Genomic DNA, 72,089 nt, shown 5'->3' on the forward strand with positions numbered 1-72,089 from the left:
CTACCACTGCGGAGAGGCCGACCACATTTACCGTCGCTGCCCATACAAAAGACTTGGACTGCGTGGTTTCTCCGTCGACGCACCTCGCCCTCTCCCTGGCCAACGACCACGTGAGATCGACGAGTATCTATCTGAAACCAGCCGTGGCCCAGCGCGTTTCAACCGTTCGCCGTCGCCCTACCCCTACCAATCGCCGAACCGCCGTAGCAACGCTGACTTCGCCCGTGGAAGGTCCCCCAGCCCACGCGGGGGAAACTAAAGGCGGCAACTTCTGGAGGTGAAGTTGCTCTACGGCGAAAAACTAGAAACCCTCCAACGACGCAAGGACGCGCTGAAGACAGTGATTCACGACATGCCCTCATCCCGACGACCCGACCTAACCCTGACGAGACTCCCGAACACGACGACAGCTACACGGCGCGACGCGTACCCGACCTGACCGAGACGTCCGTTGAGAAGACGACAACAACGACGATGCACAGTGCCCGACCATCAACACGTACAAGCAGAGATACGACGCCCCGACGAACCCGGAACTCGAGGGCGACTGCATCTGACGTCAAGGTGTCCATCGACGGCTTTGACGTAGTCGCCCTCGTAGACACGGGAGCTGACTATTCGGTAATGAGCGGACCATTTGCGTCTAAGCTGAAGAAAGTTATGACCAGATGGGACGGTCCGCACATACGCACAGCAGGAGGCCACCTCGTGACGCCAAGTGGAACGTGCACATCGCGCGTCACCATAGACGGCACAACGTGCCCTGCGGCGTTCGTCGTTCTGCCTAACTGCTCCCGCGACGTGATTCTCGGAATGGACTTTTTGACGGACAACGGTGCAATAATTGATCTGCAGACCAAGTCGATAACATTTTCCTCCAATCACTCCACGACGCCGCAGCCGAACCCCGATCACCGTGCTGCTGTCAGGATCGCCGACGATCACATCACCCTGCCACCCCGCGCAAGCTTGATGATCGCCGTCTACTGTGAGGATGCTGCTTCTGACATCGACGCTATCGTAGAGAGTGATCGAAGGTTGCTTCTCGACCGCGGTGTCTCCGTCGCAAGAGGCATTGCGCACTTTAAGCAACGCCAATCTCACGTTTTGGTCACTAATTTCACCGAAGAGTACCAGCATTTAAACAAGGGAGCTGCAATTGCGTTCCTCGAAGAAACGCAAGAAGCAAGTGATGTGATCGCAGTCGCCGACTTTGAACGCACACCCGTAGAAACATTCAAGCTCCCGCAGCCATTCGACGTGAATCCGGCGCTACCGCAAGAACAACGGAAAAAATTATTGGCTTTGCTGCGTCGCTATAGCGAATGTTTTTCGTCGAGCGCAAAACTACGTCAGACCCCTCTAGCGAAGCACCGAATAATAACCGAAGATGGAGCCCGACCTACCCGACAGTCACCGTACCGCGTCTCTTCACACGAACGGGAAGCCATCCGGACTCAAGTCGACGACATGCTGAGCGATGACATTATACAGCCATCGAAAAGCCCCTGGGCTGCGCCCGTCGTACTCGTAAAGAAAAAAGACGGCACATTAAGGTTTTGCGTTGACTACCGGCGACTGAACAAAATCACGAAGAAGGACGTGTACCCCCTCCCCCGAATCGACGACGCCCTCGACCACCTCTGCCACGCGAAGTACTTCTCATCGATGGACCTGAATACCGGCTACTGGCAAATTGAAGTGGACGAGAGAGACCGAGAGAAGACTGCATTTATAACCCCAGACGGCCTATACGAGTTCAAGGTGATGCCGTTTGGGCTGTGCACAGCACCAGCGACGTTTCAAAGAGTCATGGACACTGTGCTAGCTGGCCTTAAGTGGCACACCTGCCTCGTATACCTCGACGACGTAGTGGTATTCGCCCGGACTTTCGACGAACACCTTGCAAGGTTGGAGTCTGTACTCGAGGCCATTCGTACGTCGGGGTTGACGCTGAAGCCTGAAAAGTGCCGTTTCGCATACGGGGAACTCAAGTTCTTGGGCCACGTCGTCAAGGCCGCGGGAGTCCTACCTGACCCGGCAAAAACTTCAGCCATTGCGAACTTCCCAAGGCCGAAAGACAAGAAGGGCGTGCGGAGATTTCTCGGGCTGTGCGCATACTACCGGCGCTTCGTCGCAAACTTCGCACGCATTGCAGAGCCACTCACGCACCTGACAAAAGATAGCAACCCTTTCAGTTGGGAAAACGACCAAGAAAAAGCATTCGGCGAGCTGCAAAAACGCCTGCAAAGCCCGCCCGTGCTCGCTCATTTCGACGGAAATGCCGAAACGGAAATGCATACGGACGCCAGTGATATAGGCTTGGGTGCCGTCCTTGTCCAAAAGCAAAGCGGCTGCGAAAGGGTAATCGCCTATGCTAGCCGTGGTCTGTCGAAGGAGGAGAAAAACTATTCTGCCTCTGAGAAAGAGTGTCTGGCTATTATATGGGCGATTTCAAAATTTCGCCCATACGTGTATGGAAGGCCATTCAAGGTTGTAACAGACCACCATGCGCTGTGTTGGCTCGCCAATTTGAAGGACCCCTCTGGCCGTCTTGGGCGGTGGAGCTTGCGCCTGCAGGAGTTCGACGTTACAGTCGTTTATAAATCCGGCAGGAAACACTCCGACGCCGACTGCCTGTCCCGCGCCCCCGTCGACCCACCACCACAAGACTCTGATGAAGACAGCGCGTTCTTCGGGATCGTGACGGAGAGCGACGTAGCCGCCCAGCAGCGTGCCGACCCCGACTTACACGTCATAATCGAGTACCTCGAGGGATGCAACGTTGCCGTTCCTAGGACCTTCAAACGCAGCTTACCAGCATTCAGCCTGAGAAACTCCGTCCTTGTGAAGAAGAATTTCAGCCCCGGAACAAGAGCGAATTACCTTCTCGTCATCCCCGCGGACCTTCGTGACGAAATTTTGGAAGCGTGCCACGACGACCCGTCTTCCGGACATCTGGGCACAGCCCGCACTATTGGAAAAATCAAGGCGAGGTACTACTGGCCCGGCCTTACCTCTGACGTCACCCACTACGTCCGGAGCTGCCGTGACTGCCAGCGACGAAAAACGCCGCCGACAAGACCCGCTGGACTTCTGCAACCGATCGCCGTCCCATCGAGACCATTTCAACAGATTGGAATGGACCTTTTAGGCCCGTTCCCTACGTCACGATCACAGAACAAGTGGATTGTCGTAGCGACAGACTACATGACGCGCTACTCAGAGACCGCCGCTCTTCCGAGGGGGACTGCACAAGAAGTGGCGAAGTTCTTTATAAGCCAAGTTGTGCTGCGGCATGGAGCCCCGGAAGTCCTAATCACAGACCGCGGAACGGCATTTACTGCGGAGCTGATGCAAGGAATATTAAGCTACAGCAACACGGATCACCGAAGAACGACGGCGTACCACCCCCAAACGAACGGACTAACAGAACGTCTGAACAAGACAATCGCAGATATGCTGTCAATGTACGTTGACGTTGAACATAAGACTTGGGACGAAGTGCTCCCGTATGTCACGTTTGCGTACAACACGGCTATCCAGGAGACGACACAGCTGACGCTGTTCGAGCTTGTCTACGGTAGAAGGCCGACTACGATGCTCGACGCCATGCTTCCGCACGTAGAAGACGACGACCTCAACGCCGACGTCCACGGATATCTTCAACGTGCGGAGGAGGCCCGCCAGCTCGCTCGAGTTCGTATAACGGACCAGCAGCTGGTGGATGCGGGCCGCTACAACCTCCGACGCCGAGACGCCGAGTACCAACCAGGGGATCGTGTGTGGGTTTGGACTCCCATCCGACGACGCGGACTCAGTGAGAAGCTCCTGCGGCGGTATTTCGGACCCTACCAGATTCTACGACGTGTTGGCCAACTTACCTACGAAGTGATCCCCGATGGTGACCCCGGCACATCACGACGACGCACGCGGCCTGAAGTCGTCCACGTGGTTCGCTTAAAACCTTTCTACGGCCGATGACGAACTTTTATTTTCATTTGTTCGGACTGTCGCTTATGTTAGCATCGGGTCGATGCACTCTTAGAGGGGGGGGGGTAATGCCGCGAACCATACATTGGGTTTGTTTATTTGTGTTTTGCTTTTACCGCCCGGCTGCGCCGGTCTGTGTTATCTCTGCGCCAAGGGAAGCGCGTGTTCCATTCTTTCTTTCTGTGCCGCATGTGTTATCTGTTGTGATAGGGAGAGCATTCCGGTCTAACGTGAACAGCCCAGAATAATCTTCTTGGATCTACCATGTTCTCGATGCGAATCGACGTTTCGAGAACCACGCGCGCCAAAAGATAAAAAGCCTGCAGTGCGGACGCCGGGGCATTCGATTCGACGACACTCGCCTGTGCAAGTCACTTTGTTGACCGCTGCTTCGCCGCCCCTGTATTCTTTTGAGTTGTTAGGGGAGCACAAGTTCGCTCCAATAAACGTGTTTCTCATTCAACACAACTGCATCGTCCTTGTCTTCGTGACAATATGCACAAGATCCGGCCGCCCCGGCTGACTTTGCCCGCAACATACACTCTACTAGGCTCACCTCATCACAACATTCCCAAAATTCCCGTTACGATCAACGCCACAGCACATGCCAATTTGTCTGGATCCCTCGTGCTGCTCTAGTGTACGGCACCCAAGTCGGGCGTACTGAGAAGCTTCTTGCCGGTTACCACAGCCCCTACCGTGTGCTGCCCCAAGTGACTGGGGTGAACTATGAAATCGCCCCTGTCGTTCCGCCTGACTCATCCCGCCCTCCTAAAACTGACCGTTCGCAACCTGCAGTGTGCACTGACCACTACCTAGACGGTGCTCTACGGGCGGGGGGCCTCGTTCCGGGGCATTTGTTACCTTCGCTGTAAAGATGACGTTAGGGGCGCTGTGCCGATGTGAGGTCATCATCAAGGAGGGAAAATGAAGAGGACACTGATGGTCACTTGATTGCGTGGCGCTCTCTTCCACCGTGCCTTCTGTAAACGACAACTTCGGAATAAGTACTGCAAATGCACTTCTGTATATACCGCTGTACCCCGTATCAGTATTTATAAACTAGGAAAATGCGTTTCTTTCACCAGACACAACCTAAGTACTGGAACATTTGAAGAACAGAGAAATGAGAGAGAAAGAGAGAGAAACTCTTTATTAAAGAGCGAAATGTAGAGGGGCTTACCGACATCAGTTCGCCGGCATGCTACTTTGCGGGGAAAGGAGGAGAGGGAAAAATGTAGTAGGCGTCATGAACGAGAGGACAGTAGTAGTAGTGAATAAAATAAAATAAAGTACGGTCCTTCTTCGGGGCATTGAGTTAAAAGTTTCTTGAAATGAAGGGATGATTACAATTTCATTGACACACCAATGTCTTGGAGAAATTCGAATAGCGCGTACAGGGTTTTGCACTGAGCAGAGGCAGAGGGCCATGGTCCAAGTACCAATCTCAGTGTCAATGGTCCAGGGAGGAGGATATCAATTTTATGTTTTAGGCGGGACCTTGAGTCGGCATAAGCAGAGCACTTCAGTAATAAATGTTCGACAGTTTCAAGTGAACCTCAATTATCGCAATAGGGGCTCGATGTCTCGCCGATCCGATGTAGATAAAAATTTGTTAATGCTGCAATAAGACAAAGCCTATGGAACAACGTCTCTAAGTGGCGGCGTAGACGTTCTGGCAGCCGAATTCTGATATATTGGTCTATGCAATGCAAAAAACCGTGATGATACTGCGGCAAGGACCATAACCAGCTCCTTTCCGTCACAGCTAGTGCCTTTGTCATCGTGGCGGCATCATGCTTCGTGAAGGAAATCTTTGTTCTTCATTTGTAGGCCCTGCGGGAAGCCTCGTCCGCTTTCTCGTTTCTAATGTGCCACTATGGCCTGGAAGCCACTGGAAGGTAACGCGATGTCCAGCGACGTATGCGAGATGGGGCAAATCCTTCACTTCACGCTGGACATGTTCGTGAAAGCTGAAACAGCTAGAACGTTGTAAACGTTCAAGTGCTGCCCTTGAATCAGAGAAGGCGGTCCAACATGTCGGTGGCTGTTGTAGAGTCTATCTAAGGGCTTCTTTAATCTGGTATAGCTCTGCCGACGCAGGCGAAGTCGGTCGTTAAAGCCGATATGACAATGCTTTGTCAGATGGAATAAAAATTACTGTGGAGGTAGGTGTTGCCGATCCATCGGTATAAATGTGAGTAGTTGCAGAGTAAAATTTGTTAATATGTGCAATAGTCATCTACAGAAGGCCAATGTGAGGCACATGCTTTTTCGAATCAATCCAAGGTATGAATGATTTTCTCCGGATAAGGTATCACATTCCATGGCGGGAAGTTCCGTGGCATAATTGGTGGTGCTTGAGTTGGAATGGATCCATTAATACTTTTTATTGTTTGTCCAAAGCAAGAATTCTCGTTTTTAACAGCAGTACGGGACAGGAATGGGATCTTGCATTTAGCGTGGGCCACAAATGAATGCGGAGCATTTCTTGGAGCCGTAGCACGTCCAAGGCGAGGCAACCGGCTTCAGCAATTGTCGAAGAACACGACGAGCCTTCAGTAATTCCGAAGCATTTTCTGAGGCAGTTATTCCTCGCCGCCTCCAGATGTTGGCTTGTAGGTGTCAGTTGCTGAAGGACCGGAATGCCATAGCGCAACACGCCATCCACATGCGCCTTGAACAGCAAAACCATGGAGCGGCAATCGCTGCCCCAGTGGTTTCCAGCAAGATACCCAATTCTTTGCGATGCTGTTGAAACTCGAGTCCACAGCCTCTTCTCTGCAGGGGCCCACGAGAGGTTTCTGTTTAAGACGATACCATGATATCATTGGGTACGTCCGTCCGTAATGCAGAGGCCGGCCACCACACTTTATTAAAGGATATCTATCCATACATTTTCAGTTGAGTTTCAATTTTAGTTTATTGTAATCGATAACAAGGATACAGTGCGTCGGGATTGATATTAGAGAAAGAGGTCCCGAAGTGCGGCACTGTGGTGGGACCTCTTGTAAATGAACAGTATTAAAACATAAAGTTCAAGCAATCACAACAGAAGGAACGTAAAACATATTATGCAAAGATTATTGCAACATTTCATAACACTGACACAGAATAACTTCGTTCACAAAGCAAGCACACGTCTCAGTTACACAAAAAGGTGCAAAGACAAAAGGGGCAAAAAAATGCTGAAAATTAGAAAAGAAAAAAAAAGTGAGCAAAAAAACACATCAAGCTCGTGCGAACTAATCAACTAATGAGGGTAAATTTAAGAATTGATTGTTTGTAAGATGAGCGACCTAATTGATTATTAGCATTAATAGGCAAGTTATTCCATAATTTAATGGTGCCAAATCCAACTGTTTGTTTACCATAGTGTGTTCTAACTTTTGGGAGTAAAAAATTATGTTGTGATGCAAATCGCGTTAGGTTATGGTTAGTAAGATCAGTTCTACCTACTATAAAAAGCGCACTCTTATCCGTAAGAAGTCTACGGGCGGTCATTCCAAGATTATATAAAATAAGTTATCCAACGGGAAGAGATCTAGGTGTCGATATAAAGAAGTGACATGGGAATTGAAAGAGCTAAACGTTATGATTCGAATGGCTTGGTTTTGAATGCGCGTCAAAGGAATTAAATGAATATCGTAAGTTAAACCCCAGGATGAAATGCAATAGTCTATATGGCTGTAAATGAAAGCATAGTAAAGCGTTAGAAGCGTAGGCAGGCGGAAATAATTTATTGCCTTAATTAATACTCTGATCCCATAAGCCATCTTCTTTTTTAGTGAGTTTGTGTAGTTCATAAATTTTAAGGAGCTGTCAAGTTCAATCCCCAAAAATGAGCATTGATCAGACGGTGGAATAGCATCAGAGTTAATGTAAACAGGAGAAATTGAAGCTAGTGTGTTCAAACGAGATGAAAATACGACAAATTTAGTTTTGGAAGGATTGATTGAGCCATTGCTTTGAGACCATGAGAAAATGTTACTAATATCGATATTGAGGTTTGTAGTAAGAACGTCAATGGATGAGTGTGACGAGTAGATGGTGGTGTCATCAGCATAGAGTAGGCAATTAGACAATTTGAGACAGGTAGGAAGGTCATTGATGTATAATAAAAATGAAAGAGGGTCGAGAATGGAACCTTGCGGAACGCCTAAGTTAGTAGTTTTAGTGTCTGCGAGTGTACCAGAAATATTAATAATTTGTTCACGGTTAAATAGGAAACTTCGTAATAGTTGCAGGGGCGGTCCGTTAATACTGTACATGGAGAGTTTCGAAACCAAGATGTCATGATTAATGGTGTCAAATGCTTTGGAAAAATCGATTAAAATACCCCCCACAAACTTGCCCTGGTAAATTCCGAGTTTAATATAGTCTGTCAGAGGTATCAGTGCAAGGTTGGTGGATAAACCAGGCCTAGAACCGAATTGCCTAGGTGTTAGCAAATTAACTTTATTTACATATGGTGAGAGGCTTTTTTCTACGATTTTTTCAATTACTTTGCTGAAAAATGGTAAAATTGAAATAGGGCGGTAGTTATTCATTAATGCCTTATCGCCTTTTTTGAAAACAGGAATTATCAAGCTTTTTTTGAGTTCACGGGGAAATACTGCACATTTGAAAATTAGGTTAACTACATGAGTGAAGATATCACTTATGGCATCTACGTTCTCTTTGGTGCAAGTTGCGTGAATTTTATCGTGTCCGGTGCTGGTATTTTTAAGATTAATGATTGTTGAGCGAACTTCGGTAGGCGTTGCCGGGTACAACAAGAAAGAATACGAAGCGTGTGCAATGTTATTGAGTATGTGCGTTGATGTTGATAAGGAAGGAGTTTCAGAAAAGAAAGTGCTGAAAGCATTTGCGATGTCAGAGGGATTAGAACACGTTCTAGAACCAAGGCGTATTTCGCTGATCTCAGTTTTCCACTGGCTGCTAAGGAAAGAATTTAATATACGCCACTGCTTAGCGGTGTTGTTACCAGTCTGCAAAATTTTGTTTTCGTAGAAGTTTCTCTTGGCCTTTTTTAGCAAGTTTGTTAGAAGGTTGGAAAACTTTTTGTAGCGGGCTTTCAACTGAAGGTTGTATGGCTGCCTTTTTATTTTGTGATATAGATTGTCTTTTTTTCTTGAACTTGTTAACAACCCTTGAGTAAGCCAAAGGTTCACAGGAGAAAAGTTACTTTTCCTCTGCAACCTTTTCCTATCCTCTGCATGTGGTGCAAGATTCTATGAGCTCCGTGATAATATTAGAAAATTCACTGTAGGCTACTTGAGCATCCCTGGAGCCAATAACTGGAGAACAATCTGCGCTGTTAATGAGGTAATTAAATTGTTGCCGGTTGAAAACGGATTTAAGGAATTGAGTGTTTTGGGCACATTTTGTACGATTAAAAAGAAGAGCTACAAGGTAATGATCCCTAATGGTATTGCGAACAATGAAAGCGCTTCTGGTGGGGAAAAACGTTGCTAAGGGCATGATCAATTGCCGAGCCATTGTCGTTGCCCACACAACGCGTAGGTAAATTAATGAGTGATTCAAACCCATGGCCCTGAAAAGAACTGCTATATTCCGAAAATTGTGGCGACTCAAAATCCAAAAGGTTAATGTTAATATCTCCTAGTATAGCAATGTTTTTGTTTTCACGGGTGATCAAGTGCAGTAAACCATCTAGAGCGGCACAGAAGTTGGATACAGAGGAACTAGGCGATCTGTATATATTACCGAAGATTGTGTTTTTCCCGTCAATTTCTTAGGTTGGGTGATCAACTTCCACCCAAACAGATTCGCAATCAGGAATGTTGAATGAAAGGTCTGATCTACGAGTGTAAGAAATTATTTTTTACAAAAATGGCAGACCCGCCATGGGTAGATGTGGCACGGTGGCAATACTCAGCAGAATAAGGTGGAAAGGTATACAGGTTTCTGTCATGGTCAGCAAGCCAAGTTTCGCAAATACATATGATAGAAAAGGGCTGGGTAACGGAAGATATCAGGACGTCGAATTCATTGTAATGCTTTCTCAGGCTGCGGGAGTTAAAATGTATGACAGAATGATGAAGATTAGATGCTAGGGTTCGAAGTTCAGTAGTGCTAATGTACGACATAGCTCAACGACCCACAAAGCTTATGCCGAGGAAGTGAAGACGCGAAGGTCTGTTTCATCACGAATTCGGAAGACATGACTGTCCTCTGTCTTGCGGGCTTTGATGAGGCAATCAGCAGTCCACAGGAACTGCCGGTTATGTTCCTTTTTCAAAGCAAGGGCCTTAGAGAAGAGCTGCTTGTTTTCCATGGTGAGATGATCGTTTATGTAGGCCGGCTTGGCATCTGCGTCATGGAACCCATTATCTTTGATTTGGAGACGAGTCTTACGCGCATTCGTGATGAATTCAGCATTCTCTGTGCGAGAAACGAACCTTGCGATTACGTTTTTTGAGTTTGCCGTTGATGGAACTCGGTGCACCACGTCAATGTCTGTTTCCGCGAGCGGGAAATCAATTTTCGATGCAATGGTTTTGATGATCGCAAGGCAGTCCTCGCCCTGAGTGAACGGAACCCCTTTTATTTCTACATTGTTTTTTCGTGAATACTGCTCTAATTCGGAGACCTTCCGCTCCAAGGCTAGGTTCCGTGCAGTCAAATCTTTGTTGGTGGCAAGCAGTTGCACCTTCTCAGCTTTCAGGTCTTCAAAGGTTTCATTCATAAATTTCATGCTCTCAGGGAAACCATCAATTTCTTTTTTCAGGTCTTCAATGACTTTGTTGGAACCGGTCTCAAGTTTAGCAATGACACTTTTAGTAACATTATCAATGATTCCAGCGATCGAGCTTTCCATCTTGTCAAGGCGTTTAGATAGCTCAACATTGGTTGGCATTGCGACAAAGAGAACACAGTTGTATAAACAGTTTCAAAAAACAGTTGCAGCAGCAGTCGCCACGAAACACCAGTAAACGTAAACTAAAAGATACAAGAAATGCGCACCTGCAAATCGAAGTGTCGTTGCTTAGCCGAGTTCCGACGGCGGCGACTGCTGCTGCAATGTGATGATCAGTTGTCGGAGCGAAGTACTTATAGCAGAAATTGCGGTGGCGCCGTATGCTGCGTCGCTCCGATGTCCACGTCACACGAGGGCGGTGATCCACAAGCAAGTGCAGTAGCACTCAAGCTGGTAGACACGTGTCTGGTTACCTGAATCCTTGTCAGTGTGGCCGGTTTTCAGGAAACAAGTGAATGCCATGGCGACGCTTTTTTCTGAGGAAAGATGGTGTCCGTTAGGCACTAGGTACGCAGATATTTTTGTAAGCGCATTCTGAAGTTTGTTTTGTGTTACCCTCCGGGAGTTTGATGCACTCCAAATACAGATGTCGTCCTCATATAGAGTGATCTTGGCGCCATGGGGGAGAACACGCTTCAGGTGGATAAGGGTGAGATTAAGCAGTAAATGGCTTAATATTGCTCTTTAAGGTTCTCCTCTTTTTATTTCATGGTATGACGTTGGGCCTTGTGCCGTGCACATGAAGGGTTTTCGTCCTTCAAGATAATCTGAAATCCACGCGTACAATCTTCCACCTGTCCAAGTGCAATGAGAGATGCTAGTATGGCATCGTGATAAACTCAGCCGAATAGGACTCTTCGAGGGCATATACAATAAATATTCGTGCAGGGTAATCCACCACAACAAGAATAAAAAGTTTACAATCAGAACAAAAGTAATAAATCGAAACATCGTCTTTCGAAAATTGTTTCCACCACGTCTGGAAGGAAAGTTAGGAAACATTTATTAAGGAAAGCAAAGGCAAGAATAAATAGAGAACATTTCAGCCACTTGAGATAGTAATTGAAAGTTCCTTGAGGACCAGCGCTGAGGAAACTTGGTTGTATGGCTACGTGGGAATAAATCGACAGTAATGCTAAGCAGGCATGCAGGAAGCCCCCCCCCCATTGACCTTAGGTAGCAAAATTGTAGAATGAGTGCATGAGTACAAATACCTTAAAGAGGTCGTCAGTGCTGATCCCTGCCACGAGAAGGAAGTTCGTCCCAGAATAGGTGACGATCTTGGTGCGCTTGATAAATACCACTATAAGGCTGCCTCTATCACTGGGAAGAGTGTTACGCAACGAACACGGCTGGTGATGATGTTTGAGCAGAAATTTGTCGCCTTACTAAAGATTCGGAGAGGAAACTTATGTGAGCCCAACGAGTCATGAAACGAGGGACAGAAACCGAGTGTCTTCGCTCAGGGAACAAACTCTGACTGTGCTTGGAGGTTGTAGCGTCAATTAAGAGAAATAAATTGACTTGGGGAGGCCTTTAATGCGTTCAAATGACAAACGATGGACCACCAGGGTGACAGGGTGGTTACGAAGACACGGGAGTGGGCGAAGGAGCAGGCCGTTAACACTGTTAACACGACAAATGGATGACGCAAGAACATTTGGAGGGGAAGGGTGTGCTCGGGCAGCGCGGCAAAGGCTGCTTGGAAGGGAATGTAAGAAACCTTTGTCCTGCAGTAGACTTAGAGAGGATAATGACGACGACGACGATTATGATGATGATTGTGATGATGATCGGCAGAGAACACTAATCAGTCAGTAAACTGGTGGTAACGGCCTTAAGAACTTTATTACCACGCAGTGCAGTAAGTAGGTTCTGCCACTAAGTCTGGACCCTAAACAATATAATTATAATTCTATACCATGAACTTAGTAACTGCTGCATGTTTGCTTGTTTAATACTAACATTGAATGATGCTAACAAAATTCTAGTTCTTCTTGAACAGCATAGCTACAACAGTTTTTCCACTCGACCTGACGATAAAAATGTTTTTTGCAAATCCACATCTTGACTTGTATAAGCTCTAATTAAAATAATGCATAATTCCAACATTATCGCTATAATAATTCTTTTTTTGCGACAAGCCCACGGACTCTTTCAGAAGAATTTCGTCTGCTGGCTATAAAAGCAGGCACAGCAGGTAGCGAAGTTATGCTAAGTTATATTAAGTATCAAAACTATTAACTTAGTATAACTTACTACGTTATACGAACTTGTAAGGTTATACCAGCTCTCCCCGTTTTTCCCGTTGGTTATCTTGTTCGATTCATTTGTGGTCCAGGTGTGAAATGTGCGTGTTTAATGTGTCCGTATGTCGTGCTGAGCGCTCAGCCAATCCACGTTGTCACGCCTAGCTGCCCTGCTGTCACGCGAAGAAATCGCAACGACAGAAAGAAAGCGCCGTTAAAAGAAGACGAAGAAAATAAAATACGAAGCAGACGACACACACGAGATGCTCCGCCAAGTTCACTGACATCTGCTACGGCGCCGAGGGCTCGCGACCACGGCACAAACACGCGCCGGCCGCCGGTCAATGAGAGAGAGAGAGAGAGAGCAACTTTTATTTAGCGTATTTATGCGTGGGAGTGGCTTCTCAGTCCAGAAGTCCAAACGGTGTCTTCGCACGTTCAGCCCTCTCCGTCAGCATGACCTGGTTGGCGAGGTGTGCGCTGGACAACGCAGTCTCCCACTGCTCGAGGTTTGGGCTAGAAAAAGGGGGTAGCAAGTGTGGGTTTTGACTGCATTCCCAAATTATGTGATACAGGGAGCCTGTTTGTCCGCAGAACTTGCATTGCGGTCAATGCTGGTTAGTGTATTGCTTATGAAGTCGAACCGGATGAGGGAACGTGTTGGTTTGTAGCAGTCGAAGCGTGGATCCTTGGTGTTTACTTAACTGGGGGTGTGGCGGTGAATAGATCCTTCGTTCGAGCCTGTAGTGCTGGGTAATGTCTCGGTAGGAAACGACGGGGGTGGGGTTACGATCTCCTTCCGTGGCCTGGTTGACGAGTGCGCAGGCCGTTTCGTGGGCGATATCGTTGCCCGCGAGAGAGGAGTGTGCCGGGGCCCATACTACCATGACCTTCCGGTTTGGGAGGTTTGCTCTCAGGAAGCGGTGTGCTGTTGGAGTCACCATTCCCGCAATGTATCTTCTGCAAGCCTGCTGTGAGTCAGAGATGATTGTAGTTGCCTTGGTTTGAGTAATAGCCAGCGCTATGGCTACTTCTTCCGCCTCTTGACTCGATGTTTTTGGAATGGTTGCGCTGGTGAGGCATTTGTCTCTTGACGTCACCACCGCCACCATTGCTCTCTTCTGTTTGCAGCTTGCTGCGTCTGTATACACTGTCCCCTCATCACTGCCATAAGTCTTATCTAGGGCTTTGGCCCTGGCCTGTCGTCTTCCTTCGTGATGTTTGGGATGCATGTTCCGGTGGATTGGCCTGATTTGTATGCACTGTCTCGTATTTGACACAAGAGCTCTGGGTCGTAGCTGACCCTGGAGGGTCCACTGAAGTTTCCCCATGAGCTTTCTGCCAGCGGGTGTCAGTTCAAGCCTTAATTTGTGGCTTGAGAGGTGACCTTCGATTAGTTCGGATGTGGTGTTGTGGAGGCCTAACTTTAGCAGTAGAGCTGTCGAAGCGCTGATGGGTATTCCTAGTGCCTGTTTGTAGGATTTGCGTATGATGACGTCGATTTGTTCCTCCCTCTTCACTCTTGGTCAGAATTACATACGGTGCAGTGTAAGTAATGCGTGAGAGTATAAAGGCCTGGACCAATCTGGTGGTGTCTTGCTCTTTCAGTCCCCTCTGTCTGTTGGCCACCCTGCGTAGCATCTGAGTGACTTGTTCTGTGGTTGTCTTGAGTTTTTTAATCAGGCCGGTGTTCCTTGTGTCCGCCTGAATGTCTAATCCAAAAATTCGCATCGCTTTTCTAGGCCTGATGGGATGATCTTCCAGCATGATTTGTATATTGTCCTTGTCTTTCTTTCGGCCTCGCCTGCGCACGACCAGAAGTTCCGATTTTTGCGGTGCATATGTAAGTCCGCACTCTTTAGCATACTCATTGACAGTATCGGCTGCTTGCTGGAGCGTGTCTTGTAGGCCACCAATGGAATCTGTGCCCGTCCAGATAGTAATATCGTCGGCGTAGAGGCCGTGTTTTATGTTGAGAATTTGGTTTAATCGGTTCGGCAGCTCAAGAAGGGCAATGTTGAAGAGAATGGGGGATAGGACAGATCCTTGCGGGGTGCCCGTGTCTCCGAGGGTAATTGGGTCCGAGGAGACATCCCCTATCTTTATGATGGCTTGGCGGTACGACAGGAAGTCGGCAATGTAAATCCTTTCCCCGCAGCCTGTTTTTGCCAGTTTATGGAGGATGGCCCTGTGTGACACGTTATCAGACGCCCCTTTAAGGTTGAGGGCCAGTATGGCCCGGGGCGAGTGTCTGGTGGCAGGGGCGAGTATGTCCTCCTTGATTTGAACGAGGATGTCCTGGGTTCCCAAGTGCCTTCTGAAACCGAACATGGAGTCAGGCATTTGCTGCGTGCCATCAAGGTGTTGCTAAAGCCGCAGAAGAATTATTCGCTCCATTATTTTTCCCACGCAGAAGGTCAACCATATCGGCCGGAGATTATCTATGTGGGGTGATTTTCCTGGTTTTGGAATAAATCGCACCTCCGCTGTTTTCCACGAGATGGGAGGTTTGCCTGTGCGTCAAAAGACGTTGAAATACTACGTGAGATCTTCTAAAGCCTTGTCGTCCAGGTTAGCCAATATCTTGTTGGTGATTTGGTCTTGTCCAGGTGAGCCGGAGCGTTTGCTGGCAGTAATGACTGCACGGACCTCGTACATTTCGATGTCTTTGTCCAACTCAAGGTTAGGTGTGCCTTCATAGAGACGAGGAGGGTCTCCCTTTCCAGGACGTAGGTATTTGTTCCTCAGATCTTGGATGAGGTCATCGGTCGTTCCTGGGTACAAGTGCATGGTGCGCGCCAGGCTTTTACTGGTTTCTCCCTTGTTCTTAAGGGGGTCGATGAGATGTCTCAGCAGTTGCCACGTTTTGCGAGTAGAGAGCGTATCCTGAAGGCCGTCACACAACGTGAGCCAATTTTCCTTGCACAGGTGGGCAGCGTACTCAGCCGCCTGTTTACTTAGTTGTGCTATGCGCTTCTTGAGTCGGCGGTTATGCCTCTGCCTTTTCCAACGTCTTGAGAGGCTGTGCCTGGCTTCCCAGATGTGCAAGAGTTTGGTATCAACGTGTGGCACTTGGTATGTCATGGAAATCGTTTTCGTGTGGGCTTTTACATCTCTTGTGACACTTTCCGCCCACTGTTCGTATGATTGTTCTTGCGAGGGGTCGCGATCTTTCTTTTCTGAACTTGTCCCAGTCAGTAAATTTGACCGTACCTATGTGTGACCTGTAGTTCAGACCTTTGATTAGCATGTTTATAATGTCGTGATCGGATCCCAAATTCTCCATTGTGTTGGTCCGCGTGATGTCGAGAGAGCCTCGGAGAAGGGACAAGTCTGGGCATGTGTCTCTATTGACGCTATTTCCTGTGCGCGTTGGGGTCTGCGGGCCATTTAGGAGAGTGAGATTGTGTATTTCTATGACGTTGAGCAGATCTTTACCTCTTCTGTTGTTATACGTGTAGCCCCAAAGTTGGTGTGCCGCATTAAGGTCTCCCACTATGAGAAGAGGGGCGTTGCCGGCGAGTTGGAGGGCTCCTCGTACAGTTTCTTCAATGCCTGGTCGCTTTTTGGAGGGTCGGCAGTAAATGTTAAGAATGAAGAAGCTGTTTTTGCAGTTTGATGTGCGTGGAACGAGCTCTACCAATGTGTGCTCACAATCTCTTTGCGGAGTGAGGTGCTGAATGGCTGCTATGTTACTCTTAACCAAGGTTGCTGTAGATCGTCCAGAGGGATCTGTGTAGGTAATGTATCCTGGAAGCTTACTTGGACTGTTCGTTTCTTGAATTGCAATGATTTCAGGCGTTGGCGTGAGTGTGGCGAGGTACTGTTGTAGCGCTGCTGGTTTCTCTTTAATTCCACGGCAATTCCATTGGAGCAGCGCAGTGATGTCTTGCCTATTTGGTTGTGTAGTCATCAGGGAAGGAGACGGAATCCTTGCTTTCACACGTGGGTGGGCGGGAGTATGGAGCCTGCCTCCTGCGGAGAGTAGTGTTTTCTACCATCTCCAGTCTCTCTTCTATCCGGTCGATGCGAGTTCCGAGTTGGTCGACCCGAGCTACTACTTGATCAATTCGGACGCCGTTCTCCGCTACCTTAGTGGTTAGCGCCTGTAGAAGCTGGTTAATTTGGTCAGACTGAGTTTTCATCTGGGCCTTGAGTGCCTTGCCTAACTCATCAAGTTGGCTGTTCTGCTTGTCTGAGAACGCTTTGAGCACGTCTTCGAAGGAGGCTCGGTGTCCTTGCGATTGAACAGATGGCGAGAAGGCTTTAGTGGTGTCATGTGGCACTGTCTTGTTCTGCCTCATTGTTTTTTCTTCAGCTAGCGACGTGGGATTTGTGCATGTCACTGGAGTGAGAGAGGTGGTTGTGTCCATGGCCACATCATTTTCTGCAGCATTACGTGGTGGTCGTTTGCGTTTGTCTGTGACCAAGTCCTCTCGGGATTTCTCTAGTTCTGCTAGGCGGCTTTCTAATGACGCAATAATCGACTGTTGTTGCGCCAGCTGTGATCTAAGGGTTGTGCATTCCTGACACGATTGTGGATCTGCGTGTTTTGGTGTCGTGGGTGCGGGATCTCCTCGAGCAGTGAGAGACAATACGCCAGCCCAGCTCACCTGTTTCTCGTCATTTACGGTCCCCACTGCCTGGTTTCGGGACCCGGATCTGGATCTGGTGCTTGATCTCGCGGACGCTGTTCTGGTTTGGTGTCTGGCCCGGCCTCGCGGTGGCTCCTGGTCCGCTCGCGAGGCTCGCTGATCCGCTTGCGAAGCTGGCTGGACCGCTCGCGCTGCTCGTTCTTCCGCCCTCTTCCGCACCAACTCCCGTTGACGGAGGACGAAAGGCTCCAGAAAACGTTTCGGGCAGCCCTTGGTAGCCGTGAGATGGGCCCCGCCGCATAGCGAGCAAAGGGCCTTGCAGTCGTGTTGGGGTTGCGGTTCCTTGGCGCCACATTGATGGCACACACGTGTATTTGGCTGAGGGCATGCGGTCTCCCTGTGTCCGAGTTCATGGCACTTGTCACACACAGGCACTGTCTTTTTGTACAAGGAGCACGGGTACTCTGATCCGAAGGGGGTAACGTAATAAGGGAGTTTGTATCCTGCGAACGTGATTACAACAATATTTGAATTTCCCAGTGTTCTACATGCGTAGATCTCGTGCTTTGGTACGTATATATTTTCCAGCAATTCGCGCTCCGAGAAGCGGAGGGGAGCTCCTCTTATAACGCCCTTGACGGAGTCATCAGGCGCGAGTCCGTAGAGTTGTACTGGATAGGTCACGTTGGTCATTTGGATCTGCCTAACCTGGCTCAAGGCTTTTGCAGCGTCCGCAGATGGGGTGCTGACCGTAGCGATGTTCTGCACCGTGTCGTAACGAACGCGCATGTTGGTTTGGCGCCACGTTGAATGTATTGCGTTCAGCAAGGCGATCGACACCTCGGCTAAGTCCAGTTGCGCCATTTTGAGGCCACCTAGTGGTCTCAGCACGAGTTTGTAATCGTCCCTGGGAAGGGGAGCTGGCCTGGTAGCAGTCTTGGGTCTAGTCGAAGGATTTGAAGTAGTCGACGGCGGCGTTAGGCCTACCGCTGGCGTGGTTTTCCGCTCTCGTCGCCGCTGAGCTCGGGAGACGACATGAATCCATTCTGCGTTGAATTTTGAGTCCGCAACTTCATCATAGTTGCCATCACTTGGGTCTTGTAGCATCGCGTTGTCTTCAGTTTGTCTTGCGTCACTGCTCGGGAGCACCGCGGAGCGGTCTCCTGGGTCGACGGTCGAGCCCGGCATTGGTCGTGCTCGTTGCTAGGCCTACTCCGCTGGACGAGGCCTAGCTCAGGCCGTGGTAAACAACTGCCGTAGATTGGCTGAAACAGCACTCACAGAGAAATGAAAGGTGTCCTCCGGTGCACAGAAAGTAGCTCTCGATGGCGGTTGTACCAGTTTTGAAGCACGACACGAATTTACGGCACTTTTGTGTGAAAACTGTGGAGCCCATGCATGGAACGTCCGCTCGGTGTAGGACCCCTGGTGGCCGCCCCGGTCAATGAGAAGCTTCCAGCGACAACGGCGGGCGGCAGAGAAGCGATCCTGAAAGAGAACACCGAGAGAAGAGAGACTGGGAAGTGTGGAGAGTGACCGGGATGCGCGGCGGTCGGCCGACCGGACCCGTACCGTGCCCCAAGAGGTCCTCCACAGGCGCAACCTCCAGGACATCTCCTCCGCAAGGAAGTCGTCTCGCCGGACATCGGTAAAGGACCACGACGCCCCAAGAGAGCTGCGTCTGCAACTACGCGACGGGAGCTCGGGAGTGCGCTCTACCGCTGGGGTAGGACACGTCGCCTAGACTGCGCAACACCACGGCGCTGCTTCTGGGACGTGTGGGACAAACCCGTTCCAGCAGCGAGCACGTATTGTGACTTTTGTTTCACTCCCGGACTTTTACTGTTTCCCGTTTGTTTGAACCCTTCACCGTTTTCTCTGCCACATTCTCGGTAATTTCTACATTGTTCGCTAGCTTTCTATTGTTCCCTCTTATTCTTTAGTGGTCCTTGTTTTTTCTGTGTGTACTTATTTGAGTTTCGGGATACATAAACAGAAAGTCTCTTTTCCACAGTTTCTTATATTTTTATTATTGTCCCCCGAACCTGACAACTTCCCACACCCTTACTTCGGGCAGCCTTACGCCCTCAACTTATGGCAACCACAAGCACGCTGTTTTTTAGCCTAGCGCCGTTTAAAGGTGTGTGCCAAGGGACCAGATTTTTACACCCTTTTCGGCCAGAGAGTGGGCAAAAAAGCTTAGTGTGTACACCCTAGATTCAGGTCGCGCTTTTTACTGGGTTATTCATGGCACTAGGTTATGCATAGCGAGATAGTAAAATCATGTAGCTAAGGGGACTGTTATTCACTAGGACATAATTGATGAAGGTAGGGGTGCTTTCTATCTCCTTCAGTTAGTAAATCATAATGGTGCTACATATACTACCTGCACTTAAATACTTAGTGGGTGCTGTGACTGGTTAGAGTTCCGTTAGAGCTGTTTAGTTGATTTCGGCGTTTCACAGAACCGTGGGCCAGTACCCAAGAGTCAAACGGCTTACGCACTCGGCTGTGATAAGGGGAGAGGAATCACGCCACCTGCTCGACACAGAACACGTGACAGGGCAAACGTTGCACCTGCGGGCGCATAGCTTTGTGCGCGTTCCCGTCGTTCGTTGTTCGATTTCCTGCTGCTTCTCCGCTATTGCAGCAACGACGGATTAAAGGTCCTTGCGGCAGCGAAGAAGCAGATCGGCCGGAATCGTGGAGTTAAACCACCGTGATAGTTGATTGATTGTGGGGTTTAACGCGCCAACGCAACGCAGGCGATGAAGCGCGCCGTAGTGGAGGGCTCCGGATTAATTTTGACCACCTGGGGACCTTTAACGTGCGCCGAAATCTCGTACACACGGGCGTTTTTGCTTTTCGTCTCCATCAAAAAAGCGGCCGCCGCGGCCGGGAATCGAAAACACCGTGATAGTCATGAAGGCTGCGTACAGCTTGCCTACCTTCAACTCTTACGCGTTATGTTGAGCTTCCTTCATTTTTTGGTAGTAATGATCAACTCTACCTCACCTTTACCCGTTCGCCCTATCATGTGTGTTTCTGGCAGTAGTACCCGCCGTGGTAGCTCAGTGGCTAAAGCCTTGTGCTGCTGAGCTCAAGGACTCGGGCTCTGCCTTAACCATGGCAGCGGCTTCTCACATGAGCTTTGTTCCGAGATTTGCGCCCACGTGAAAATTCCAAGGCGGTCAAAATTATTTCAGAGCCCTCAGCTACGGCGCACCCAAAGCCAGGTGTAGCCTCAGCACATTAAACTGCTAATTTGATTTTGTTTGCTCACAGCAGTAGCACCACGCATTCGCGCGCGCAGACAAACACACGAACACATGCGCTCAAACGCACATGCACACATGCGCACAATGTATATATAAATCAACAAATCCCCGTAGAATCCTGGCACCTTTAACAAGAATGATAAAAGCAGCATTCAAATAGCAAACACAGTACAATGCGTTCGAATGCGTTTAGTTCCTTATTTTTTATGCAGATATATTACAATAAAGCTGATGTTGACAAAGTTGTGAAGACAAACATTAAACGCGCAGATCTTTTCCAAACAGAGACTAGCTATTTTTGAAGTAATCAGGAACGCCTTCTGTGCTGCGTTGACGGCTTGAGCACGTTGGCGGCACTATGGTCAGTCTATCCACCGCCCATTCCGCCTGGCACGCCACTGCGGAAGTCGTGGTAGGCGCTGTACGCTTGCGGATGCGTCCGAAGCAGGGCGACCACGTCGCCCTTCCAGTGGACCGTAGCCAGCTTGTGACCGCGGGCGCTCAGTTGACCCACCACGTCCTGTTGATAGAGTGCAAAAGGAATGCAGCCGCACAAATGATTGTCGAAACACAATAAACGCCAAAAGTCGTAAGCATGAATATTGCATAGGCAGAGCTCCGGTCCAGCCTTTTATGAACCGAAACCGCACAATGATGATGACTATGTGCACGCGAAGCAGAAGCAGCTCTACGCCACTGCGTCATGTTGGGAATTTACCGGTGATGCAATGGAAAGTTTTGCTTGAGGTGCAAATCTGTCCTAACACCAATTCTTCCATCTTTGTGAGGGCAGCCGCAAGGCCAAAATTATCCTCAGAATATTCCTGCGAAGGGTACATTTTATATCCATTTAAAAATCAGCCGTAGAGCTAAGACACAAACCCATCCAGATTTTCTAAAATTTTCCCTTTTCAGACCTTTGCAGCAAGAACTCTCTGTCGACCAAGCAAACGTCTTCAACCATTAACGCCAAATTCGTAAGCATTAATACTTTGCGGCGGGAAAATCTGACTTCTACCTAAAATACAGCCGGCTACGACGGGTAGCTGTAATGCTTTCTCAAAATTTCCCTTTGTAGAAGCTTATTCCAGTGTGGGCGTTCCTCTTAAACTCCTCAAATGAACATATATCATGCCCCACGGTCGCCCATGTAAATCAGCGAAAAAATTTGACAAATTCGTGCCTGCAGGGATTGCTGTACGCATGCTTTGTTATGCCCACCCGACTTGCAGCCTGAGGAACGTGGTGACACATCATCTTGAAAGAACGACGACCAAAGGAGACGGAAAGTTGTGCGCGAGAAGGTTTAGTTTCCAGTGGCCTCTGTTCCCTTTCTCTTCAAGGGACCCCTCATTTAGGCTACGGTCCTTTTTCTTAATAACAATGTATTCTCATGATAATGAGACTGTTCTGCCTCCAAAAAACTGTCATTGCCTTTATTTGCATCTTGTCCGCATCTCCGGCAGTCGTAGAACATCAGTGCTTACAGTGCTGCAACTATGCTTCCCCTATAAAAGGGTGGAAACATAAAAGTTCCCCGCAAACTTTAATAATTGGTTTTGTACAAACTTCTCGAAATCCCAAAATGTTTTGTAAAGTTTTGACGAGAAGCACTGATAGCCAGCGCTTTTGCGAGCTGCGTCGTCTCCTTATAAAATAAGGCGCTAAAATCTTGGCATGGTTGCATTTAGGAAGGGCCCTCCGCACTCTGTCACATTTCTTAACGGCGCAGAGATAATGTTCGCACTCTGCGCGTCCGATGAACTGCGGCGCGTGAGAAACTAAACCCGTCCTACAAACCCTTGAGAAAATGTCTGCGGTTTATCTTGCTTAAACCGGTTATGCAAGCGAAATAAACCGAACCGCAGGCGACCCACCGAGCGATACGCCTAGCCGAACGTTCGTACTGCGAGCACTCACTACCGCCATAGAGAAATTGCTTTCTCTATGCTACCGCTATTCACGGTCGGGATGGAGGAGCGGCGGGCGCGCACTTTCGCGTTCGCCGCTCCTCCAGTGCGGCCGTGCGCTATTTTATCAGGAGGCGTCGTCCAAGTCTGAGGTGACGCGTTCGTTCCTTCGTACAACGCTTGTTGCTGTCGTCTTTTTGCATCCTTCTCCCGACGCGCGCTCGCCGAATTTCCCGTTCTTCCCCCGTTTCCGTCTGCCGCTTTGCCCGCCCGTACTTACATTTTAAATGCAGAGCATTTCTTAGCCTCGCCTCTTCCTGCGTCGGACGGCGTCCACAGCTCCGCGTCCGCAGCAGGTGCGCCTCTCCTCCTTCCCTCCTCTCTCTCAACAGCAGCTGGCGCGCGCATGCTGTTCGCTCCGTCGCGGTCTCGGCGTAACAGGTGCGTGATAGCAGCGCGGTGGGGCGTGGAACAGGGGGGTAAAGCGAGCTCCGAGACCGTACGAATCGTGGGCGCTGACATGATACAATTCCCATGGTTGCCAGATCAATTGTATTCAGCCTTCTAAAAAGTTGTTCCGTAATTATTTAACTAAAACAATGAACTGAAGCAAAATAGTTACAAATAATTGCCTCAGTAATTAAAACTAGCTTTTTAAAAAACTTTTAGTGTAATTAAGCTCTAATTAGTGGAGAAAGAGTAAGTGCGTAGTTCAGTTTTGGTTTCGATTTTCATTAAGTGTGCTAGGAAGTGGCGGGGCCCTTGCGCCTGACTTGCGCAGTGTGTGTGTGCAGTCTCCAGCTCAGATCTGCGTGCGTACAAAATGCGTACAACTGGTACAACTCGGATGCACGCGCTGAGCAAGTGCCTCCCCGGGTGCTTGCGATGCTGGCATTCTTTCTTTGCCCCTGAACTGACGCCGGAACAGCGATTCCGATCTGACCTTGGCTACCGCAAGTTCACTACAGTCTACGGAGTGGCAGCCAGCGATCGTTCCCGTTGGAAGAGAAATAAAAGGAGCTTTTATAATCGTTCGGTTCCAGTTGTTTTAGTCATGCAACTTCTTACAGCTCTTCGTGCTTCGAACTTTCTCGCAAACGTTCGTGAAGGTAGAACGAAAAAATAGGTAACGAAATGCGATTTCTTTTTTAATCCGTCACAATAGATCAATAAGTCAATGTTCTCTCCTCGCGCGCTCTGTGCGGTAAATTACTGCCCATTCAATGCAGCGCATTCAGTCCCGCAAGCTTTCCCTTTAAAGTGGTGGAAAGCAGCTAACTTGACGAATACATACAGAAAGAAAAATGGGACACGCCGCGGTCTGTACTTCACATACACCCTTGGCATGCATTTCCCACTCCCTTGGCTTGCGGTCGACCGCGCTCTTTCGTTCATGTGCTTCAAAGCGCCGCGACTCACCGGCAATATCAGCGTTGGCCCGTGCGATGTTTTTTTGTGTGTGTCAATAAAGGTTTGACATTGAGCTAAAGCCACAGTTCACTTCACTTCGTTTGATAAGCATTGAGCGACTCGCAAAATGTCACAGAATGGCAAATAAAGCGGCACAGCGCAAAAATGCACGCAGATCATACGGAGATTCATTTTTCTGTGCGCCCAGTACGGATAAGCTGACTCCTTGGCGTCGTCGCGCGTGCGATCAGTCGCATTCGAGCTTGCGCGCAAGTGTTGTATGAGCGTTGCCACATCTTGCTCAAATAGTCTCAGTACATATAAGTCACACGTACGCTAAACCGAAAACACGTCGGTTACCTACCCACAGGAGATAAACTACGCAATGCTGTCGACGCCGCCTACACAAAATCCGCCTGGATAGCGGTCCGCCATGTTACAATTAATCCCGGCATGCTTCGCTAGCCGGACGCGGAAACGCCACAGTAGCACGTTACCAGATTACAACCCATCACTTTCACCGTTTTTAGTAAGCAAAAGTTCAGCTGGCAACATTCAAATCGTTGTATCATGTCTGCCACTGTGTGTCGTACGGTTCCAATGCATTGGCTCAGCGGCGCGCTTTCCCTCTAGAGTCAGTATATTATCTCTATGGCGTGGAAGGGCGCGCGCTGCTTGCGCTTGCGCGCTCTCCCCCCCGTACTGCTCTCCCTCTACTGCGCGCGCTGCACATATAAAGCGGCTAGCGGTCGCTCGTGCTTCAGTCACTGCGTTGCTCCTTCCTTCCTTGGTTGACGCTCGCTCCCACGTTTACTCGTGTCTGCTACTCCAGCATCACGGAAGAAGCGATGGAAGCAACACTGCCTTCAACCAGTACTGAGGCCCCAATGCTCTGTATTTATTCGTGTTCCCCTCGCGGGAAGGCGCGGGAATTTTTTTTAACTCCTTAGCAAGCCGAGCTGGTTGGTCCAACGCAGCTTGCCGCTTTCGCCACTAGGACAACGCGGACAACATACGGGCCAGCGTCCTCGCTTTGTCCTCCACGCCGCGCCGGCGTGAAGGAGGGAGGAGGAGTGGCCCTTGAGGGGCGCAAGCGAATCAGGTGGTATGACTTCAAGGCCAAACGCTCACTCCCTGAACCAGGAAAATATTGCTTTCGCTGTAAAAAAACGTCGCCCTGCAGCCGCCGTGTTTCGCCCGTACAAAGTCAGAGGACGAGCAAAAATGGTAAGTGGGATAAGTAAGTGCACATTTATATGTGAATAAAGTAGCCCAAACAATCAAGGACGGGGAAGACCAGCGTAGTGTTGCACTAACGAGTAAACATTTGTTGGCAGAAACGTCAACCTCTACACCTAACAAAACAAGGCACGTCAAGTGAGATCGGCGTAATCGTGCCCCGGTGTCTTGTAACGTTTTTTGTAGCGTAAGCTACACTGGCCGAGGTTGAGCAGATTCGCGTGGACCTTGGAGGGCCGTGCTGCGCAAACCCGAGCAGCATTGGATTGGATTGGATTTGGATTAGATTGGATTGGATTAAATTGGATCATATTGGATTGGAAATCCAATCCAATTGGAGTACCGGTGTGTAGAGAATTGCGTCTGCACATTTGCCGGTCTGCGCATTCCAGAGGACGGACATAATAGCAGGGTGTCGAACCGGAACCGGAACCGAACCGAAAACCGGAACCGAACCCGAATTTTTGCCCGGAACCGGAACTGAACCGGAACAGTATTCTTTCCGCCATTTTGGAACTGAACCCGAACCGGAACGAATCGAAGGAACCGTTCCGAACCGGTTCCGGGGCCTCAAAAACATTCGGTCCCTACCTTTGCCACTCGCCAGACAGAACCATGAAATATTTCGCATAGTCTGCAGTTCCCAAGGCCCATCATGTTCTCTTCTTTCTTACTATTGCCCTCAATTAAATGTAAAGTTGTCCGTATATACTATCAGTTTGCGTTAGGTACTGCCCATCTTGCCCAATTCTCTTTTACATTTAGCATAACCTAAGTTAGAACGCATATTCCGAGGCAACATATCATGGAATATTCTTCATGGTTTCTCTCTGCATGGTATTTAAAATCGTGTAAAGTTTTTAATGTGTTGTTAATTCGCATGCATCCCTGTCCGCTTATGAAGGCCTTCAGGGACACCGTCAACAATAAATCCATATATTCCACCTATTTTAGTTTGAATGGCCAGTTATATACAAACAGCACTGACACACAAACACTCGTAGTTTTTAAAATAAACTTCACTTCTGCTTGTATGCAGTGCCGTTGTGTCATTTGGTTACTGCTCTAAGAGAACGTGAGATATAAAAAAGGGGAATTCTAATTTCCACTTTTAAACTATATTTGATAGCATTTTCATGTTATCTTGAATCTGCTCAGCCTTAAACTTTAACGGCGGATGGATTTAAGTCGATTAATACGGGTTAGCGGGTAGACTGGGGTGGATTAGTTAGGTGAGTGAATGAGCTAATGTGGATTAGTTGGACTGGTGTGTTGATTAATTTGAATTCCAGGAACTAGCGAGTCAGTTAGGGCAGATTAGACGGTGGGACCACACATGATATCTTTGGGGTCTTTGGCATTTTGAAATTTTGCAGCATTCTCCATCTCGACCAATCACGAAATTTTGTCAAGCACAAAGTAGCCGCAAAGCTATGTAACGGCCACCTGAACGCTATAAAAATTATTTCTTTACGCCCGTATTGCGCTGTTATGTGGTTTCTATATTAAAATTACCATCTCGCACTAAAGTTAATAATTAATTGCCTAATGCGTATTTTATATAGATCAAAGGATTTTCAAAACGTGTATATATATGAGGTGCGACAGTTTGAAAGAAACTAAACTGAAAGAAAAAAGGGAGGAACGATCAACTGGTTTGATGCAAGAGACGTCCGATAGCATTCTTCAATACCTTCTCTTTCTTTGTGCTACCGTTCTGCAGCCTCCCACAGGTGTGGCATCTCAACCCCCGAACACAGCCTTCTTCAAGCTAAGGAAGCGGCGCCAAAACTCTTATAACAGAGTCTTAGCAGGCGTGGCCCAGCTTTTCCAACGATCGATTGCATCTTACAGCACTTACAATAATCAATCGGAGACCACCAACGAGACAGTCACGATTATATGGGCACCAGCTCATACTGGCATATCCGGCAAACAAGATCAGCAACCTCGTGGCTCGAGATTTGACCCGCTTAGCCAGCTGATGAAGCCGGGCCCGAGTGCATGCATCCTGCAGTCACAGACCAGGAAGTTACTCAGAACTATAGCCTCTTCCGTAGAACGTATTCCTCCCAGCACAAATCGCTACCGACTAACCAGGAAAGATTACTCCGCGCCCTGCGGGCATACTCCTTCCCACACACCACCATACTCCACCTCTTTGACGCGACACAGCTCTCTCAATTTCGTCGCTTGTGTGGAGAGCCTGGGAACCTCATACACATAGTAGGCGGCTGCGACAAGTGTACCGTAGATCTACCCAACCTCCACGTTTCCATAGAGATTTGGGAGACAGCCATCACCAGCTCCGGCCTTCAAGATCAGTTGCTCTTGATGGAAACGGCTGTCGATTTGGCCCCCTCGAATGAGTACACCTGTCTGAACCTTTGCCTCAATTTAATTAAACTTCATTCTCTCTCTCTCTCTCTCTCTCTCTCTCTACAAGTGATCATTACTGCTGCTTGTGACTTCAATTGGCTATTATCTCTCCTAGAGCCCAATCGCTCTCTCCGGTCGCTGAAGGGCCAATAGAAAGTTCATATCTCCGGTGGTTTCGTATTCCAATGCCGCTATATACACGCCGTCCAATGATCCTTTATAGCCGTTCTTTCTTTCCAACAGCTCTGTTAGCAGATAAAAGATAAGCAGAAAGAAATTGCTCTAAATGCCACCTGCCAGGCTTGGCAGTCAGACATTAACGCCGACGCCGGACTGTTTTCTACTTCTAGCACTGCTAATCCTTTCGTGTTAAAGCTAAAGCGCCGTTAAAACTTGGGGTAGATGAAAAGCATAGCAGACCAACCGATTTATTTACAATGCATATTTTTTTGCTTCATTGTGCGAAAATAGGGGTGCGTGCGTGCGTGCGTGCGTGCGTAACATTTGATCGATCCAAAAAAAGATGGCCAGTGCGTACCATCTCCTGCCCGCCAAAGAGACCGCCCGTTTGCCGGTAAACTACCTGCCCGCCTGCCTGCCTGCCTGCCTGCCTGCCTGCCTGCCTGCCTGCCAGGCAGAACATTCTGATGAGGATGCATGATTTTGGGACGAGGGGCGGCCCGTCACGAGCTGCCGGGGGGGGGGGGGGGAGGAGACGCAAAATGCCCCACCACGGCGACACTCCAGGGTACCAAAAACGATTGTGCACGGACGGGTCGTCTGCTTAGTAGGTCGGGGCAAAAGGCTGCCTGCAGGGAGGCTGCTCATTGCCAGAAGATTCTGGTTAGGATGCACTGATGGGTGAAGCACTGGAGGCACCGGAGCGCTGCCCGCTGGCCAGGAGGGTACATGTTCGCCTTCGAGAAGACTGTGGCGAGGACGCATTATTTGGAGACGATGTGCGGCCAGTCACCGGTCGGCGAAGGGAGTGGATCACAGGGCGGCACAGCGGTGGCTCTGAAGAGCCATGCGTTAGAGCGCAGCACTTAAGCGCAAGCTCCTGTGGTTTTGCCTAGTTTCTCAGCGTCGGCCTCGTTGTAACCGAGAGAACGAAGACGCCACCGACGATAGAGCGAGCAGGAAAGCGGAGGACCAAAGTATGGCGAAAGTGGGAGGGGAGGGCGAAATTTCCAGTCCGCGCGAGACATGCTCCACGGCAGCAGCGCCTTACGAGATAACGACAGAGTATACCGCATGCCGTCGTGCATTTGTTGTGGACGTGATCACTCCCTAAGACACAGCAGCTATGCGCCATCGCCGAGAAGACTACAGTTCGCGCTGAGCTCAAATTTCGCATCAGCGACTACCGTAATCGTCTGCCATATTTCTTGTTTCCTTAAGAAAAGAACTGTGGTCTGTAAAATTGCCGTGGTATAAGCCAAGTATAAAATAAAATTAAATCATGAAAATGAACGAACTTAAATTAATAAAGGTAAACTTGCGGGCATAAAGAGCAATGCTTTCAGATTCATACAAATAGTACCCTTAAGTGCCCCAACGAACCTTTTGTTTAGCTTCAGTTATCGTTGTAATCGTTGACCTATCTGTCACTATTTGGCCCGCATTCCGGAACGTGGGAGGGTCGTAGTACCCTCCACCCGAGGGACGACCCGCAGCGTGCTGGTGGTGACGGTGACTGACCGCGAGCAGCTCTGCTCGTCGGTGTTTATTCGCCAGCCATGCACAATGTTTCTTTCACACCGAGCCTGGCAGGGCCATGAACTTAGCGGCCAACGAAAATTGGGGAGGGGGCAGAGGCGCCACATACTCGTCAAACTACCATAGAAAGCGTTTTGCAGTAGCTTGTACGGTTAAAGGAGCTATTGAAGACTTTAGATAAACTCGCCGCGGTGGCTAAGTGGCTAAGGCGTTGCGCTGCTGAGCACACAGACGCGGGTTAGATTCCCAGCCACGGCGGCCGCTTTTCTGATGGACGCGAAAAGCGAAAACGTCCGTGTGTACGAGATTTCGGTGGACGTTAAAGATCCCCAGGTGGCCAAAATTAATCCAGAGCCCTCCACTACGGCGCGCCTCAACGTCTGCGTTGCGTCGGCGCGTTAAACCCTACAATTAATTAATTAATTAAATAATTTATTAACAAATAAAAATAAATCACCACTTTCGATATACGCTTTCACCCTTCTGCGCATCTGGAAGCACTGCGTGAACTACAGCAATTGCCAGCACAGAGCAACAGTGCGTGATTTCCTAGTCGCTGCGGATGCAGCTTCCGTTTCTGCTTCGCTTTTGTGGCTGTCTTTTTAAAGTGGCTATGAAATGCGTTCTATTCTGCAACTTAAGAAAAGCCGGCGAATAGCCGCTACACCGCTTTAATGATGTCATTCAGCAGTCGAAGAACGCCAAGACCGGGAAGGAGAGAAAAATATTTTAAGCAAATTTCCAAGTTATCTGATGAGGAGAGAGCAGTAATTTTTGGCTGCGGCACCTTGCGACCACTAATCTAAGTACAGGATGTGTTGGTTGACTACTTTCTGCAAGCATTTAGAAAAAAGGTGAAAAAAGTGTTGCAGGGTCGCTTTAGTTTGGCCAAGGCAAAATATTTCCACAAAGAAACATTCATTATGACTTGGTTTTATGGCGCCTTGATAAGGAAAGGAAAAAGGAGCACAAAAAATTAACAGAAAAAAACACGCCTACTTTTTTTCTTCGAACCCGTTTGAACCCGTTTGAACCGGTTCGAACCGGTTCGAACCGGAACGGAATGGTGCTCTGGAACTGAACCCGAACCGAACCCGAAAGGCTTGAACCCGAACCCGAACCGAACCCGAAAAAAGTCCGGTTCGACACCCTGCATAATAGCCGCGGCAAACGCACTGGTGCGGGCGTGTGCCCAGCTGTGCGCCTCCTTTGCGCAGTACCCAAGTCTAACGTTGCGCCGGACCCGCTCAATAGCCGTTTCGCGTGGCTCCCGGAGAGCCGTGCTGCGTATGCGCGAGGAGCAGTGACTGGACTGGATTGTATTGGACTGGATTGGATTGGATTGCTGAACTTTAGCTCACGCTACGTATATCCTGACATAGCCAAGCTAAGCCACTGCTAAGTTTTTTTTACGCTTGACCTCATTCGGAGACATTTCGTTCTATGAACGTTGATGACTAGCGAATACTAATTGGCAATACATGACTTAGCGGTGACAGAATATTAATGCGAAAGGTATTAACAATTCTTTTCTATCGAGCGCAGAAGCTGCACTCTTAGGCAAAAAGGACTAAAACAGGGACTAAAATACAGCTGTTAGTCTTCGCGGGCAACAGTTCATCTTCAATGGGACTATCTGTAGCAGAGTGTGTGCCGTGTGCACAAATTCGGACTAACTGTTCGTCCCCGCCGATCTATAAGGAGTAACGGGAAGACGAAACGCATGCATTTAGTCTCTTGGCTGCGTCGTTAATCCCCTAATGGCGTCGTCGTTCTCGTTGCCCTTTCGCGCATATGTCTGTGGACAGTTTCACATTTTCAAAACACAGTCATTGCAGTCAGTGGGTCCTTTACATGGTGCCACTGGGAAAAAATCTCGATGTTAATTATAAGAAAAGCGCCTAGGGTTAATAGAGCGGCGGGAAATGGCAAGAAGCGGCGATGCGTGATCGACAGACGCTTCTCGGCGAGGTTATGTTGATACGCTGTGTTTCATCCGATTCGGGCGAGGTAATAACGGCCAATGAAAGATTTCAAGCCCGTCAACATAACAGAAATATTAGTGACAATAGCAAACGTTGATCCCCAAGCGTAATGAATATGTATGTTTCACAGACGAGAAAAAACGCATTAGTTGCTGATGACAACTGGAAAATAAAACTGTTCGCTACAGGTAAGCGTCTTGAAGTTATCTTTTACACTCGGTACATAATTGCCTTGTGCACCAAAGCTCCCAATGCTGCAACTGCTGTAAAACCCAGTTGCATCTCCCAGTCCCGATCGTAGCTGGCGACGCTAACCGGAAGAATTCAGGCTAAGGAACATCAAATTTGATTTCGCCGATGCAGGAAAATATGGTCTCTTTCCCTATTGTGACACTCACACAGACGACCGCTTTCAGACACGATACCAAGAGCACTTAGCGCATGTATCGAACACTGGAAATACACTTAGTTTGCGCTAATTTGTGCGGAAACAAATCAGTCGTCCGATCACCCAGCCATCTATCTAAACAAGCGACGAGTTGATTGCTCTTAACGAGAAAAAACTGATTGTGGGGCTGTACTTATAATCGAAATGAGCAATGGTCCCTTAAGTTAGCAAAGCGCTAAGCGCAAAGCACAAATTGCGGTCACGGTCGCTTGCACGGATAGAAATTCCGGGACCACTTGCAGTGAAACCATCACCTGGCACAGCACTACACGCTCTACACATGAAAAGTATCTGCCCGTCAATCCGTCCGGCGGCGTGGTGTAGTCAGCGGCGTTCTGGCCCCCAGTGGGTGCGGACATGCGATGGCTAGCTCTGCGCTAGGCGAAAAAGCGGCTGTTTCCAGCCGCGGCGGCTGCTCTTTCGGCGAGCCAGATGGTTATCGGTCGTTGCTGCCTACTTTGCCGTCTGACGACAGCCTGAAGGCATGTGTTTTTCTGCACTGCGACCCGTCGAAGTGCCCGTACCGGATAGATAATTTCTGTGTTCCCTTCCGTGAATTGGACCTGCTGAAGGAAGTCGGAGGCATCGGGCCCCACCAGATGAACCATATTTGGCTTGTCAAGTTCCGCACCCCGGCCGCACGTGAGCGTATTTTGAAGAAAGGTTCGCTGCAAGTGAAGGGGAACTTTTGTGCCGTCATTGACCCAGTTCATCAGGATGTAAGCTTCAAGGTGCACTGGGTGCCCTTCGACATTCCTGGTGAGTGTCTGAGTAGGGCGCTGCAAGATTTCGGGGGCGTCAAGAGCGTGAAGCATGATGCGTAGGAGGAAAATGGTTTCGAGACGGCTAAATCAACCACCCGGCTTATCCAGGTGACGCTTAAGCCGGACGTCACGCCCGACGACCTACCGCACGTGTTGTCTTTCTACGGCGGCCAGGTGCTCGTCGTCGTGCCGGGACGTGCGCCACGGTGCCTTCGCTGCCGGCGTACGGGCCACATGAGACGCGAATGCCGTGTGCCGAGGTGTTTCAAGTTCCGTTCTTTCGGCCACACGGCCGACGAGTGTGTGAGCACGTACGCCAAGGTGGTGGGAGGCAATGACGGAGAACCCGAGGTCAACGAGAACTTGATGGAAGCTGAAGAAGCGGAGGTGACTCCGAGAGCCGCGACCAAGGTGGCTGATGCAAGCGAGGAAAACCATGCAGTGGCGGAGGCGGCAATGCCCCCCTAGCCGCCAAGCCAGGATGAATAAAATGAACAGGATACCGACAACGCGAAAACAACGGAACCACAGCAACCGGAAGAACGAAACAGCGCAGCCGACGTAAGCACGGTGTCCATGGACGCCAGGGATGCATCAACTAAATGACGCCGGAACGAGGGAGACGGATACACCAAGGAAAGCAACGAGCAGAAACTGAAGCGGCTGGAATACGAATCGAGAAAAGCAGCAATGACTAGAGAACCACGGGCCGCGTTTTTGACTCGTCTGCACCGGTCGAAGTAGTGGCGGTAGTGTTTCCTAGTTTTTTTATGTTGTGTGTGTGTGTGTATGTGTGTGATGCCATGCTGTCAGAGTGCAACAAACCTTCATGACTGTAAACTTGGGGACGCCGTTCAGAGTAGGGACGCTGAATGTCCGGGGATTCGGGTCAAAAAGGCCCCAGCTAAACCTTCACACCCTCATTCGAGAAAAAGATTTGGATGTCATTGGCATCGAAGAAGCTAATGTTGAGAGTGAAGTGCACGCTGACAGAATGGTAGAACCTTTTGTTTTTGCTGAGGATTTCTATGTTGCTGTAACCCACTCAGTCGGTGTTTCGGCTGATTGCTGCCTGTTGTTAATAAGGAAGTCTTTAGGTATAGTTGTGGACAGAGGTCGGCAAACTCACTCATGAGTCCACTCACTCAGACTCATTTGGACTCAAACTCACGCGTGAGTTTGAGTTTGAGTGAGCGCGAGGCTAGTGTGGCATCGTGAGTTTGAGCTTGAGTGAGTTTGAGCTGAGTGATCCCGACTGAGTTTGAGTCCGATTGAGTTTGAGTACGCCTGAGACCTAGTGAATTCTGAGTCCATTTTGAGTTCTGAGTACATTTTGAGTTTGAGTCCATTTTGAGTTCTGAGTACATTTTGAGTTTGAGTCCATTTTGAGTTTGAGTCCATTTTGAGTTCTGAGTACAATTTGAGTTTGAGTCCATTTTGAGTTCTGAGTACATTTTGAGTTTGAGTCCATTTTGAGTTTGAGTACATTTTGAGTTCTGAGTACATTTTGAGTTTGAGTACATTTTGAGTTTGATTACATATTGAGTTTTGAGTACATTTTGAGTTCTGAGTACATAGGAGTTTTGAGTCAATTTTGAGTTTGAGTACATATGAGTAGCCCAGCAGGCAGCTATGGTTGGCTGTTAAGTTCCATGCGTCACTGTGGGCTCGGAATTCAGGTAACCTGCGGGTACGGCACCAATCGCGATCTGCATGATCGGTTGGTAGGGAGGGGGTGTCTGATTTTTTTTAGTTTCTTGTTGAATTTTCATGGCCATAAGCACTTGCTGTATACCTAATTTTCGCGGCTGGGCGCGTGAGTGATAATTTTCTGGTGAGGTCATAAAAAAGGGTTGCCTTCACTTTTCCTGCTGACGGATCCACTAAGAGCGTGGGAAAGGGTGGTGGGAAAGCACACGGCGGCGTTGGCGTGCTGGTTGTTCTCCTGCTACTGTTAACGGCTTGATATACTACGGGTCACAAAGGAAGAGGTGAGAGCCGGGGTGAAATGGGGACGGGGGCTGTCCTTTCTGCTGTTTCAAATGAATTAGCTGAATTGACTGGGCAGCGCCCCTTAAGACAGAATAATGACCACATGAGATTGGGTGAAAAGTGAAACTGATGAGGCTAAGGCGTGTAGGGTATCAAATGAAAGGTCCGGATTAACTGAATCAAGCGGGGTAAATAAAAAATGTTTCCTGATTGTAGTCATCAGGCAGTCATAATGAGTCATAGATTGGGTTAAAATTCAAAATGACGCTGCGAGGGCAAGTGGGGAATCAAATTCAAGGTCTCGATGTGGGGAATCATTCGGGACGAAAATGAGTTATGGATATATCATGACGTAGTCATGGTAAGTCATAGATTCGGTTAAAATTAAAGTTCATGACGCTAGGGCGTATGGCGTATCAAATTAAAGGTCTCGATGAGGGTAATCACGTGCTTCCTGATTATTATCATGACATAGTCAAAATGGGTCATAAATTAGGTTAAAATTCACAATGATGCCACTGGGTGTCTGGGGCATCAAATTGAAGGTTCCGATAAGGGAAATCACGTGGGACAAAAGTGTGGTAGGGCTATATCATGAGATAGCCATGGTTAGTCATTGATTGGTTTAATTTCAAATTGATTCCGCTAGGATGTGATGGGTATCAAATTAATGGTCTTGATGAGCGGAATCACGTGGGAGAAATACAAAAATGCTTCCTGGTTATAACCATTAGATTGTCATGGCGAGTCTTATATTGGGGTAAAATTCGATGTGACCCCGCTAGGGCGTGTAGGGTATCAAATTTACGGTCTTGACGAGGGGAATCACTTGGTACAAATAAAAAAAAGGCTTCGTAGTTCGACTCATGAGATAGTCATTATGAGTCATAGATTGGGTTAAATTCAAGGTGAGGCCGCTGAAGCATGTGGGGCATCAAATTGAAGGTTCCAGTGAGGGGAATCACGTCGGACACCTAAATAATGCGTCCTGGTTACAGTCATGAGAGTCATCGTTATTTTGAGTGGTATGAATTCCATATGACCCCGCTATGGTGTGTGGGGTATCAAATTAAAGGTCCAGTCGAGGGGGATCACGTGGGACAAATATAAAAATGCTTCATGGTTATAATTATGAGGATATTGCAAAAGGTATATAGCAAAAGGTATAGACTCACACTCACACTCTCACTCTCAGTCTCACTCACACTCACTCTCACTCTCAGTCTCACTCTCAGTCACACTCACACTCTCACTCTCACTCTCACTCACTCTCTCACTCTCATTCTCACTCTCACACACTCACACCCACACTCTTACTCTCACTCTCACTCACACTCATACTCTCACTCTCACTCACAGGCACACTCATACTCTCACTCTCACTCACACTCACACTCTCACTCAACTCACACTCACACTCACACTCTCACTCTCTCTCACTCTCACTTTCACTCACTCTCACTTTCACTCACTCACACTCATTCTCACACTCTCACTCACACTCACACTCTCACTCACACTCTCACTATCACTCACTCACACTCACACTCTCACTCTCAGTCACACACTCACACACTCACACTCTCACTCTCACTCTCACTCACATTCCCACTCACACTCACGCTCTCACTCTCACTCTCACTCACACTTTCACTCTCACACTCACACACTAACACTCTCACTCACACTCACACTCACACTCTCACTCTCACTCACACTCACACTCACACTCTCACTCTCACACTCTCACTCTTACTTTTACTCTTACTCACACTCAGGCTAACTCTCACTCTCCCTCTCACTCATACTCATACTCACACTCACACACACTCCACTCTCACTCTCACTCTCACTCACACTCACACACCCTCACACTCTCACACTCTCACACTCACACTCTCATTCTCACTCTCACTCTCAGTCTCACCCCACTCTCACTCCACTCACACTCACCCTGTCACTCTCAGTATCACTCTCACTCACACTCACACTCTCACTCACACTCACACTCACACTCAACTCACACTCACACTCTCACTCTCACACTCTCACTCTCACTCACACTCTCACTCTACTCACTCACACTCACACTCTCACTCTCACTCTCAGTCACACACTCACACTCTCACTCTCACTCTCACTCACACTCACACTCACTCTCACACTCACACTCTCACTCTCACTCTCTCAGTGTCTCAATCTCTGTGAGGCCATTTGAGTTCTGAATTCATTTTGAGTTCTCAGCCCATTTTCAGTTTTGAGTTCATTTTGAGTTTTGAGTACATTTTGAGTTTTGAGTCCATTTTGAGTTCGAGTACATTTTGAGTTTTGAGAACATTTTGAGTTTTTAGTACATTTTGAGTTTGAGTACATTTTGAGTTTTGAGTAAATTTTGAGTTTTGAGTTCACTTTGAGTTTGAGTACATTTTGAGTTTTGAGTCCATTTTGAGTTCTGAGTCCATTTTGTGTTTGAGTACATTTTGAGTTTTGAGTCCATTTTGAGTTTGAGTACATTTTGAGTTTTGAGTACATTTCGAGTTTTGAGTCCATATTGAGTTTGAGTACATTTTGAGTTTGAGTACATTTTGAGTTTGAGTACATTTTGAGTTCTGAGTACATTTTGAGTTTTGAGTCCGAGTGAGTTCTGAGTTTTGCGCTCAATGTGAGTTTGAGTTTGAGTGAGCGCAGATGTGCTGCTCAGCATTGAGTCTGAGTTTGAGTGAGTGGTGATTCGAAAAAAAATTGTGAGTGAGTTTGAGTGAGCCGCGCCAACTTTGCCGAGGTATGGTTGTGGATAATGTTGTAAGTAGTGAAATCGGTCGATTTGTTATATGTCATTTTGTTTATAAGCGCGTAGAGTTTAGGGCATTGTGTGTGTACGCCCCAACAAAACCAAAGCCACGCTATGAATTTTTTGAAAGCCTTGAAAGCTATTTGCTAACAGAGAAAGGTTTGCTTATACTCGGTGACTTCAATTGTGTGTGCTTTCCAGAAGATAGGTCAAATGTAGAAGGGACAGTCGACCGCAGCGCGAAGCTATTCGGCAGGATTGCAGCTGATAATCTGTTAGAAGAGGTGAAAATGGTAGTGGAAGGCGGTAAAGGCGTTCGTTACACGCACTTCCAAGGTGAAAGTCACGCGCGGTTAGATCGGATTTATGTTTCTGCAGATCCGACACCAATATGTAATGACTATGAAGTCTACGACGTGTCTTTTAGCGATCACTGTTTGGTTACTGTTTCGTTAGGGAAAAAATCAAGATTTAAGTCAAATTTTAACTGGTCCCTCTGGAAAATGAATGTAAAACTGCTTGACGATAACATTTTTACTAAAAACGTTAAAAATTTCTTTGAAAGTAAGTACGGGCTGGGATGTAACAGCAGTAGCGAAGCCTGGGAAAATTTTAAACAAAACATAAAAATGATGGCTCTAGAACGATCCAGCGACATGAAGAGGAATGAAAGACAAAAAGAGGCAGGCCTGCGTAGCAACCTTAAACAGCTGGTACAAGAGGAGGCCAAAGAACCTGGAAAGTTTATAGAGGAGATAAGAAACACGAAACGGGCCCTTGAGGCACTGGACGTTGAAAAATTTAAAGGGGCAACCGTAAGGGCACGTGCCGAAAAAATGGTAGCCGGTGAACAACCCACGAAGGGTGCTCTGGCTGACGAAAAATGATATGCGCGTCAAAATGATATCGTACAAATTGAAAGAGGGGGCATTGTGACACAAAACAAGGATGAGATAGCTCTTGCTTTAACAGTGTACTATCGCGATCTTTTTGCAATGCGAAATCCGAAAGATATGGGTTTTGAAACACAGTTCTTACATTGCTTGCCGCAGTTGGAAAGTGAGGAGACCAAAATTTTGAACAAAAATATAATGTTATACGAAATCGAAGAAGCCATAAATGAGTTGAATAGTGGAAAATCACCCGGGCCTGGCGGCATTGGCGCAGCATTTTACAAGGAGTTCAAATCCGAAATGGCGGTACTACTACACGGTGTTTTTTCAGAATCTTATGAGCGTGGGAGTTTGCCGCCGTCGTGTGCAAGTGCCCATACGGTGCTTATTCCGAAGGGGGAGGACCCCGAACAGCTGATTAAAGTTACTGCTTATAGGCCTATCACGCTCACCAACACCGACTACAAGATTCTAATGAAAGTGCTTGCGAAAAGAATGCAAAGTGTCATCAAATCATTAATCGGGCCACACCAAACATGTGGTATCAAAGGAAGAACTATTTTTACGAACATTCATGCTGCACGGTGCGTAATTGAGCACTGCGACGCTGACTTTAGAAAGGTAGCCATGATACATTAGAAAGGTAGCCATGATACATTGGAAAAGGCTTTTGACCGTGTGTGCCATGAAATACTGTTCAAAATACTCGAGTATGTAAAATTAGGCTCTGTAATTAAAGATGGAGTTAAAATGCCCTACGGCAACTGCAATACTAGAATCATTGTTAATAAATAGTTAACGGATAAGATATGCATTCAAACGTCAGTACGGCAGGGGTGCCCACTGAGCCCGTTACTTTTCTCCCTGTACCTAGAGCCCTTGTGTGCAAAGATAATTGCGAGTAGCGGCGTGCGTGGTTTTTGCCTCCAGTCGTGTGGAGGCAAAACCACAAAAAGCGCTTAACTACAGACTTAATAGATTCTTGTTTTCCGGAACCAATGTACCTAAGATATCGTTACAGTTCCGGACGCGATGTTTTAAAACGTGTAAAGAAAATGTCTTTGCAAGGAGCAGTAAAAACGTTTTCTTTAAGCTCCACACGGACACCCTGGTAGTAATGACATAGGAAGAGCAAAGGGGTCACACTGTTTTTTGTGCCAGAAGCCAGAAACTGTGGAGCACGTTTTCCTAGATTGCTGGGACGCTGTCTTTTTTTTGGGACGTACTTCAAAGGACTATCAAAAAGGACTTGCCATTGACAGCTGAAGGGCACCGTTATCTTTCTGTGATATCTGACGGTATTCCATATGACCTGCTTTTTTTCTTTACGGTTTACACTCTGGCGTAGCAGAATGGACGTTCGTCACAATGACGCTGAAGCGCATTCTGTAAATAGTTATTTTGTTGAACATGTTTGTAGTCTTCGTGAAGTGCTGAACAATGATGATTGTGACGAAGACTTATTGAGTTTGTAAAATGAGTTGAGTGCATTGAAAGTACATAAACATGTAAATGCCAGCGAAACGTTTGGGTACTGTTCTTGATTTTCTCAACCTCAAAGGTTGATTTTGTAATGAGTGTTGTGAACACATGCATTAACGAAAAAAAAAGGAGGCGTGGTGTAGTGGTAGCGCGTCGGATCCTTTGAGTACTTTTGCGGGCGTCGGTGCTTCGATCCCTGCTGGTGGACGACTTTTTTTTTTCTGCGACTCTCGGCAGTTCGTCCTTGGGGAGTATCGGAATGGGCCAACCGGGTGGCGGACTAACCGTTCGTCCCCTCACATTTAATCCCCAAAGGACTAATGATTGTGGCAAAGGCCGTTAGTCCCCCAAAGGACGAACTTTTAGTCCTTTTTGCCTAAGAGTGTGGCCGTCCCTAGGAAAGAGTTTTGAATCTTCCGACACAGCACATACATGCAATATGTGGTCCCTCTACCTCACCACATGCATAACCTTAGCATTGCACAAGGCAGGCATTCATGCACACTGCGAGGAACCACCGTGGGTTCGAGCTAACTGAGCACGCTCACGTTACTGAAGCGCCGTCGCGCCAACTCAACACCGCCTCTATTGGGCAGGTGGAGTAGGGGCGAGAAAGGAATATACCCAGGGTACGGAGGGAAGACACTTATTTCCCACCAGTGTCCCATTTACATTATTAACAGTACAAATACGTACTTCCCTTGAGGTGAACGGGACAATGGGGCGCCACGCGCAAGTGTGCGCGTCGTCGGCGCAGAGCCACTGGGCTCTTCGGTCAGGGCAAAATCCGGGGTGCGGCGCACATTGTGCGCGCGCATCGCCGTGCTGGCCAGATTGGCTTTCAGCAGCTGGGAGACGGGGCCCATTCGCTCACAGGCGCGTACCGCACGGCGTGATCGTCGAGTAGTAGGGACGGCCTTACTGTGTGCAAACGTAGGGACAACAGGAGCAGCCTAAGGCACGGGCCGGCAGCCGGAAGGGCTGGTGGGCTCTCGCCGGCGCAACAGAGTTGCAGCCGGCTGGTAAAGAAAGCGTCACATACCTTCGGCGAACGCCTTCGGAGTCCTTGACGCGTCTCCCCAGAACGGACCCCAGTGCAGGGCGCGCGTTCGCGTCCCGGCGAGAGGGGGAGTTCGGAAATCGTTCAAACGGGTTAATGAGGTAAGGTTAGCTCCACTACCAGGGCGGAGCACCTGCTGCGCGACAGTGTTTTATCGCCGCAACGGTCGATGCAGTGGCTGCAGCCTTCAGCTCAGGCAGGAGTATGAGAAGTCGGCTCGGCTCTACACAGTGGCGCCGAGACAAGTCGGCATTTCCAGGAGAGAGGGGAAAAGCGCCGCGAAACGGCACAAACCTATAGCGATCGCGCAATTGCTCGGGAGCTGCAGGATCCCCACAAATATTGGCCACAAATATTGCTGGAGATGCACGCGGTTAAGTCAGGTTTATGGAGCGAAAGCTCGGTTTTCAGACCAGAGAGGGTAGAGAACCCGCACACAATTGCACGGCAAGACAAAACGCAGGCGCTGTTCGGTGCAGTGCTGCGCTGTAGGGAATCTTGGTGTTCAAAGCGCTCTCAACACACGGACGAAGAAAGAAAAAAGGCGGCACGGCGCTAACTCGCCACTCTTGGTTGAATGATAAAACACACACAAATACTGACTATGCCTCACGTGGTGCATCCATCTCGCGCAAGACAAAAAAAAATTAGCAGTGGCTTAGCTAGGCTATGCCAGGATATAGGTAGCGTGAGCTAAGGTTCAACAATCCAATCCAATCCGATCCGGTTTAGTCCAGTCCAGTCCAATCCAATACGGTCCAGTCCAGCCCAGTCTCTGCTCCTCGCGCATGCGCAGCACGGCTCTCCAGGAGCCACGCGAAACGGTTATCATGCGGCTCCGCCGCAGCGTCAGACTTGGCTACTGCGCAACGGATGCGCACAGGTTGGCACGCGCCGGCGCCAGTGCGTCTGCCGCGGCTACGACGTCGCTCCTTTGGAATGCGCAGACCGGCGAATGTGCAGACGCAATTTTATACACACCCGTACTCCAACTGGTTTAAATCCACTCTAATTCAATACAATCAGTCCAATTTATTCCAATCCGAATCCAATCCAGGCCAATGCTCATCGCGCTTGCGCAGTACGGCCCTTCAGGGTCCACGCGAAACTGGTCGACCTCGGCCAGTGTAGCTTACGCTCCAAAAATCGGTCACCATCCCACCCTGCGAAAGTGGATGTCCAGCACAGCTGTTGTAAACCACTAGAAATGGTGCTGGAGGAGGGTATGAAATGTTTCTCGTCGTCTCGGCGGGCCTGTCGCTTGCGCTCGGCAAGTGTCACTAAATAAGGGCACGGAGTTACGGCAAGCTATTCTCGTATTGCTCCGTGGCGCCACCATGATCATTGTTCAGTTCGCATTACGTGACATTCTTTACAATGCAACTGTTCATGGGCACCGCCATTTTGTTGTCCATACGTTTTAGTGGGTCACCTTTGGTAGGCCTACATCTTTTCCTACCTGGGGTCCTATTCTCGACGCTATAAATTCACAGTGAATTCCCCCTGTTTTCGCGTAAGCACAACGTAAGCTATCAGTGACGTATTGCACGCATTGGAGAAGAGATTTAGAGTGCCGCCTCTAGCGACGCCAACGAGAAACTGAATAGAGGGGAAACAAAGCAGACAACACAGGCTTCTTCACATGGCCGAAGGCGTACCTTATATTTCTGGAGAACGATATTTACCGATTTATCCGATTCTAGGGAGCATTTTGAGTATATGTTGGTCTGAAAGAATTACTCCAACGGTACACATTTCCCGAGAAGATTTTTCTCGCTGTTTTACAGCGTTTTGTCCGAACTAAAACCCCATTTACCTAACATTCAGCCGTCCCTCTACGAGAGCTGCTGCACTCCGTCATTCTTACCATGGCCATGAGAATCCGTACAACTGCTGCACGAGTAAAGTTGCCAAAAGAAGAAACAGAGGAGCGAAGTCACCAATGTTGTTTAGTTCGCGGCGTTCGAATGAAATTCCAGTTTGGTATGAAACTGCAATCGCGTCGGTGTACTGGTTCCCCGACAGGGGCTGTGTCCCCCACTGAACACAGTCCCACCCAGTAGACGCTGAAGGCGGCAGAGTTATACCTTCACAGGCTTTTGCAGAATATACATGTGCAAATACGCGCAACACTGACCTGGTTATATACGCATGACATGACATGACAAAGACTTTATTAAATCGCCTGCAGTAGGCACCCCTGTCCGGGATACCTAGACGCGGCCTAACGTCGGTCCTGTCTGGACCCTCTACTCGTCAGGGTCCTCGCTACTCGCCCCCAGGCTGGTCGCCATTACCCCGAGGTGGCTGACGCCCCGCAGCTTTCGCTCGGTCGCTGTCTTTCGAGGGCCTCCAGGATCTGCTGGACGGCCAGGAGTTAGTGTTCCTTGTTATAGCTCGGCGCCACGTCTTGAAGCCACGGCGGGATCAGAGTCTCTGTTTCTTATTCTGCTGGTCTTGCTGCACAATCCCACAGGATATAGATCATAGTGGCCCGAGCACTGCGGAACACCTTACACGTGTCGTCCCGATACTGTTCTGGGCATATGTGCTTCATTACGACCGGAGTCACTAACGAGCAAGTCTGCAGCTGTCTAAATAGTGCTGCCTGCTCCCTGGTAAGATCAGAGTGCTGCCGTGCAATTACTCGTCTGTTCATCCGATAATACTTTGTCATTTCGTGAAACGTGCCCATCCTGTCTTTAGTTTCCGCCCACAGCTCTGCAGACAGGCTCGTTTCTGCTGCGCGGCCAGATTATTCTCGCGCAACAGAGTTCGCGGTCTCCTTATGGTTGCCCGCAAGTCAGACACATCTGTCCCCACGTGGGCGGGGAACCACTTCACTGTTACTTTTCTGTTTGTAAAATCCGACGCGGTCAGCACCCGCACTGCTCCACGACACAGCCTGCCCCTGGCGAAGTTCCTCGCGGCTCATTTTGAGTCACAGAGGACTGTATTGGTGTTTGGGTCCGCTTTGGCCAATGCTATGGCTACCTCTTCAGCACTCTGCGTCTCACATATTGTGACGGGGAAGGTATTGTATTAACCAAAGGTATGACGCGGATGACGCTTTCAATTTACTCATGTGCAAGGACTGCACAACCGTGCAATCAGTCATCAAGGAATGTCGCCGGTTTGAGCAGGCAAAAGGACGTCGCCTGACTACTAATTTTACCCGACTTCCAAACACCGCTCCAACGTCGTCGTGCGAGGATCGTTGTCTTTCCGAACATCGACCTCCGGAGACTGACATGAGCCCAGCTACGACGGGAAGTCTGACCAGGCTTATCAGACGAGAGCTCGAGGCTATGGCCCCCACGACGCTTCCCCAATCGGAAACGTGCCTTCCGTCCATCCCTCTGATCCAAGCGGTCGTTCGGGAAGAGGTAGCCAAGCTCGCCTTTCAGCCGGTTTGCGCTGTGCGAGGCCGAGGCGTTCACGCGCCTCACCTTTCCTCGAGCTACGGCGGCCGCAATGAATACCAACCGTCTACCTATCGTAGCCGCTACCTTTCGGAATGGAGGACACCCGATGACAAGCCGATTTGCTTCCACTGCCGCCGAGTCGGGCATGTTGCACGGTACTGCCAGAGGCGTTCACCATTCTCATTCCGGCAAGACCTTTCCAGCTACACGCACCCTGATCAGGTGCCTCGTCGCTTTACTCCACCGCCTCCGCCGCAACCAGTAGACGTCAACGCTAAGTTCCGCCGGTACAGCCGATCGCCACCGTCCCAGCGCCGTCAGTCCCGTTCGCCACAGCCGCCCCGGCGTCCACTCTCGCCGACGCCGTATAACAACTCCCGTTCTGAAAACTAAATGATGCAGCTCTCAGAGGTGATGCTGCATGTCCGACGACCACCGAAAATCCTCTGTTGACGCTTTGTACACGGAAAACTTTACTGAAGATTCAAGTTGACGATGTTGCCGTTACTGCCTTGATTGACACGGGTGCACATATGTCGATTATGAACTCGGAGCTTCGCCACCGCCTTCGCAAGGTGCTTACGGCCCCCACTTCACGTGTTGTACGAGTCGCTGATGGAAGTACGCCCACTATCGCAGGGATGTGTGCAGCGCGTGTTACTATAGCTGGCCGACAAACCGTCATGTTGTTTACTGTGCTAGACCAATGCACTGACGACGTTATCCTTGGCCTCGATTTCCTCGCGGACCACTCAGCATTCATCGATTGTTCGGCTGGAGTCCTTCACCTAGAGCTGCCTTCTTATCACGGCCACGACGACGTCCGCAGGCAGCACTTCTGTTCCTCAGCAGACGTTCGTTTACAGCCCCTAGCAACTACACTCGTGTCCTTGCAACTGTCCCCCCTTGTCCCTGATGGTGATTACCTCGCTTCGCCTCTTGCTGACGTACTCTTTGCGCGTAATGTGATGACGCCGCACGCTGTCGTAACGGTTTTAGATGGTCGCGTCCGACTGCCGTTCACCAATTTTGGCTATACACCGCAGGTTATCCCAAAGGGAATGTCACTAGCTACACTATGTACAATTTCACAGTGCGAAATGAATGCATTAGCCGATGTCACTGGCCTAGACTGTCAGCGCGAGGCCAAGCCCACTTCACCTCTGCCGCTCGATCTCGAACCCATGATAGCCTCTGATCTGCCAACTGCACACGCTAGGCAACTTCGTGATTTATTGTCATCGTTTAGAGACATTTTTGACCGTGACGATCGCCCTCAGGGACAGGCCACTGCTGTTGATGTTTTCCGACGAGCAGGACTACTGCTGAATTCCAAGAAGTGCCGCTTCGGGCGACGCGAGCTCACAGTACTCGGCCGTCTAGTTGACGCCACTGGAGTCCGCCCCGACCCTGAAAAGGTTCGGGCTGTCAGAGAGTTCCCTCAACCTCGCTCGCCCAAAGACGTCCGAAGCTTCGTCGGCTTCTGTTCCTACTTTCGCCGCTTCATTAGAAATTTCGCGACTATCGCCCAGCCACTAACTGATCTCCTTCGCAAGAACGCTACCTTCTCGTGGGGCCCAGAACAAACCGAAGCCTTCCAAACGCTAACATACTCACTGCTTCTCCCATTCTGGGACATTTCGACCCGGCGGCACCCACTGAAGTCTGTACAGATGCGAGTGGACACGGCATTGGCGCTGTTTTAGCGCAACGACAAGCAAACGGCGATCGAGTCATTGCTTACTCCAGCCGTCTTCTCTCGTCATCAGAGCGGAACTACGCTATCACGGAGCGCGAATGTCTTGCTCTTGTATGGGCCGTAGGAAAATTCCGTCCCTACCTCTAAGGGAGGCCGTTCACAGTTGTCACCGACCACCACGCCCTTTGCTGGCTCTCCTCCTTAAAGGACCCCACGGGCCGCTTGGGGCGTTGGGCTTTGACCTTACAAGAATACTGCTTTACTGTCTCCTACAAATCTGGTCGTACACACCAAGATGCGGACTGCTTGTCCCGGCATCCCGTCGATCCACCTGGTTCCTCTGCCCAGGACGCCGACGCCTGTGTTCTGGCTATTTCTGATTTGATTCGTATTGAGGATGAACAGCGTCGTGACAACACCTTACGAGCGATCATAGACAATCTGCGCTCATCTGCACACGATCCTTCGCTGCAGGCGCGACCTAGTACAAGATGGGGTGCTTTACCGCCGCAACTTTCGCCCTGACGGCCCTGCTTTGCTCCTGGTTGTTCCGCAACACCTTAGAAGGTCCGTGCTCCATCAACTGCACGATGCACCCACTGCAGGCCACCTAGGTCTGACACGCACCTATGACCGCGTCAGGCGGCGCTTCTTCTGGCCTGGCCTATATAGGTCGATTCGACGCTACGTCAGTGCTTGTGACGCTTGCCAGCGACGGAAAAGGTTAACAACGGCACCGGCTGGTCCCTTACAGTCCCTCGACGTGCCGAGCGAACCGTTCTACCGTGTAGGGATGGACCTCCTTGGTCCCTTCCCTTTCTCAACCTCCGGGAACAAGTGGATTGCCGTGGCAACGGACTCTGCTACCCGTTTTGCTATTACGCGGGCGCTACCTACAAGTTGTGCGGCTGATGTCGCTGACTTCCTCCTTCCCGACGTCATTTTACACCACGGTGCTCCACGTCAACTTCTCACGGACTGGGGACGATACTTTTTATCCAAAGTGGTCGCTGATCTCCTTCGTGTGAGTTCCACGACACACAAGCTCACTACTTCTTACCATCCCCAAACCAATGGACTTACGGAACGTTTTAACCGCACCCTTACGGACATGCTGTCTATGTATGTCTCCGCGGATCACAAAGATTGGGACTTGACGTTGCCGTATGTGACTTTTGCGTACAACTCCTCGCGCCACGATACGGCTGGTTTTTCACCCTTTTATCTCCTCTATGGACGTGAGCCCGCTTTGCCGCTTGACACCTTGATGCCCTCATCGATCACTCCACCGACCGAATATGCATTCGACGCTATTTCTCGAGCAACTCTACCCGTGAGGTCGCCCGCGCCCGCCTTTCGGCCTCCCAGGTTTCGCAGAAAACACGTTATGACCTTAAGCACCGCAACGTCTATTATCCTCCTGGAACGCTTGTATTGTTATGGTCTCCTTCTCGCCGCGTGGGCCTCTCTGAAAAGCTTCTTCCGCCTTATCATGGCCCTTACAAGGTCCTCCGGCAGGTCACCGATGTGACGTATGAGATCAGTCCTGTTGCAGAGTCCACATCGTCTTCCACGCCGAAGACCGACATCGTGCATGTACTGCGGCTGAAGCCCTACAATTCTCCCAGCTTGGACGCAACACCTTAATCAGCACCGAGTCGGTGCTTTCCCGGCCGGGGGGCTATGTGACGGGGATGTTCGGCTATGTGCTGAGCCGACGGGTATGCGTCAGTGTCTGTGCTGGAGAGAGGGTCTGATGAGAGCTCAGCAGCTAGAAGAGGAAGTCGACGACGATCGCTCTCGACTTGGTTCGTGCGTGAATCTGGACACTCTGCTCTGGCTCCCCCTTGTAAATACCTTTGGTTAATACAATACCTTCCCCGTAACAATATTTAACGCTCGTTGGAGAAACTGTCTCCGGTTACGGCGTCGATCACCACTACAGTGAAGGCTTCCCGGTTACGCTACTCCGCTGCATCGACGTATCGGGTGCCAGGTGCGTTGGCGTGTTGCTCGATCATGGCTTTGGCTCTCGCCTTTCTCCTCTCCTCGTTGCGGATAGGGTCCATGTTCCTGGGAATGGGTTGTACCCGCGTCCATCTCCTGATGTTAGCCGGTATGTCCTCTTGTCTGTTGAGTGGTCTACCGCTCGTTCCGGGCAAGAGTCCAAGCTTGGCTAAGATAGCTCGGCCGGTCTTGGATCCCTTTAGCCTCTCCATCTGGGCGGCTCGCTGCGCTTCGCTGATTTCCTCGAGCTTGTTGTGCACGCCGAGGTTTATCAGCTTCTCGGTGCTTGCGCCGTCGGGAAGACCGAGGGCTGCTCTGTATGCTTTGCGTATAGCTCCATTGAGACGATTGCTTTCCGCCGCTTTCCAGTGCTGGTAGGAAGCGAAATACGTTATATGGCTAACATAAAAAGATTGGATCAGCCGTATCAGACTGTCCTCCCGCATGCCGGCTTTCCTGTTGGCCACCCGCTTTATGGGGCGACCTGCCGCTGTGACTTTGGTTACGAGTCGGTGGACCATCTCCCCGTTGGTGCGATTCTTTTCGATTTGAAAGCCCAGAACTCGGATCTTCCTGACTTCAGGAATATCTTGTCCGTTGCCGGTTCGTACCACGATTCTGTTGTTGACTGTGTTGTACTCGGCCGTCTTGAATTTCCATCTCGGTGAAACCACCAGGAGCTCCGATTTGCTTGGCGAGCAGATAAGTCCCGGTATTTTCAGCTAGTCTTCGATGGGATCGACTGCTTGCTGTAGTGCTGACTCGATGTGTCCGTCGCCGCCGCCTGGAACCCATAGCATTATATCGTCGGCGTATATGGTGTGCCGTTCGCCCGCTAGCGACTCGAGGGGGCGAGCGACCCCAATCATGATGAGGGTGAAGAGCAACGGCGAGATAACCGAGCCTCGTGGAGTCCCGACGCTGCCGAGCTTCTTCTCCTCGAGGATTTCGTCACCTGCTTTGATCTTTGTCGTGCACCCCGTTAGGAAGTATCTAACGTAGTTGTACGCCCGGGCTCCCATGTTCAGAGCGCAGACTTGGGCTAGAATTGCCGAGTGCTTCAATTTATCGAAGGCACTTTGCTAGTCCAGCCCCAGTATTCCCTTGTTGTCCTTGGTCCTGGTCTCGTCGTCCAGGATCTCGGTATTTAGTTGGAGCATCGCGTCCTGCGTGCTCAGCTTGCCCCTGAATCCGATCATGGAGTCGGGATACAGGTCATTGTCCTCGAGGTATTCCTACCATCTGTACATCAGAACGTGCTCCAGCACTTTGCCGACACACCAAGTCAGAGATATGGGACGGAGGTTCTCGATACCCGACGGATTCCCTGGCTTTGGTATTAGGATAGTCTTGGCTGTCTTCCAGGTATAGGGTAGCTTGCCCTCCCTCCAACACTTGTTGAAGAGAGCCGTCAAGCTTGCGATCGCAGCTTCGTTGAGGTGCTTGAGTGCCTTGTTCGTAACCTTGTCTGGACCGGCTGCGGATCGGCAGTTCAGCTCGTGTACCGCCGTCCGTACCTCCCATGTCTCGATGTCTCTGTCCAGGTTCGCGTTCACCATGCCCCAGTAGTCTGGATGCGTTTCCTCTGGGTTTTCCGGTAGATACTTGTGATTGATTTGTTTGTGCATCTTCTCCTTTCCCAGTTCCCGCAACTCTTTTTTAGGGTCTTGTTAAGACTGTCTCTCTGGTGGGAATTTGTCTTTGTTTCGTCCAGTAGGTGGCGGAGCACGGCCCACGTCTTTCGTACGTGTAATTGGCCGTCGGCTGCGCTACACATCTCGTTCCACTGCTGTCGGCAGAGCAATCGGCAGTGTTTCTGGATGGCGTAATTTATCTCGGCCACCTTCTTTTGTAGTCTCCGGTTGGTGCGTTGTTTCTGCCATCTCTTGTGGATGGAAGTCTTTGACTACAGCATGTGTGCTAGGTGGCTGTCCATCTTTACAATTTCCTCATCCGTTTTAATTTCCTTGGTTGCTGCTGTGACGTTTTCCATGATGTTGTTAGAGCACCCGTCCACGTCCTGTATCTCTTCCTCTTCGCCCGGTAATAGGGTCCTGTAGAGGTCCCTGTCTGTGAGCTTGTGGATGTGCTTCTCGCCCGATTTTCCTTTAAGCGGTAACGTCACCTCGATTATTAAGTGGTCGCTGCCTAGGTTGTGGCATTCGTTGATCCAAGATGGGGTTCGACCGCCTTGTGATATTCTAACGAAGGTAAGGTATGGCGTGGTGTCTCGACACGTTGAATTGCCGGTCCGCGTCGGGTACGTTAGGTCTGTTATGAGTGCAAGTCCCTCTTCCGTAGCATCGGTTAGAAGACTGTTTCCCTTGGTGTTGTTTGGGATGTAGCCACATGCTTGGTTGTGTGCGTTGAAGTGCCCGCATATGATGAGGTTGTCGTCCCTGCCGGCAGTTCTGCAAGCCTTATGGAGGAGTGCCTTGAATTTCTGCCTGTGGTGACTCGGACTTCTGTAGATGTTATGATAAAAGTGCTCTGTTTCTGCTTCTGTCTGGTGATACCTTCGATCATCGTGTGTTCGATCAGTGATTTCTTTAGTCCTCCCCTTTCCTCGTACTTCAGTCCCTTCCTTACTAGGGTGCACACGCCGCGTCCCTTGCTGTTGGCAACTCGGCTGGGCGGGCTGGCGTAGGTCTTGTACCCTGGGAGGTGGGTCTCCTGAATCAGAATGATGTCAGGCTTCATGGTGTCGAATGTACTGTTGTAGGACTGACTTCTTACTTGGAAAACCGTGGCAGTTCTATTGTCAGACCACGAGGCTGTTAGTCTTTACTGTGCTGGTTGTGCTGCGGTCCATGTTGGGTTGCTCATGTTTAGCTCTTCCCTGAGTTGTTGTAATGCTGCCGCCATGCTCTGTTGCACGGCGGCTGGTATACACACTGTTGTATTGCTGCCGCCACGCTCTGCTGCACTGCTGCCGCCACGCTCTGCTGTACAGCTGCTGCGATGTTCTCTTGCATCGATTCCGTTTGGCTCTGAAGCGCCTTTTCCAGTCTTCCGAACCGTGCTGCTTGTTGAGCCTCGTTCTGTGTCATGCGTGTTGTTACCTTCTCTATATTGTCTTCCGTTCTGTCCATTCTGTCGGCGAGCTTGCGCTCCTTGAGGAGCTCGAGAGCTCTCCTCTTTGGCGCCGGCTCTGAGGTTGCTGATGGTTTCGCCGCTGGCTCGCTATTGTATGCGGTCGCTGGAGCCGCTTGCAGTATCTGTGGCACTTGCTGTTGTTGGCTAAAGCTCTTCATTAGTTCCATGGTCTTTGTTAGCTTCCGTTCAAAATTTTCAATGGTTTTGCGTTGTTGCGCATTCTCCCTGCTTAGCCTCTCTATTGTTTCCTGTAATGCCCTGTATGCTTCCCTTTCCACGCCTTGTCCGGACTTCCCGCTGGTCGGGGTGTTCCGTCCTCTCGACGTGGTTGGCTGTGGCTCTGCTTTCCTCTTCCCGTTGTCCTGGGCTATTTGGCTCCAGCTGACTCTATCTTTGGACTTGGATCGTCCCCGGCTCACGTCCCGGATAATGCTGCCGCTTGCTAACCTTTCCGTTTTACGGCTTAGCGAGCGGGGCACGCGCTCAAGGCTTTTAGCTCTTCCGTTGTTCCCCAAAGCTGGGAAGCTACTTGGCGCGAAATTTTCCTGTTCTTGCCTACGTCTTTCCTCCTCAGCTTCCTTTCTTGCCCATCCCCTTTGGTGATCACGTACGGCGTCTCGTACTTGTTCGTGCATGGCTTGCTTCCGGTGGGGTGCATGCCGTTGCATAGCTTACACCTCGGGTTGCAGACCTCCACGTGTCCTTCTTTCGGATTCTTCATTCCGCAGTCGAAACACACTCGTACATTTGGTGCTGGACATACGTTTCTTGTGCAGCCTACTTCTCCACAGATTGTTCAGAAATCAAAGTGTTTGCGATACAGACTGCATTTCATTACACCCGATCCGTAGAAGACAACGTTCGGTACCTTGTCGCCTTCGAAGGTAACGATGACCGTGGTTGTAGTTCTAATTCGTCTAGCGCCCGTTACTGTTGGATTCTTTTCCGTTATGATCCTTTCCATTATGTCTTCTTGCGTGTGTTGTATTGGTACTCCTCGGATTACTTCTTTCGTCATGCAATCGGTGGCTGTTGCGTATGCCCCTACCTCGTGTTTGTGTCCTCCGATCATGATCTCTTTAATAGTAGAGTACTTGCATTCTCTTGAAGAGTCCGGGGTACTCACAATTACAATGTTTTGCTCGTTGTTGGGTATAAAGGTGTCTTTCGCCACTTCTGCTTTGTTGGTGCCGGCCGCTGCTGCGATCGCCTGCTCGATGATCGCGATGGGTGTCTTCGCAATGCACAGTCCGCCTCGAGGGCGCACGACCACTTTGTTGCCCTCCTTCGGCAACACGTTGGGCATCCTTGCTGCCATCGTTGCCGCTGCTGCTGCTTTCCTTGTGAATGTATTCGTGTCCGACCGCGTCTGGGGCGAAGTGCTCTGCGCTCGTTCCTCCATGGGCTTTTTAATGCGGGTGACTACCTGCCAGCCCACCTTTTTCACGTAATCCTCTCTCGTCACTTCCTCTCCGGTAACCTCAATGCACATCCGGACCGATTCGTCTACCATCGAGATCGATGACTCCTCGGGCGACGAGGCCGTTTCCATCGCATCAGCCATGCTTCTATATACGCATTAAAAGCTCCGCTAAGTCGTTTAGGAGAGGGGAACAAAAAGAGCAGTGACCTCCCGCATTTGTGTGTTTGTATTGATTCCGACCAGCCAATAAGCGCAGAGTGCTGGGGAAAGAATATAGGGGGGTAGGAGAGGAGGCGGCCAGATTCTCCCTTCGTATCGTTCCCTGCCTCAACGTCAACTTGTCTTCCTTTGTAGGCATTTATTTTCAGAGAGCCACGGGTCGCGTGATTGTTTAGACCAATGAGTGTTGGTGTCGCGGCGACAGCTTCTGTTTGAAACGTACCGGTTTTCTCGACGTGCTAAGGCTGCGCGGGAAATGTACGCTTATCGCTCGTTGACTTATACTCCGGCTACACTAGGGTCCGAATGTCATTTCAACCAAATGTCATTTGGCTCAAATTGGGGGGCTTCGAATGCCATTCAGAATCCACCGTGCTACACTACAATTTCGATGGCATTTGAAAGCTTTCACAATTGCTCGCTCTGCTGTACTGGCGCTGTTGTCGCCCCTTTCCGTCTTCGTACAATAATACAACAATCAAATATAGAAGCAGTCTAAGGAAGTAAAATGACATCAAATTAAAAGAGGCACCAGTTTTGACTCTAATGTGGCGGCTGTGTACGTAGTTTTTTATTGCAACTGACCAACTGGTTTTGAGAGTACGAAAATTAAATATGTTGATTTCATATTTTAAGTAAATGTACAGTAAACAAAATTCCACAAACAAAAATATTTTGTTTGTTTTACGTATGGAAGTATTATATTTTTTATTGCCGATCAAAGACGCTGCGTGCGAGAGTTCTAGAAATAGTATTTGAAATCCCAAATGCCGAAATGCCTCTCTCGGTGCTCATTTGGCTCGAATGTCATTTGAGCCGAATGGCATATGAAAACCTAGTGTAGCAGCACAACTTGGCATTTGAGTCAAATGACATTTGGTTTAAATGACATTCGGACGCTAGTGTAGCAGGGGTATTAGCTCGCCTGAGACGGTGTGCAGTGTGTCCCTAGAGTTATGAAACTCTATGGTGTGCCCATTTCGTGGTTTGCCTTCAATTACCTGTGCTTGTTCCATCACTGTCTGCGTGTCAGCTCGCCCGTCTTATATGCGCTGCCGGCTCTCCGTGCGACAACGTCTAATGACCATTGGATACCGATTCACACAACAAAGTGTGTCGTACGTGTAGCACTGCCTATTTTGGGCGGATTATGGGTCGTCCGCGCTGGGAGCGTGTTTTGCGTTGCTACCTGTCCTGACTGTTGCGCAACAGGTGCAAAATTAAAAAGAAATCGTTCTGTCTTATTGTACTATGCTCGTTTTTTTTTGTTCGTTCGCAGAGCCGTATCCTGGCATTTTTTCATCAGCGCTTTCATCTTGGAAACATCAGCTTGTTTTAACGGTGGCCATATTTATATAGCACAGCGAAGAATGAAACAACAAATTATGGAGGTGGGGAAGAGAAGTTAAAAGGTTCAAATATAAAGATGGGGGCTCACAGTGAAGTTTACAGTAAAGTTGTAAACGCTTCAGAATTCCCGTCAGCTGTCGATAGGGGCCGTCCACAGGGGGAGCCTGGTTGCGGAAAACGAATGCGCTTGTTTTAGCGAAGATAACCCCATAACAAACTATATAATGACTAATTTAGAATTAATTCTAAGAAACCTATGCGTTTGTGTCGTCTTTGATCTGATAGTAGTCATTATCCACAACTAAACATAGTTATTCATCCATTCAGTTTCGCTGATTCTCCATTTTGACAGCAGTAGTTAGGTCTAATCCATACTGTGAGTGCGGTAGCGCTGTGACTGCCTTCACTTTATTTCCCTCCATGTTCTGCACGCTGGTTTCTTCGTGTGCGGAAGATGTGAATCAACGGCCCCTGAAGCTGGCCTGCAATACGACAAAAAATCCGAGAGACGCAATGCCAACAACAATAATATCGACAATATCGACACGACAATAATATCGTCTTCGGTCCTCAAGTACGTAGTGCGTCTCACTTTCACCGTGCACTGACGCTTAATCTCGATACCCGAAACCAAATATGAAGACTACAACCAAAGGGGCAGAAATGGCTGCATCAAGCACGCACTAAAAATTGGCCTCATGGTATTCGTACTCGGCTGCATCGTGAGTTCCAATGTGGCATCGCTCACAATCTGCTGAAATCTTTTTGTTCGTGGGACGTGACTATTCGTACTCGACGCATTGCATATCGAACGCAACGAACGCAGTGGTTTCTGTGCATACTTTTGTATCACTGCGCTGGGAGCAGAAGGGAATGTCGCGAAAAACTGCCCGGTGTTCTTTATTAGTGTACTAAGAAAAACATTGGAGCAGCTTGCACTAGTGGTGCAATCTGGAGAAGCAGCAGGGCTGGAAAGCCCTCTCCCTGCTTCGAATACCTGGCTGTTGCACCTCAACGGATTTCCGCACTTGCCGCTGGAAGTTCTCCATGACTGAAAGGCTCGGATCGTTCTGTCCGCAGCCTTTCCCATTATTCCCAAAGTGGACCACGGTAGAACCCGCGGCAAGCGGCTTCGAGAACTCGACGTCTGTGCTCCCCACTTCCGGCACGAACGCACGTGAACTGGCGAGTGGAAGGGCACGATAGAGACCACGCCACGGACGCTAGGCAGAGTGTTCTCAAAGGTCGAGCTGGTCGACGCCGAGCGCTCCTCGGGACGCGCGCGCTCAGCTGCACTCGGTATTGTTATAGCAAAGCTTTACCAATCCCGTTCAGCGGTTTCGCCGTCGCGGAGGATACGACCTTCATTTGACCGCAGCTGCGCCGCAACCCTTGGCAACGCATCACGTGACCCGCCGAGCCGCGTTCCCTGGCCGCTGCTGCTGCCGGCGTGGCGCATGCGCTCTCCGCAGCTGCTTCGCGCCTGACCCCGTGACTCGCTGCGAGAATGCGAGTCGGGACCGTCGTCTTTTCCCGAAGCATTGCTTCTGACCCCTCCCTAGGGTATCACCCGGCGAGCTGGTTCACTGGAGAGGGTCCGGAATGCCGAGCGCGCAAACCTAGCGTCGGCGACTGAGGAAAAGCGGGTTGTTTGACTCGGAAAACCCCGGAAGCGGGACCACAACCGCAGACAAAGGCAGACTGTAAAATAAGAGGAAGATGAAGGCCAAGGGCCGCAACGTCCCGGTGATGCGGTGGTGCTCTATTTAGAAAATGGCGATGTGTGAAAGACGAGGCAACTCGTGCGAGAGCTGTTCACACGACGACGGGCACCAAAGATGATTGTCTCATCAGTGCATCGATGATGATTATAAAATTTCAACACCGACTTTTGACAAATAGTCTTTAGGCGAAGCTTTCTACGCTACAGTGATTGCGTTTCTAGTCCACCTCAAAACCTGCTGCCGCAAAGCAAACCTCCACCTGTAAAGCTTACTCTAGCTCACATACACTCTTTCACAGGTGAAACCTACTTTAGTTTTCGTATCGACACAGAAATCCCTCACGAAAAAGCTTCGCGTTCAACCATCGCCGGGGTTAGACGAAGGGGTGCATAATTTGTTGTATAATTACAGCTAAATAAAAGGTTAACCAAGGGAAACAAAGACTTAAGCAAGCTAAGCCAAGCTCTCACTTCGCATATCCAGGATTAGCTGAGCTAAACCGCAGCCTTTTTTTTTGCGAACTGCTCACGTGGCGCAAGCCTGGCCGACTCCGGGCGCTCCTCATGAGGCGCATGCTGACGTGCGAGCGGTGTATTTTCTTGCCTTTGTTTTCTGGTAAGGCTATACGGAAGAACTGAATTTAAAAAAACACTGCGATAAGCGTGGCGCATTAGGGGGAAACGAGGCGGAATTATTCCCGAACGAGTGACGTACTGTTGCGATACCCAATCAGGCACGCATATAGAATGGCGACATCAATTTGATGCTGCTGCAGTCTTGGCCTCGCCGCCACTGCAGCCCCAGTGACTCGGGCGTGTTTTGATGCGTCGCGTAACTACTTGTACGTGTTGGTGTACGAGTGGAAAATAGTGTACGAAACGAAGCGACAGAAGAGGATTTACGTATATATGCGAGCAAGGTATTTCGAGGCTGAACAACAAACGACGGCGCAAATATTCTACGCCGCTGTGTGAGCGAAGGTAGTTTTGAGACAAAGGGCGATAGCAAAGTGCGGTTCCCAGGTTGCACAGGTGCTGCCCGTAAACGGCGTGCAAAAGCGCCTAGTGGCGGTAACTAGAGTTCCTCTATGGGTGCTACAACGGTACCATACATTGTAACACGTACAAGCCTGGACGACGCCGGGCGCTCCTCGTAAAACGCGCTCTCACGTGCGCGGTGAGCGGGGGGAGTAGAGTGACTATGGCTCGGGGTTTCTCGATGAAGCCGCACATCTACATTACGGCCAGAAACAACAGCTCCGCTGTTAAAAATGCCATAGCTCACCTAACGCGCACACCAGGTCTGTTGAAAGAATTCATGATACTATCGATTCAAATCACCCGGCACATGTATGCTCGTTTCAAGGTGGTACAAGCCACGAGTCTCCCGCCCCTGATTCCCTGTTCCTTACAAAGCAGAACCGTTCGTGCTTACATTATCGGTGAAGTTCTCGTGCTTGACGACGTTGTCCGGAATCAGCTGATTGTGCAGGCGACCGGCGTCTATGGCCTGCTTGAGCGTGTGGTTCATCCACAGCGACCTGATCAGAACCTGCGAATTGCAAACGCCATTGCAAGGAACTCGCTTCAGGGGGCGAACGTTTCTGCGTGCCGAACTTATTCTTCGCGTTCTTACCGCAATCGAAGTAGCAGTTCTAGTCTTGGTGAAGTTTTCGTAAATGCGCCATATTCCTTTACGAACGCACTTGATCGGTTACGTACGCGCAGAGCAAAGCGAAGTGTGGTTCAACGCCCAAGATAAGAACCAATTACGGCTTTCAAAATTTACAGCGCCTAATTCCTATCCCTAATGAACACTTTAATGTACTAATCAATCCTTAATGAACTAATGAGCAAAGACTTAATGAACACAACTGATCAGTGCCAACCTTTTTTTCTTTCACGAAAGCATTGACTGGGTTTTCTGCTCAATGCTTACTGCCTATCCGTCTTTTGCTCTGCATCTTCGTTTTTACACTCCCTAGGAGCTATACCTACCACATGTATGATTGTGCATGTGTGTTCTTATCGTAATTATGCTTCTTTCTGTTTCACCGACATGAAGAGTGCATGGGGTCAAGGACCCAGTCTGGTGCGGTTTGGCAACTTTTGTTCGTGGTCTCTTAGTTTCCTTTACTTAGGAAACTTAGGAAACCTTGCATATACAAAAGAAGGTATTTGTTTATTTCCATCATCGTCCCTATTACCATTAAACTCAGTTTATGTCCACTGCAGGACGAACGCCTCTCCCGAAGTGAGGGGTTTCAGGATTCAAGGCGGCACAACAGCACTTTCTGGCGCCTTTAACAGAACAGTCAGAACGGCACTGCGGAACGCGGAGCTCCGGAACTCCGAAGGGCTCCGGAACGCGGAATAGAAGAGGTGGAGGCCGGCGTTGACCTTGGGCAAAATATCCTATAGCCTTACTTCCGGCCTCCAAAGAAAAAAATTATCAGTGGCTTAGCTCGGCTATGCAAGGATAAACGTAGCGTGAGCTCAAACTCAGCTGGTCATTCTTAGGTTTCCTGGTTGTCTAGGATTAGCTGATTACCATGCTTACTGCTGCTAAAAGGATTTACAATCCAATCCAATCCAATTTATTTCAATTCAATCCAATCCAGTCGCGGCGGCGACGGCTCAGGCGCGCCAGCTGTGCGCCGTGAGTCGTCGCTTCTCCTCGCGCATGCGCAGCACGGCTCTCCAGGAGCCACGAGAAACTGCTCAACCTCGGCCAGTGTAGCTCACGCTACAAAAGGCGCTGTCCCAACGGACGTGTTGCGAGCACACCACGCGTCCCTGCGGCAGCCGACGCGAGATGCGGCACGCTGTCTTTCGCACTGGCGACGCCAGACCCGTAACCCTGACAGCACTGCGTCCGCGTGCTTGCAGCCATATAGTTTCATACTAATATACACTAGAGGGGACACTGGCGCTAGTGTCTATGCGAGCCACCGATCATCTGCTTCAACCCCCATGAGGGCGGCCATGCCTGATTGACGTGTGATTTTCGAACTTGGCTTGACCCAGCCGTCATCTTGACCTGACGCAACATAATTTTTTAAATGAAAAAGCTATAACAAATGTTTATTAGTGCATAAATTATTAGTCGTGTAAACTACTTGTAATCTATTTTAATTTGAAATCGAGGTTTAGAAGTTCAGTTCAGTTCAGTTTATTGTAATCGATAACAAAGGTACAGTGCATGGTGATTGATATTACAGAAAGGGGTCCCGAAGTGCGGCACTGCGGTGGGACCTCTTGTAAATGAACAGTATGACAATATAACGTTCAAGCAATCGCAACAGAAGGAACTTAAAAAAGAATTTATGCGAAGACAAAAAAGTGCAAAGACAAAAGAGGCAAAAAAAATGGCGAGAATTAGAAAAGAAAAAAAAAGTGAGCATAAAAAAAAAGATCAAAGTCGTGCGAACTAATCAAGTGAGAAGTGCGGGTCTTCGAGGATAAATTTAAGAATTGATTGTTTGTAAGATGAGCGACTTAACTGATTTTTGGCATTAATGGTTTTAATAATTTAATGGTGGCAAATTCAACTGTCTGTTTACCATAGTTTGTTCTAACTTTTGGGAGTAAGAAATTATGTTGTGCTGCAAATCGCGTTATGTTGTGGTTAGTCAGATCAGTTCTACCGATTATAAAAAGCACACTCTTATCATTAACAAATCTATGGGCGGTCATTCCAAGATTATATAAAATAAGTTTATCCAACGGGAGGAGATCTAGGTGCTGATATAAAGAAGTGACATGGGAGTTGAAAGAGCTAAATGTCATGATCGAATGGCTTGGTTTTGAATGCGCTTCGAAGGAATTAAATGAATATCGTAAGTTAAACCCCACGATGAAATGCAATAGTTCATATGGCTGTAAATAAAAGCATAGTAAAGCGTTAGAAGCGTAGGCAGGCGGAAGTAATTTCTTGCATTAATTAATACCCTGATCCCATAAGCCATCTTATTTTTTAGTGAGTTTATGTGGTTAATAAATTTTAAGGAGCTGTCAAGTTCAACCCCCAAAAAATGAGCATTGATCAGACGGTGGGATAACATCAGAGTTAATGTAAACAGGAGCAAAAGAAGTTAGAGTCTTCAAACGAGATGAAAATACGACAAATTTAGTTTTGGAAGGATTGATTAATAAACCATTCCTCTGAGACCATGAGCAAATGTTACTAATATCGATGTTGAGGTTTGTAGTAAGAATCTCAATAGATGAGTGTGACGTGTAGATGGTGGTGTCATCAGCATAGAGTAGACAATTAGACAATTTTAGGCAGGTAGGAAGGTCATTGATGTACAATAAAAATAAAAGAGGGCCGAGAATGGAACCTTTCGGAACGCCCAAGTTAGTGGTTTTAGTGTCAGAAAGTGTACCAGAAATATTAATAATTTGTTCACGATTAAATAAGAAACTTCGTAATAGTTGCAGCGGCGGTGTTGTTTAAAAAGACGTGTTGTTTAATAAGCAGTGTTGTTTAATAAGACAGGAAGGGATTTGTAAACTGCATACACCGCCGAGTTTCGCGGAGCCGGGAATTCGGCGGTGAATACTTTTTTTTTTGTATGGGAGTCGGGGATGGCGTGCGGCCTCGGAACGGACGCTGTACTGCGTTTATTTCGTTGTGGAAGACTACTAGTACATAGGTGAGCGACGAGTCATATAACCCCGAGTACGTGCAGACTGTTGTTGTTCATTTCCACTCATACGTGTAACTGTTGTCGCCTTACCCGACGTGCGGTCGGCATACTGACAAAATCGTGAAAGGACGCTGAGTAACAGCTGATCGTTTACTTTGGAGCCTTAAACAAGCCATAATGGCCAACTCGAACGCACGCGCCCCCGCTGTTTGTCGCTAACATTTTAACGATATTTTGTTGACCTAATTGTTAATCGCCTTCTTTCGTAGTAGCACTACATTCGTGTATTCTTGTATGCATGTCATGATTCCACTGTAGACCCGTTTCTGTGAGCAATGTTTAATTTTTTATGTTGAGAGCGGCAATCGTAGGAAGCAGAGTATCTTATCAGGCCACACAGCAGAAACATATTCCTACTTCACTCATGGTAACAGTCCAGAAGACGGCCTCTGCTGGCTAAGAGAGGCAGGAAGGCAGGTCGTTAAAACTGGAGCGGTGCGCTACAATTTAGGAAGCTCTCAATTTTGTGAAAATTCCCGCGTAGAATGTTTTCATTGGACGACCAATAGCGCGCACTGACATATCTAAGCACCGTGGGTGTACATTGCACGCCCACAACACTGCGTCATGCGATAACTGATCATGATCTGCTTAAAGACAGTGCCAACGAGGTCTCACGCCCAGATGCAGCCAGGTACGCGTGTGAAATTGAAGGCCTACTGTTTTTTGTGTGTGTGTGTGTGTGCAACCCATAGAAGCGTGCCGAAGCGAAGAAACAGTTTGAAATTATGTGCGAAGGTGTCAAAGCAGCGTACATGTTGCTGACCAGACGGTACTTGCCTAAATAGCAACTAAATAGTGCATCTGCGCTATCGTTTCCATAATACACAAGCTGCCTTCATGCATTACTTGTTCCGAAGCTGTTTCGCAATAAGTTCAAAACATTTACCCTTTTTCTGTAGTGCTTGTTTAGTCTTAAATAATCCAACTCTTAAAGTCATGTCTTGTTAAAGCACGACCTTTGAAAACGTTGTTGGGTTCTTGTGAGTTTAGTGGATGTGTCTTCTCTTTGGTTTAAATAAAAACTTCAACATCAACATGGCAGCAAGCAACTGATCGTAACTGTGTGTGTTTATAAAAAAGCCAGAGCCATTGAACACCTTGTGTTGCTGGAACCCTTTGTGTTGGTAAGCATGTTAGTGTGCTGGATTTTAAGAGAACATAATTGCGCTCTAAACATCTGTACAAAAGCCTTGCAAAGCCTAACGCAGTGCCATTCATTTCGCTACAGGTACCAGCTCTGTCAACAGTGCAAGGAGTGGACCAGCAGGCCACACAAGAAGCTGCACCAGGCATACAACCAGTTTCTAAGTGGTTGGATCAGCAGCGCAAGATGGGGCAAGCATGCCGCCAGCCTGTGAAAAACACCACAATGCTAGCAAGGACCACCCGCAAAAAAAGCAAAAGGGTTTTGGAAGTGGTTGACGGCAGCCTACTATGTGCAAGTAGTAAAAATAATCGTGTGCATTCAGCTGCACACAATAAAGAGAAAAACAGCTGGTGGGGAGAGTGCCTCGCAGTGCCATCGAAGATGTTCTTTCAATCTTGAGTGTTAGGCACTCAGTATTCAAACTAATTTATCAAATGCTAGAACATTAGTTGTTCAAGACCATTCATTGTATGTATAAATATCTTGTAGCAGGGGCTTGACTTCGGTATCACCACATGATACCAATTCCATTTAGCTACTAGTAGCATGAACATTTGTTTGAAGACTTGGGGACGTGGTAATTGAACTGACAGAATGAAGAGGAATTCTTTTGCGTGGGGTTTGGCCCACTGTGTTCCATAAGCGGTATTCACAAGAGGGACTCTGCCGACGAGGAGAGGGGGGCTGAGGAGGAGGGAGAGCTCTACGTCCTCGCTGCTCACTTGAATCCACATTAAAGCCAGGTTCGATCGTTCACATTTTACAAACTGTTTTTCCAACTGCGCTGCCACCTCCAACAAGATATGGATGAAGGCGGGACGTATGGAATTGGCTTTCACCACGTGAACGTCACTTAAAATTGACATTATGCGTTGTGGCTGCGGGGTTTGTTTATGCATTTGTGATGTCTGTGCAAATAATGAATTGAAAAATGTTAAGCGATCCTCGTCCAGCTTGGGCTGGTAGTACGGCTGAAAAGATTCTGATCAGTAGGCTGCCTCGCCCAGTTCTGGCTCTTATCAAGTTGCAGATTGTATCCACCCACTGCTGTTTACTGGGGCTGTATATTGTCGTGCCGAGTGTGCGCTGTTTTGAGAACCTTGTTTTGTTCATTGATCAGATATTGTCGCCCTGTTTCTTTTGTGCTGGCAGATGCTGATTGAAACGCCTCTGCTCTACAGATATAAGCTTTTCCAGGGTCCCTTTCATGTAATCCTTTTGATGATGGTTGGATGTTTATGGCGCAAGGCCAACTAGGGCAAAGAGCGCCAAAACAATAGTCATATATGAGGGGTGAAACCTTAAACACTACGAACAGTCAGCAAAAACAAAAGTAAAATCACAAAACGACAATGAGCATGGCTGGTGTATAGGGCCAGGGAGTGATCACGCGTGGTATGAAATGAGGTCTAAAAATTGAACTTCTTCTAAATATTTAAAAACGCACTTGATAGAAAACATGGGATCATCAGAGAGGAAAAACGCTGGGTGTGGTGGGACGTGTAGTCTGTATAGCTGTGGGAAGTGTTTGCGTCGTGTTGTGTGAAGTGCCTTGCATGTGATTAGTATGTGCACCACGGATAGGGCATCTCCGCACCTGCTGCACTGGGGTCTAGAAGATCCCGTCAGCAGATACGAGTGCGTCGCATGGGTGTGCCCTATCCGCAGCCTACCCAAGGCGACTTCCGTGTGTCTGTTGCGTGAGTCAGCTGTGTACCGTCCCAAGTGTGGCTTTATTACGTGTAGTTTGTTGTCTGTCTGTTCGTCCCAGTGTGTTTGCCATGTTCTCCGCAGGTGTTGTCTTATGTGTGGCTTGAGGTCTGTGTAGGGTACGGTTGTTATGTCTACAGTGTTCCTGAGTGCAGCAGCCCTCTCGTCTGCCAACTCATTCCCAGCGATCCCAGCGTGTCCTGGAACCCAGCAGAGGAGCAGCTGATGCTTCTTTGCATACACAGACATGATAGTGTTAAATACAAGATTAACTATGTGGTTTTTGGGGGGTGTATGCGATGACAGTGCGCGAACAACACTCAAGGAATCTGTGTAGATGATAGACTTTGGAATTTGATTTTCAAGTATGTGCCGTACAATCAGCAAAATCCCATACGCCTCTGCTGAAAAAATTGTTGTGTGGACGCTCATGGTTCTGGCTGCACAGAAATTCGGACCATGAGCAGCGCAGGAGACCATAGTGGAGGTTTTAGACGCGTCACTGTAAAATTCTGCAAGTGGGTATTTAAACTGCAGAGACAGAAAGTGCTGCAGTATTGCAGCCTGCGGTACCCGATTTTTGTCAAGTTTCATAAAAGAAAGGTCGCACGACACAGGACGAACTTGCCAAGGCGGTAAACTGTTTGAAAGGGATGACCTGTACACATCCAAAAACAAAGCACTGAGATCCGAGGCTCGCTCTTTCACTCTAAGTGAAAAGGGCAGAGGAACGGATGGGCGATTTACAAAGAGCAGAGATGTGGATGTGTCGTTAAAGACAGGATAAAAAGGATGATTATTCAGCGATGAAATTTTAAAAGCATAAAGCAAGTCCATGTATGTTCGTTGGTTCTCAAGGCTCCACTTATTACACTCAACATAAAGACTCTCAGCAGGGCTAGTGCGAAAAGCGCCCGACGAAAGACGAAGGCCCAGGTGTAGAACTGGGTCAAGAATTCGCAAGGCTGTCTTAGTCGCCGACCCATACACCACACTGCCATAGTCCAAACGAGACCCAACCAAAGCAGTATACAAGCGAAGCAAGAGTTCTTTGTCGGAACCATAGGATTGGTGGGAGAGAACCTTAAGTATATTCATTGTTTTGAGACATTTATTTTTAAGTTCCTTGATGTGGGGAATGAATGTAAGTTTGTGATCAAACACCACACCTAAGAACTTGTGCTCCTTGTTCACAGGAAGCGACATGCCATTAAGAGTAATGTCTGGGTCCGGATGGACCCCGCGCTTCCTGGAGAACACAACGCAGGAGCTTTTTGCAGGATTCAATTTAAACCCATTCTTGTCTGCCCAGCCGGCAAGCTTCTTGACGCCGAGCTGGACTTGACGTTCGCAGATGGACATATTACATGATTTAAAAGATATGTGTACGTCATCTACATACATGGAGTAAGAAATTGTAGGCGGCAGTGCCTTCCCAAGGGAGTTCATTTTTACTATGAAGAGAGTGCAGCTTAGAACTCCTCCTTGCGGTACGCCATTTTCTTGCACGTGTACCTTTGACAGTGCAGAACCAACTCTGACGCGAAAGGTTCTCTCAGACAAATAGCTAGCAAGGGTGTTAAACATATTACCAGAAACACCGAATGACTTCAGGTCAGTAAGGATCCCATAACGCCAAGCGGTGTCATAGGCCTTTTCTAGGTCGAAAAACACAGTTAAACAGAACTGTTTATGAATGAAGGCATCCTTAATATATGACTCTAGTGCCACAAGTTGATCATTCGTGGATCGCCCCGCCCTGAAGCCTGCCTGGCAGCTCTCGAGAATGCCGTTATACTCCAAAATGTACACGAGCCTCCGGTTTATCATCTTCTCGAGAAGCTTGCATAGGCAGCTGGTCAGGGCAATGGGTCGATAGCTAGCGGGAGAAGAAGGGTCCTTCCCTTCTTTCAAGAATGCTACAACTATGGCATCCCTCCAAGACTTTGGAATGTGCCCCGAAAGCCATATCTTGTTGAAAAGGTGAAGAAGTGTTACAAGAGTGTCTGTGTGTAAGTTCTGTATCATTGTATATGTAATGTTGTCTGGGCCTGGAGCTGAGGGTTTACACGTGCTCAGAGCACCCCTCAGCTCATGAAGCGTGAACTCGGAGTTATAAGAGGTGGCTGACCTGTCATTGTCATGTAAAGGTTTCTTTTCGGCCACGAGTTTGTGTTTCATGAAGGTGTTTGTGTAGTGTGCTGAACTAGAAACGTGTTGGAAGTGTTGTGCGAGTGTGTCAGCCTGGTCTTCGAGTGTGTCCCCTGTTGTACTGACCAGAGGCAGGCTGTGTGTTTGATGTCCCTTGAGTTTGCGTATTCGTGTCCATACTTTCCGTGTGTCTGTATAGGAGTTAATTGATGTTATGAATGTACGCCAACTCTCTCGTTTTGCCTCACGGCGCACACGTTTTCCTAACGCCTTGGCCCGTTTGAACAAGAGGAGGTTACTCGACGTGGGGTACCGGCGAAGGATACCCCACGCCTTGTTCTGGGCCTCTCGCGCCCGCCTACAGTCCTCATTCCACCACGGCCTCCGCTGGTTGCGCGGGGCAACAGAGGCGTGGGGAATGGACTTTTCGGCGGCGTCGAGGATGTGCGCCGTGAGGAGTTGGGTAGCTTCTTCAACGTGTAGGTGTCCTATGGATGTGTGGTGTAGTTTGGATGTCTCTGTAAATGTGTTCCAGTTAGCTCGTGCTTCATTGAACCTATTATGGGAAGATGGACTGCTCGGGCCTTTACCTATATACGTTAATGAAGTGGGTCACTGCCATATGGGTCCGTGCCACACCCCACTCGAGAAGAGGAAAGAGAACTGCGGAGCCAATAGCCAAGTCAAGATTTGAGTATGTGTTGTGACCTATGTTATGGTATGTAGGCTGTTTATTGTTGAAAAGGCATGCTCCAGAGGATGTAAGAAACCTCTCTATCAGGCGACCTCGGGCATCCGTACGAGAAGAGCCCCAAAGAGAATTGTGAGCATTAAGGTCGCCTTTTAGAATGTATGGTTCGGGCAGCTGGTCAACCAGCGCCTCGAAGTCAGAACTCAAAAGTGTAACATCAGGAGGAATGTATATGGAGCATACCGTTATCAACCTATTAAATATTATTAAGCGTATTGCTACAGCCTCAAGGATAGTGTTCAAGGTGACAGGGTGGCATGCTAAGGATTTCCGGACGATTATGGCCACACCGCCAGAAGAGTGTGTGCAGCCATCCCTGTCTTTCCTGTATACCAGGTAACTATTCAAGAAATTTGATTGTTTAGAATTCAAATGTGTTTCCTGAACACACATTACACTTGGCTGATTGGTATGCAGAATCTCATACACGTCGTCAAGATTATTCAGAAGGCCTCTGCAGTTCCATTGAACAATATTTTCTCTTCCCATTATTTAGTGTGAGAGCTACTGGAGTGTGTATGTTTATGTGTCGTCTTTCGGGGCTGTGACTCTTGGATTGGGCTTTTTGGGCGGCCTATCTGTAGGCTTGGACGTCGGAGGCCGCTCCTTGCGCTGCGTTGCAGGCAAGAACGGCACGACGTCCATCTCGTCGTCCGATGTCCTGGGTGTGCCCGTGGAACCGGGCCCCCCGGACTTGGCCCCCCTTCGGGGGCCCTTCGTTTGACCCGCCACCGCCGGTGGTGTCGGAGGCACCAGAAGTGGCACGGGCGGTGCGGTGGCGGTGGGAGCCGGTGCGGGGCTCGTGGTGTCCATGGCACACTCCAACGCACTGGACGATGGGGAGGCACGGACGGGAGCGGCACCGGCCCCGACAGAAGAGGTTGCCACCACAACCGCTGCTGCCTGAGCAAGCGGCGTGGTGGCGGGTTGGGCTACCAGAGGCAACCCAGGGGGGGGGGGGGGCGGGGGCGGGACCAAGTCCGACTCTCGGTACTGGGTCCCCGCCGAAACAAGACGCCGCTCCGCCCCCCGGCGAGCTGCGTCGGCGTACCTGCCCAGAGGGAAGGAGGCGAACCTCTTCCGTGCCTCTGGGAAGGTGATGTTTTCGTTGACTTTCAAGGCAATGATCTGTTTTTCTTCTTTGAACTTTCCACAGCTCCTAGAATAGGCAGCGTGTGGTCCCTGGCAGTTGGCACAGGTGAAGTTCTCGGATTTATAATTGTCAGTTTGATGATCATGTGCTGCACATTTTGCGCACGTCAATTTACCACGACAAGACGTTGTGCCGTGCCCAAACCGCTGACACTTGAAACAGCGGCGCGGGTTCGGCACGTAGGGTCGGATTGGACATCTCAAGAAGCCTGCGTTGACCGACTCAGGAAGGTTAGAGCGGTCAAGTGTCAAGATTATGTGCTTGGTTGGAATTATTTCATCATTTCGGCGTATGGTGATTCGCCTCACTGCTGTCACGCCCTGCTCTCGGAGGCCCTCGAGCAGGTCTGCTTCAGTCTCATTCATTAGATCCCGATCAGAGATCACGCCCTGGCAGCTATTGAGGCTGCGATGGGGCGTGACCTTGATGTCAACATCTACCATGCGCGTTTGCTTGAGGAGGTTAGAGGATTGTTGCTTGCTTTCTACTTCTATCAAAACTTCTCCGGTTGTGAGTTTCTTAGCCTTATACGACTTTCCGATAAGGCTTTCAAGAAACTTGGAGATTAGAAACACAGATTGGGAAGTGACGGGCTTTGTCTTGTCAACAGATTCCATGATCAGAAACCGCGAGAAATTATCAGGCTTTGGGGGAGAGATCGATTGCAAAGGAGGAAAAGAAACTTCGGTGCGGCCCCTTTTCGGGGGCCGATCACGTCTGGGGGGGGTTTAGAAAATGCCATATGATACATTGAAAAGCAGGGAGACGGGGGTACTTTCTCCTTTGACCTTACCCTGGTAGTCAAAGAGGTCCCGGAGCTCCCTGCCTCGTAGACAGGCAGGGAGCCCATCGGCCGGAGCTTGACCACGGCTCCGACGGCCACCGTTAGAGGTTTCTACCCTTCACCTTAAAAACACATCACCACGGTAGGACACAGCTTATGTTGGGGGGCTCGGGGTCCGCGGTATCGCCAGTACCGTCACCAAGATTACTCAAGGTGCCCCGTGCGGGGCATGTAATCCTTTTACTGTACCCTAACACACGCATGTATTCACCACTTACAGTAACCATTTTGTTGGTTCCTGCATCAGGCACCCTGCTTACATCGATATTCTGGTTGCGAAAATGGCTACGCAGGCAGGTACCTACAAACTAAATCCTTGTACCAGTATATTGACAGTCGCTCTTGAATGGAACGACAAATACATTGATGCGACTGCTAATACTTTCACTCATTATCATTGCGTAGTGTGCATATTTTCTGCTCACCAGCCTTCAAACTTTCGAAACAACTTAGAATAAGTTTGCACTCTTGCCTTCCTTGTATTAAGCAATGCTGCGCTTGTGTTATTACTGTTACAGCGCATGACGGTGGCGAGTGCTTTTTTTATAGATGAGTGAAACTGAATTCTTCACTTTGCTATTCGCACAATAAATTCACACTTTGCACTCCCCAGCTCTTTCTGTGTCTGTTCAATATGCCTTCCTCCAGGCAGTGACCCGGGTTCCAGCAATGCAAATAGTTGCTACAGCAGCACCTGGCACTGGATGGGACAACACTGACCAATGTACACTGACAGCGGCTTCATTGAATAACAAGCATGCATGCCGCTGATCGCCCCTTACAGGCATATAGCTTCATCAGAGCATAGCTAGGACCAAGCAGAAATTAAAGAGAGCATCTTGGAGGCACCCATGGCTGCCATTGACTCCCCTTAATATTTAAGCCATAGTTTATGGCACAAAAGCACTGTAGGTCCCCACGCAAACATTACCACGTTCTGTTTCAACAGGTAAAGCCATTATACCGTTACAAATGTACATTTGTCCCTCCCGGTCTGGGGCGGCTTAACGAGATCCTACTGCAGTATATTACAGAGTATTAATTTCACTACATTGTTTTTACCTTTACCTTCAAACACCATGCGTCAAACACTGAAAGTATTCCACAAGCTGCATGGTTAGGGGCGGTCATAGCGATTGTGCGTGCGCCTTGTTCGCGCCGATAAATACAAGCAGCTGATTAGCAACGTAAAGGGGCAGTGTTGCGCTTGCGGCAACAGCCTAGCAGATGACAGTTGCACTGGCGCGATCGTCCTGCGTATGCGACCTCCCTCCCTTGTTTCGCCCCTTCCTACCATGATAAGGTGCTGACCTACCCGCTAGTGGACGCTCCCGCAATATTAAAAAAAAATCACCGTCTGTACACACATACTTACTGCTAATAAAAGATTTTTATTTGGCTTCGGCGCTTCCGCGCTCGTGTTGTCATCGCAAGCGTGAACGGCACTAGGATGGAACAGTGTGCTCGTACTACCCGGTGCGGAATCCTGAGTTTGCATCCGTTTTAAATGGAAAATCACATAACGGGTTACAGAGTAGAAGATACAGGGCGATTCCACTGCTGCGCGTATTTATTCATTCCAGCCGTGCGGTATTTGCTCATCGCAGCCGCTGGAATCGGACGCGAACACCAATTCTGCCCCGGAACGAGCCTTCCACGCCGAAAACTAAACTCTATAGGCGCGGAAAAGTACGAAGCCTAGTATATATATATAAACCGTCAAGCCTCAAGTTAAGCCAAGTTCGAACGTCATGAGTCTACGTCACACAATCAGCTCCATGGAGGTTGAACGATTGCAGCGCCAGTGTCCCCTCTAGTTTCATTAGTATGAAACTCTATGCTTACACCAGGATGCGCTTTGCTCGCGGTTTCGCACCATGCAGGAAGCCTCAACTTGATGTATTTTCCGCATGCGTCAAAGCACTGTGGTACGGCGTGCTATGTCGAACGCGTTGAAGTATAAAAAATTCGGCTTTCGTGTGAAAGTCACGTGACGAACCCGATGCTCCCGACCTCGAAGGCCACTATCCGGCGCGCGTTTTCTGAGGCGTACTGTAAAGCGGCCCCAAGGAGACACTGAAACGAATTTTCCAAACTTCTGTTTTCGTTTGCATTGCATGGACTGGCTCAAATGAACACACTTTTCATCGTTTATCCGGTCGATAAAGCAGTATTGATTTATAAAGACTGAAAGAAGAACTCATGCGATATTTGCGACGGCCGCGCATAAGAGACGCATTTGTGATTGGGCGATGTCCATGATTAGAATTCAAACCAGTTTCGGTTGCGGTTCTCTCAAGCAACATGCTTGGCATCAAAATGTATTGTTGGCCGGGCATTCCGATATCAAAGTAATCGGAATTCGCACTTCTGCCATGTTGTCGACTGTAAAACACGTCATATAAGCCTGCCAGCATGTCTTGGAATAATAACGATCACTAGCCAAGGCGTACGTACTGGATGAACGCTCTCCTCTTCACCGGAGACGCTCAAATGCGATGCGCTTTGCTCCCACCTTTGGAGTGTGCCTGGCTCGCGCCTGAATCGTAAGAGGCGTGTTCTCGCCAGGCCAAGGGTCGGCTGATTAGGCCCTGTGCCCGCAAGTAGTCGGTGCTCATGTCAACACATGCATGCCAACGAGAACCCGCCAGCGCGTCAGTGTAAGTCTGTACGCGTTTTGTGAACTTGCTGGTGAATCAATCAACTTTTACAGTCCCACGACGGCTAATTCAGTATAGAAAACATTATCCGAAATCAACTGAATCGACATGAAAAATACGTGTGCTATCGGGCATTTGAACTTTCGAATTCCAAAACAATGCACCTAATGCTCCATACCACTGGCCCATAATTTTTCTATATTTATTGCAGGTCTGTGAAAGTAACACTAGACACCAGGTACAATAAAAAGAAAAATCAACAGTAATTCCACCATGCCATCAAGGGGTGGCGTTGTCTTAAAATTCCCTAAGCGCAGTTAGGGGTTGCGTTTCTGACAGTCATTGTGGTGGAGAGTCCTTCGCTCTCTTAACTTCAACGAACTGTGGGACACTTTCTCGAATATACTGTCGCGTTGGTCACGCGTCTACATCACAATGAAGCCAGGCCATGCGCAAACGCCAAATACCGTGCAGGACAAACATCATGGCACTGCCAAATGGCACAATGTATTTTCTATCAATGCAAACCAGTGCTGTTAGGAACAAATTATAAAGTATATATCGTATAACCTGTTTAGGTTTTTATTTATTTTTTTGGCATTCAAAGCAGCTTAGATGACTATTCCTTGAATAACGCTCGTGCAGTAAGCGCCCCCCAAGTTGCCGGAAACATCTCATCTCTAGCGACTGCATTCCTTGGGCGTGCAGGAAGCAATCGCGAATGTGTGGTTGTGCTGCTGACCATTGTGTTAGTTCACCCCGCACCTTGGTTTTACGCTGCTCAATAAAAGTTTCGTTTGATTTTAGTTCCTGTCCAAAAACATGATAGCAAATCGGCCAACGGGATGCAGAGAGAGAAGGAAGGCAATTTCGAATTGACTTTTCTGGCAAATAAAGTCGCGTAGCTTCAGCGAGAGTGGTAGAAACATGGTCTAGGTACTCCATTGTACAATTTGCGCAAGTAATCCGGCATTATATATTTACAAACCATTTCAGTGTCCCTTTAATATAGCGCTGCGTGCTCTCGCTTTGGTGCAGCTGTGAT

General features: G+C 48.9%; 1 protein-coding gene across 1 annotated transcript; it reads right to left on the reverse strand.

Annotated features, from left to right (window-relative positions):
• Positions 1-21,113: 21,113 nt before the first annotated feature.
• LOC144165228 (scoloptoxin SSD20-like) lies at positions 21,114-57,462 on the reverse strand. Its single transcript, XM_077695346.1, has 2 exons — positions 57,349-57,462; positions 21,114-21,419 (listed from the first exon to the last, which is right to left on the reverse strand). The coding sequence occupies exons 1-2, from the start codon at positions 57,442-57,444 to the stop codon at positions 21,267-21,269; spliced, it is 249 nt and encodes an 82-aa protein (XP_077551472.1). The 5' UTR covers positions 57,445-57,462; the 3' UTR covers positions 21,114-21,266.
• Between the last annotated feature and the right edge of the window lie 14,627 nt (positions 57,463-72,089).

Source organism: Haemaphysalis longicornis, unplaced genomic scaffold (genome assembly GCF_048455015.1).
Source record: "Haemaphysalis longicornis isolate Haplotype H1 unplaced genomic scaffold, Haemaphysalis longicornis Haplotype H1 scaffold_14, whole genome shotgun sequence".
Lineage (NCBI taxonomy): Eukaryota > Metazoa > Arthropoda > Arachnida > Ixodida > Ixodidae > Haemaphysalis > Haemaphysalis longicornis.

Bases quoted from the DNA above. Each gene is read 5' to 3' on its own strand.
- LOC144165228 (XM_077695346.1), bottom strand. From the start codon at position 57,444: ATGAACCACACGCTCAAGCAGGCCATAGACGCCGGTCGCCTGCACAAT. The intron at 21,420-57,348 runs GTAAGCACGAAC...CTCTATCAACAG, and splicing joins ACGAGAACTTCACCGATAAT to GACGTGGTGGGTCAACTGAG.